The 72,089-nt window shown below is 33.5% G+C and overlaps 3 protein-coding genes and 2 pseudogenes across 3 annotated transcripts; 1 reads left to right on the top strand and 4 right to left on the bottom strand.

Moving 5' to 3' along the window:
- Positions 1 to 12,810: 12,810 nt before the first annotated feature.
- LOC132803560 (uncharacterized mitochondrial protein AtMg00810-like) lies at positions 12,811 to 13,794 on the bottom strand. Its single transcript, XM_060816784.1, has one exon. The coding sequence runs from the start codon at positions 13,792 to 13,794 to the stop codon at positions 12,811 to 12,813; it is 984 nt and encodes a 327-aa protein (XP_060672767.1).
- Positions 13,795 to 27,268: 13,474 nt separating this feature from the next.
- LOC132803404 (wax ester synthase/diacylglycerol acyltransferase 4-like) lies at positions 27,269 to 31,053 on the top strand (annotated as a pseudogene).
- A 445-nt stretch (positions 31,054 to 31,498) lies between these two features.
- LOC107417269 (putative pentatricopeptide repeat-containing protein At1g09680) lies at positions 31,499 to 34,011 on the bottom strand. The gene is made up of 2 exons (XM_048472712.2): positions 33,274 to 34,011; positions 31,499 to 33,108 (listed from the first exon to the last, which is right to left on the bottom strand). Exons 1-2 carry the CDS (start codon positions 33,909 to 33,911, stop codon positions 32,031 to 32,033), a joined length of 1,716 nt encoding a protein of 571 aa, XP_048328669.2. The 5' UTR covers positions 33,912 to 34,011; the 3' UTR covers positions 31,499 to 32,030.
- Positions 34,012 to 34,587: 576 nt separating this feature from the next.
- On the bottom strand, positions 34,588 to 36,513 carry LOC107417266 (probable O-methyltransferase 3; annotated as a pseudogene).
- Positions 36,514 to 70,943: 34,430 nt separating this feature from the next.
- LOC125421985 (23 kDa jasmonate-induced protein-like) lies at positions 70,944 to 72,051 on the bottom strand. Its single transcript, XM_048472363.2, has 2 exons — positions 71,704 to 72,051; positions 70,944 to 71,454 (listed from the first exon to the last, which is right to left on the bottom strand). Exons 1-2 carry the CDS (start codon positions 71,974 to 71,976, stop codon positions 71,275 to 71,277), a joined length of 453 nt encoding a protein of 150 aa, XP_048328320.2. The 5' UTR covers positions 71,977 to 72,051; the 3' UTR covers positions 70,944 to 71,274.
- Between the last annotated feature and the right edge of the window lie 38 nt (positions 72,052 to 72,089).

Genomic DNA, 72,089 nt, shown 5'->3' with positions numbered 1-72,089 from the left:
CTAAGTATATTTTAAGCTCCAATAAATTAGAAATGTCACATAATATCTCAAAAATAAATAAATATGATAATAACTTTTATTTGGCCACCAAAACCTATGTTGTTGAGCTTTAAATATCAATTAATGTTTGAGTTTTGAACGAGTAAAGAAATGAATTTGGGCTTGATCTTTTGGACTTCAATTCTTCACCATATTTTTTTACTTTTGTTGAGGCTTTAATACATGGCCTATAGCCTATTAGATCCATTTGTCGAGGCTTCAGTCAAATACAGCTTTAGAAGCACTAAATTTGGGTAGATATGCTAACTTCCAATGGATGTAGGCATTGAACCCTTCATCATCTGACCATGAAATTTTACATAGATGTTATCATATATTTTTTAAAAAGTCTAATCATTGAAAAATTCCACTTTTAGCTTCAAATATGATAAAAAAAAAAAAATAGTAACTACTCTACAGAAAATCAGCATCTCCAATACAATTGAGTTTAAATCTTCAAAATAAATCACAAGCTTCTAAAAAGTATGTTTGGATAGAAAATCAGCAACTTAGCTCTATTAATGCTCCATAAAATGTATCTCTCATAAAATGTATCTCTCGATATTTCTTCTAATAAGAATCTAAAATATCCTCAAAACAACATTTTTATTCTTTTCACCTTAAAATAGTAAAACAGTAAAATTAGGGCAAAATGCATTTTAATACTCTCTATTTTTAGTATTTTTTAGTAAGGGGTCTATAATTTTTTTTTTCTTTTACAGAAAATATCCTCTACTATCCAAACTGTTAAAACAAAACAGTTCCTGTTAAAAATTGATCACGTAATAGTCACATGACAAATAAAATAATTATTTTTTTTATAATTTCGTGTTTAACCATCAACCTTTCAATAAGATTAGCCTATAACCAATGATTTGAAGCCATGTGGATTATTTTTCCACATCACATAGTAGGCCATTATCTTCAATTACAACCTATTTATCTTCCAAACACGTTTTCCACATATTTCACTCTCTCTCTCTCCCCTTTTGCAACCAAACCCTCTCTCTTCTACAACCAAACGTATTTTCTTTTAAACTGAAAATCCATAGAAATCCTACAGTCAGTTTTTTCTATCTTGCCTATTTCTTTTATGCCCAAAATAAAAAAGTGCACAACCAGGATGATCTCAACGTGCTCTTTTCTCTTTTCCCAAAAAAAAAAAAAAAGAATAAATAAAAGAGTGTAAAATACCAAACCTCCTTTAATAATAGTAAGATAGAAGTCGCATAGCTCAAACAAATCTTTTTTGTTTCTTTTTCTCTTTTTCATTGAATGTCGAGTGTTGATGAATGGATCAGTAGCCCGTTTTGTTAATTATGAAAGGTGGTTGTTCCTGATCTGTTTGTGGAAGAGAGAGAGCAAGTCTTAGCCCCTTTTGCAAATTATGAGAGGCGGTGGTTTTAGATCTAGTTTTGGGCACACTTTTTATGGTTTTTCGGTGTAGAAGAAAAATGATTTGTGTGAGGATTCTGACTTTTTGTTGCAGAAAAGAGAGAGCGAGGGTTGTGATTGAGCAATGTTTGGGAAAGAAAGATGCTGATATCGAAGAAGATGACCTATTATCCGACATGGAAAAATAATCCACATGGCAACAAATGATTTGAAGGAGTATCCAAATGTACAGTATTCTAGGAATACTAGAAAATTTTCCTTGTTTAATCCTGCTCCACTAGATCTATTTTTTTAAAACACGAAATTATAAAAAAACTAATTATTTTATTTGTCAGTGACTATCACGTGTTCAATTTTTAACAGAAACCGTTTTGTTTTAACGACTTGTGTAATAGAGGGTATTATCTGTTAAAAAATTTACAGACTAATAGAGGGTATTATCTGTTAAAAAAATTTACAGACCCCTAATTGAAAAATGTTAAAAATAGAGGATACTAAAATGCATTTTGCCCTAAAATCAATAAATATTTATTTTAATTAAACACAAATTACTAAGAAAATAGTAAATAATAAGCATAAATATAAAATAGTAATATTGAACACTTATCATACCCCTCAATTTAAAATTTGCTAGTCTCTAGCAAATAAAAAGACTAAAGACTAAAACCAATTGATTACTTTTCAAGACTTTAAACATTAAAACCATAATTAAGCAACATAATATTTGCCTAAAAAATTGAATATATCAATCCAAAAGTTGCATCCAAATAATTATGTAACTCAACACCTTATAGTCCATCCAACATAATCATTACTTCTAAAATATGTGCATTAAATCAATTTTAGCAATTAGAAACTAAAAATTAAATATGAACTTCATATGCTTGAGATATAAGAAAAAAATAAAATTTACTAATGTGGAAATAATGCATAATCTTGAATTAATAAATTTTTATCTAGCTTGTAATGTAAAGACTAAGAGGTAAAAAGGATCAAAAAAATAATAATGATAACGGTAAAATAAATAATAAGAATGGAAACTTAAATCGAATATCAATGAATATATGCTTTAGAAAAAATATTTTTTTTTATTTTCAAACTAATTTTCCTCTTTTCTTTCTTCAAACATTTAAACTCCTTATTACTTTAATAATAAACTTTATCAACTTTTCATTTTAATGACAACCTTCCACTCCCTTCAATACAACATAATAAATAACCTTGAAAATAAGAATAGAAAAAAGTCATTATTTATTTTTAAGGAATATAATCATTTATTCAGTAATTGAAATCATCATCATTTACTTTTTTCTTTTCTTTATTTTTTTACTCACTTTTTTTTTTTTTTTTGGGAAATGCATTTTTCTATCTTTATTTCCTTTTGCTTTTACTGGTAAGCTAGGAAAATCTAATGGTAAGTGATTCATGGTTAAAGTCAATGAAATTTAAACAAATGCTTCTTCGGAAGCAACCTAAGGTAATATTTTTATTTGCATTTTGATTGTTTTAATTTGTTTGTTAGTTTTCCAAGGTTTTTATGAAGTTTGAATACCATAACAGGCTGGAAAAATGGTAAATGAAATTTGTTTTACTTGAAAATTTGTAGTGACTTAATTCAATATGTGTAGAAGATATGGTAAAAGTTTCAGATCAAAAAGCAACTTCTAAGATAGTATCAAATGATGACAACATTTGCAGCTACAACTGTAAAATTTTTACTTTTTTTCAAGTAATTTCAATAGTTTTAAATTTCAAGGGAGTATTCTAAGCTTAATTTCTTTTATTTCAGTTTATTGATATCTAAAATGGATTTAAATCTAGTGAATTTAGTTGGTATTAGTAATTTTTATTTGTTTTTAGTTGAGTTTGATGGTTAGTTCATGTTTTAAGGATGAAAGGTAGCTTGTTCGCATATAAGAATTGATGGGAAGTTTAACCTGAAGCATTAGCAAAATTATAACTTTTCAAGACATCAAGTAAAGAGCCACAGCATTACAAATGGAAGGCTGTGGCACTGCTATTGAAGAATTAAGCACGCGAGATAGAGAGCTGAGTGTCGCGAATTGCACCTCTGGAGCTGCAACGTTGACAACATTTTTTTTCCCCTTCTAATCTTCTTCTTGTTGTTCAAGCATGCGCAGATCTGTGAATAGAAGATGTTGTGCGATTATATACAGAATCTAAATTATCAACGGGCTTTTCTGGTTTTCCAACAAGCTAATTTTCAATTTGGGAAAGTATCTTTAACTCTTATTTTTCTTTGAATTTATGTGTTTCAAATATTGAAAACAATGTTCATTTTTAAGTTAGGGGTGCATTTCAATATTTAAAAATGATATCTTTAAGCATGAATGAATATGTTGTGTTTTAGTTTTAGTTTTTGTTAGGTTTAGTTTTTATTTGCTTTAAAAATAATAAAATCCAAAAATATATGTTTGTTTAATAAGCTTCTTTTTGGTGGATTTATGGTGAAAATTTTTCAAAACTTTTTATGTTTTTGTATTAAATAATATGATTAGCCAATGATAAAACTATGATTGATAAAGAATTGATTCTTAAGTAGTTGAATTGTTTTTATGTATGCTTTATGCCTAGGATATATTCAATATATTATTACTTTCAAAATTTTTGAGCACTTAATCAATTAAGCATACTTTAAATTTTATTTTGAAGAAGATTTGTATGAAGTTGGAGTTCTATAATTAAGCTCTACAACTCAAATAGATTTGGCATTACTTTGATAAGCTCATACAATAGCAAAGGTTAGTGAAAAACATGCAGTGAAATAGAACAAATATGGAATTTGGTGAAAATTTGGAATTCGGTGAAATATATATTATGATATTTAAAGATATATTTATATATATATATATATATATAGAAAGTCTTTCTATGATCAGGTCCTACCTGATCAAAATGGTACAATCTAAAAACATGCTAAAAACTGTAACCATTGGATTCAAAATCATAAACACGGACTGCTCAGATTTAAAGTTCTCTCACATGAGAAAAATTGCCAAAATTCTCTTCCCGCTCGATGCCACAGCTCCCGCACACACCATCAATTAAAGGATTCCCAATAAAAGAAAAGCATTACAACCAAAAAACAAAAAAAAGGCTTCACAATCTCCATACCAAATATGATTTGAAAAAACTTGCAGAAAAAGAAAAAGAAAGCTTCACAAACAATACATAAAAAGAAAGCTCTAAAAAAATTGCTAGCACTTTTTGTATACACATTGATTTGTTTTAATAGGAATCTGGCAGCAGGTTGCTACAAGGCACTCCATTGTTAAATGAGGGTTTCCTTTTCTTGCCCTCTTCCATAATTCCCATCAAAGGACTGGAAAATTGCAACAAAATCCATCAAGCATTGACTAAAAAAAAAAACCAAAGAACATAAACATATATAGATTGATAGGCACTAAATTAACAGGACACACAAGGGATTGGACAACAATAGCGATCCAAAATGGAGGTCAATCAGTTTCTTCTTCTTTTTCTTGCTCAAATCGCAATCAATCAACTTTCGATGGAAATATGATAATGAAAAAAAAAAAAAAGATGGTTTATGTTTAAAATTGGACTAAAAAAAAAAAAAACTTTTAATAGAAATATGATAATGAACCAAAAAAAAATAAATAAATAAAAAGAGGGTTTGTGTTTAAAATTGAAAAAACAAAAAAAAAAAAGAGGGAAAAACTTTTGATGAAAATATGATAATGAAAGGAAAAAAAAAAAAAAACGATTTGTGTTTAACATTGGACAAAAAAGGAAAAAGAAAATCATTGCAAAAGAGAAAAAAACTGACACTTTTTTAAAAAAACATCTGCTATTGTATAGGTTTTAGTAATGCTTTTTAAAATAACTTTGCTAGAAACCAAGTTTATAATGGTTTTTAAAAAAAGACAAAAAAAAAAAAGTTTGATGGGGAAAGCCGACGCTTTTAATCAATAAAAACGTCAACTTTAATGCTTTTAATATTAAAAAAAAAATTATTCTTTTTACAAAGAAAAAGGCAAAAAAAAAAATTGATGGGGAAAGCCGATGCTTTTGGGCATAAAAGCATCGGTTTTGATGCTTTGAATATTTATTTAAATAAATAAATAAATAAATAAAAACTCAAAATTCTAGAGTTGGACATGATCAGCCCTAGAAGAAGCTCATGGAGAAGCCATTTTTGATGAGGAACTTAAATTTGGGGCTGCGATTAGTATGTATCTTCGATTGGAGGATGGAGGGATGGTTTGAGATCAATTTGGCTATCTGAGTATTATCGAATTTGTGAACTTTTAAGAAACTAAGCACAGATTGGGAATTCTAGGCATTACTCTTATGGTTGAGTTGGATGGTTTAGGAAGCAGCGAGAGCCACTTCAAAAGAAACTGCATATGAGTTCATCAAGAAATCAACTGTGAATGATGATGATAAAGAAGAAGATGGGTTCCGACAAGTAGTAGTAGTAGGAAGTGTTGCCCATGTTTTCAAAAAGCATTTTTTTTTTTTTTTGCAGCAAAGAAAGCAGAATTTTAAGCTCCATCGTTGCCGGCACTTTGATTTGAACAAGAAGAAGAAGAAGCTGATTGACCGTGATTTTAGACCGCTATTGTTGTCCGATCCCTTATGAGTCCGGTTAATTTAGTGCCTATCAGTCTATATATGTTTATGTTGTTTGGTTTTTTTTTTTTTTGGTCAACGCTTGATGGATTTTGTTGCAATTTTCCAGTCCTTTGATGGGAATTATGGAAGAGGGCAAGAAAAGGAAACCCCCATTTAACAATGGAGTGCCCTATAGCAACCTGCCATCAGATTTAGACGTGGGTAAAATCCAATCCAACCCCGTTTAATCCGTCCAATTCAATCCATTTTTAATGGTTTGGATTGGATTTTTACATCAATTGGATTAGATTAGGTTCAAAATATTATGAATTTTATGGATTGTATTGGTTATGGATTGGAAATATAGATCCAATCCAATCCAATCTATTCCAAATAATATATTATATAATTAAAAAATTATATATTTTTTATTTTTTTCATTTTTATATATTAATTTTAATATATTTTTTTCATTTTTATATAACAATTTTTAACTTCTTTTTTTCCATTTCTATATATTAATTTTTAATAAATATATTTTTTACATCCTAAAGACCAAATCAAATTGTAAGTTGTAACCCTAAACTAAACATTTACCTCCATTGGCGCCCACCACCAGTCCATCACCATAACCATTAACCACGCCAAGCTTCGATTCGACCATCTGTTCTCCTACTTCAAGACTCACGACTTCAAGATTCATGGTAGCTTCAGCATCTGTTCTTCTACTTCAAGACTCACTACAACTTCAGCATTTGTTCTTAAATTATATTTCTATTTATTATTTATATTTTATATTTGAAAAAAATTTTATTTGTATTATATATTTATAAATTAGTAAGTTTCAAACCGATTAACCAATCCAAACCAATCTGATCATAACTAGTTTGGTTTGGTTTGGATTTCACGTTTTAATGGTTTGCTTTGAATTCTATATTAGTAAAACCAATAAATATGGATTGGGTTGTATTTTGGTCTAAAATCGAACCAACCCAATCCATGCCTACCCCTAATCAGATTCCTAGTAAAACAAATCAATATGTATACAAGAAGTGTTAGCAATTTTTTTGGAGCTTTCTTTTGTAATGCTTGTGGAGCTTTCTTTTTCTTTTTCTGCAATTATTTTTTAACCATATTTGGTATGGAGATTGTGCAGCCTTTTTTCTTTTTTTTGGTAATGCTTTTCTTTTGTTGGGAATCCTTTAATTGATGGTGTGAGCGGGAGCTGTGGCGTCGGGCGGGAAGGAAATTTTTGACAATTTTTCTTATGTAAAAAAATTTTAAATCTGAACTGTCCGTGCCTATAGTTTTGAATTCAATGGTTACAATTTTTAGCATATTTTTTGACCGCATCATTTTTATCAGATTGGACATGATCATAGAAAAAACATATATATATATATATATATTTTACATGATAGAACACAACCATAAAACCAGAAAACAAGACATAGTATTTTAATAGCAACGACAACATTTGCCTAGGGCTTTGACCCGTTTTAACATGAGTCGTTATTACTCAAATGTGATTTTGACTTGTAACTCGTTTTGAGAAGTGGCCTCTCCTAGCCACGTAGAGACCAATCTTTGATATTATATCTATATATATATATATATATATATGTAGTCTCTCTTCTTTTCTTTTTTTCGGAAGGTAGATATACTTATCTGGACTTTGGGAAGGGAAACTTGCAAGGAATTTGAAATAGGCTTTGTGATACGAGAAATCAAGCCCTCGGTGTAGTATAGAGTATCATCCAGCTGTGATCAGATTTTTACAATTTCTTGCAATATCTAAAGGAAACATAGGGTTCATTCTTGAAAATATGATTTTCCCCAAATTATTGAGCATAGGACGATTGCAAAGGAATGATAACCTCACCCAGCTTCATCTAATGTATTCTCATTTTCTTTTGTTTCCTGCCTTATGTTGTACTCCATGGTCATACAAGTTTGGGAAAAGAAAAGAAATTTTGTTGATTGTAATGTGTTACTAATATTATGAGATGAAGGTTTAGAAAAAGCTCAGTGGAAAATTTTGCCTAAATCTGTTATTGTGTTTGGCAGCCCTTATGACATAATTTTTTTGTTTTTTTTTAGGGTAATGGACAGCATTTTTGCTTTGTTTGCCATTTGGAAAACCACCTGCCAATCATGTAGAGGTCAAGTCAAATGTCAAATAAGAAGCTGAATGTTCAGGCACATATGCAGCATATGAGAAAGTCACGTCTCAAAGTGCAAGGTTAAGCCTGAAAAAAATAGGCTTTGCTTCCTATGAATTTAGCACCACAAATTATCCTTGGAGTTCTCAAATTATTGTCAAAAAGGAATTTAAATTAAGTATGGTTGCAAGTTTTGTAAGTGTTTTCGAATATAACTTGTAATACTTGCAGTAATATTATCAACTTGAAAGAGAATTTCAAAGGTCTGTCGCCAGAAAATATAATTTTGACCATCTTAATTATCTCCAATTTTTAATATAAAATTAATAAAAAAAAAATATTCTGCTGCATAGGCATGTAGGTTATTTCTTTCAAGAAGAGATTTGTGAACATCCATGTTTAGAGCATTTTCAACCAAAGTAAAAATGGTGCAAAGACATTAAATTTTGGTATAAAAAAAACTCTCCAATTATGCGTTAAATTTGAAGCCATTTTAATGTGAATGAACATTATTGGTGCAATACTATTCACTTCATCAGTTTACTGCTTTTTTTTATGTTTTTAAATTTTATAAAACAACATTTAATATTACAATATTTTTTAATTTTTATCCGAAATGTATATTTTTAACATAATACTGCTTTTTGGTAAAAAAAAAATAAAAAAATAAAAAATAAAATTTTTACATTTATTCCATATTTTTAATTTTATATGGAGTAAAATTAATATGTAAATAATATAAAATAAAAAGTAATATAAAAAAATAGATAAAAATGAATATAAAAAGAACAACCTTTTTTTTGAAGTTAAAAATGATATAATAAGTTGAAGAAAAATTATTGTTTGATGTGAATTTTATACCATTTTGATTTTGGTGCAATGGGTGGGAGATACTCTTGACTGCATGTTTTGGATTTACTAAACAAGTATGAGTGAAAATAACTGAAGAAAAGTTTAGAGAGTGTGTACTTCTCTCATGGAAAGCTGTAAAAATGTATGGAAGGCTAACACCCCAGAGGCATAGGATAGAAGTTTCTATAAAATATTGTCAATTAAAGTCGAGCAACACTGACGTTGAAGATTGTTTGGACTAAATTTGGAGACTAGCTGTAGCAGCTAGTTTGTGACCCATGCTTTCAGAAAACTCCAGCAATTAACAAAGGTGTGTTGAAAATGGGATATGTTTTTATTCTTTTTTTTTTTTTTTTTTCTTATAAATGAAAATAAGATTTGAATCGACAATTTTGCCTCAGCTTTTGTAAACACCAGGCTTACTAGAAAAACATGGTTATAGTGTCGGTTGTAACAGACTGCGCCAAATGTTATTAGCATTTCCTTGCATTACGTTTCCACTTTTCCTTATACTTTGGATTTTGGGATTAACGTGGCTTGATCTCCACTTTTCCCGGGTTCATCGGTGGTTGTGTGATTTTGCTTACTTGACATTCATTAAAGAAGTTGCCGTTCCTTGCACCACGCAAACCTCAATCTTTTGCTCAGATCCTCATTGTACTTGAGATGTTGTCTTTGCTCTATTATACCCCTCTTGTAATCAACCTACTACAATTTTGTTTCTGAGCTTGGCTTTTTTAATCATTAATAGTGGTTTGCCAATTCATATAATGAGACCCAGCTTATTTGGGCTTGTGTTTTCATATGTTTAAGCCCAAAGGTATAGCACATTCAAATCTGAATTGCCTTTTAACTTCATATTTTGGGTTGTGCTAATTACTTTCTATGTGCTAAATTAATATATTTTTACATGAGATACAGTCTTGCTTGTTGTCATAGTGGAGCATTAGAAATCTCACATTGTGGAGCATGGGCCTCACGAATCAGCAGTTGGACTACCTAGTTTGTGGAATTCCTCTCCTTGAGAATTTGACTATATCTTCCTCAAATCTTTATGCTTACAAATAATTCTAGGGGGGTTTTTTTAAAAAATAGCCACTCTATAAATTAAAAATTGATAAACAACAAAATTATTTTATTTTAGTGACAAATCGAGAGCCTTTATTGTTCAATCGAAAGCCACCCAGAGGCAATCTCGTACCACCGTCATCCTTACCACCGTCATCCTTACCACTCTGTTCCTCATTGTTTTGCAATCTAGATAGCTTTCACTCTTTCTGTTACTATGATATTTTTAAAGTTTAGTTTTTTGCTTCTTTTTTGGACTCAAAGATTTTTATTTTTTATTTTTCTTTTCCTAGGTATTCTAATCTTGCTGCGCGTGATTCAACCTTGCTGTATAATTATTCTTTTTGGGACTCATGATGCATCTTGGTCTTCTACTTGAGTTGTGCATTGTAGGTCACTGGTATCTCCTTAGATTTTGTTAGCTCTCATTATTTCAATACTATTTGTTTCCTGAGAGTCTATATTGTGTTTACACGTTTTTTCTAATGAGGAGGCAAATCCAAAATCATTTTTGTCAATTCATGTATCTTTATCTCCACTCCTACTTAGTGATGGATTTACCTCTGATGAATGTTTTATTTTCTATCAATTATCAAGGTTAATATACTTGTTATAGAGCTAGTTTATTAGCTTGCAATAGATGCAGTAGCTATCTTTTATACTGCAAGAAGTTTTAGGTTGTTGATTATGGCTGAGGTGTGCCATTGCCTCCTACATTATTGTGGTTATTTATTAAGGGATTTCTGCTATCCTCTTTTTAAAGGCAAAGTTTATTTGTTTTACCTGAATTTACTTCAAAAAATTGGAGATTGTAACATGATACTAAACAACTGAATACACAATGAAGCAATTCTTTTCATTGTGTCAAGTTAAACTGATGTTCTGAATGCTCCTATATAAAATCTATTTGTTTTATGAACTGCTACATGTTATGCATATGTCTCAAACCTGAAATCAATAATTGAGGCTTTTAAGAGCACGGTTTTTAGATTTAGTGTTCTGTAAAACATGCATATGATGTGAAGCAAAATAGAACTTCCATTTCATGCTGCTTGTGGCTGGTTGTTGGTGTAAATTATATGTGTTTTAACTCCCCCGGTTTCCCCTCGATATAATCATACACAGAAGAGCATATAGACCTGTTGTGCTTGTGATTGTTGCTTTTTATGCTTTACTATGTGTAACATCATAGTAATTCTCTTTGGTTTGGAGGACAAAGTTGTTTATTATGTAATTCCAAATTAATTGTATATATTTTTTAGTGTGGAGTCATTTGTTTTTCGTTAAAAGCGAATTTCTCTAAAATAAATTGTTCATTTATTTTCTTGCTGGAAAAATTGAGAATTCAAACTGTGGTTAAAAACTTCTATTGGAATTCAAGGAACACCTTATATACAATAGCTTTTTTTGGGTTTAGGAGTAAGATGTAGAATGGCCTTGTTTTGGGGCTTCAGGTTCCATCGTTCACCCAATTATATGTATATAGAAATAGAATGGCCTATTGTTTTTTCTAAATTTTGTGCCTTTTATGCTTAAAAACGTAAAGGAAATAATGTAAAAAGAAAAAAGAAGGGAAAAAAAAAAAAAAAGCTTTGGTATTTTCATTTAGTATTTCCATCTCAGGCGAAATAGGTAAAGGCCATTTTATTTTTTAGGAGTAAATTATAAATTAAAAAATAAATAAATAAATAAATAAAGAAACTTTAAGTTGGGATTTTGGTGTCGCTTTAGTAGTTATGTTGAGAAGAGCAAATTTTTTTCTTCTAATTCCTTATTATTATTATTATTATTATTATTATTATTATTATTATTATGTATTGCAACCAAAAGGTTTTTAGTTTTTATCTGAGCCTAACCAGAAGCAGAAAAAGTCATATGATTTTAGTTATGCAGCAAGGTATCTGGCTGCCTCCTCATTGTTGAATTGTTCGACTTGTCTTATCATTTGCTATGTAAGTGAAATGTTTCTATATTATATATATTTTTTATTAAATTTTTAGTTAACGTTGTTATGGTCAATCTAGTGTGTTTCTGTTTAATCAAAGCTCTAAAAAAATATAATCCACTTATGTTCTGTTCTAATGAGTTAAAAATAATCTTTGAAATTTGAAGTAGTTGCTGCATTTCTTCTATGTAACTATTCAAGTTGGATTCTAATAACTTCATGTTTTATTTGCTCGTTTAGTCTATTTTTATCAGTTTTACTTGCACATTACTTGTGATTTTCAGTTTGCATAGCCCTTTAGTTTTTTATACATATACACACTTTCGGATTGATTGAAATATACACATTGTAGACAAAATGATTCAAACGATGAATTCAAACTAATATATAAGCAAAAATCCTTAAGTTTCAAATTCCATATGTATCCTTATCTATATTTGCCTTTTTTTTTTTTTTTTTTTTTGGTTGTATACTGTAAACTTATGTTCTGAGAAGGAAAATAATATTTGATCTGTAGTTTTCATTAACACAAGAAATAAATTTATACACGATACAAGATAAAACCAACAAGCTACAACACCAGATATATACACTAGTAGTGATAAGAAAGCTATCAGATAAGTGTTTGACTATAACGAAACCTCTCTAATCAATTAGTGAGGATAAACACAAGTGTACACACTTTACCCGTGACCCGCTATTTCAGTTCTCTAACATCCCCCCTCAAACTGAACAAGGAAGGTTTCAAGTTCAGTTTATCTCGGAGAAACAAATACCTTCAATGGAGAGCACTTTGGTGAAAATGTTTGCTACCTGACCAGTACTATGAAAATAATTAACCTGTAATAGCTGCTGAAACACTTTATCTCGGACAAAATGCACATCGATTTCAATGTGTTTCGTGCGGACATGAAAAACGGGATTGGAAGCCAAAGAGCGAGCACTCATATTGTCACACAAAAGAATAGGAGGGTGAGACACAGGTACGCAGAGTTCATTGAGGAGAGATTGAATCCATGCAAGCTCGTCAATCCCATGAGCCAAGGCACGATACTCGGATTCCATACTGGAACGTGCCACAACATGTTGTTTGCGTGAGGACCAAGAAACCAGATTATCATTAAGATAAACACAACAACCTCCTGTCGATCGCCGATCATCGACATTAGATGCCCAATTGGCATCAGTATAACCATAAAGAGAAGACCGCAGAGAAGACCGAATATGAAGACCCAGCTGAATGGTCCCCTTTAAATAATGCAAAACACATTTACAAGCAGCCCAATGAACTTCAGTTGGAGCTTGCATGAATTGGCTCAGTTTGTTGATGATAAATGCCAAGTCAGGCCGGGTAAGTAGCAGATATTGTAAAGTGCCAATGGTACTTCGGTAGAGCAGCTTATCTGAAAAAGAAGCACCAATGTCCTTACCAAGTTGAACCGAAGTAGATGCAGGTGTAGGACTTGTCTTGCACTCAAGCATGCTGGTTTTGGCAAGAAGCTCACGTATATATTTAGCTTGGGACAAATATAAACCAGTAGAGTTTCCATAGACTTTGATACCTAGGGAAAATGATAAAGGTCCTAAATCTTTTAGAGAAAACAAGGAATTGAGCTGAGCAATAAATCGGGTAATAGCACTGGAGTCACTGCCACTAATAAGGATGTCGTCCACATAAATAAGAACCCAAATGATCAGGCTTAATTGACGGAAGATGAATAGAGATGAATCCATTCTAGACCGGACAAAACCCCATTGACTGAAAGTAAAACGCAATGGATCATACCATGCATGGGGGGCTTAATTCAATCTGTAAAGGGATTTGTGAAGCTTACACACGTGTCGGCAGAGAAGGGTCTAAGAAGCCATCGGGTTGCTGCATATAAATAGCTTCATGTAAGTGCCTGATGTGTAAAATCAACTCGCAAGTGCACGAATCGTTTTCAAGTAATAAAGTGGAAAAATAGGGTTGTCGTACCCAAGGGATTAAGAATTAAGTACCAAAGATAATTAGGTTTTGATAATATTTGAACTAAAATTTAAGATGGCAATTGAAAATAAATAAACTAAATTAAACAAAAGCAATCAATTAAAATTAGATCAATTTCAAGTAAAGAGAGTTAAATTAATAATTATGAATACTAGGGCATTTGATTTCACCACTAACTATTCCAAATTAATTACTTAAATATGTAAATTTAATTAAATAGTAATTTTGTTAACCACACTTAATCACAAAATTAATCAAAAGTAGTTTCCACTCACAATTGATAATATTCACATAACTTAATTTATTCTTTCCGGCCTATAAATTAAATCATGCAAATTCATCAAGCATAGATTAAACAAATAATATGGCATGAGACATAACTATTTTCCAATCAATTATGCATTCATGTAAATCATTGGAGATCCATAATATTATCCTTTTCCAAGCTCAAATATTATTAAAATCATTCAATCCTTCCGGCCTATGAAAGCATTAAGCATACCAATGATTTATTAACAAAACATATTACTAATTAAATAAAACTCAACATATATTAAAATAATTAAACATTCATAGTTAGGACTACATCATAACCCTACCTATGAAAATTAGTTCATGGAAAAAATAAATTCAACATCCATAATTATTAAAAATAATAAGATTCACAATTAAAGAGAATGGAAAAGAGAATAAAAACTATTGAAGAAATTCTCTTCTAAGAGCTCTCAAAGTCATAGCCTTCTTCTCCAAGCAAGCCCACGTCTCTATGCCTCCTCCAAGCTCTCCAATTGATCTTCTAAAACTCTAGAACTTTAAAACTCTAGAACCCTTAAGAGAATCTTAGAAACTCCCAAAATTTGATTTGTTTCTATTTAAGCCTCCTAAAAGCTCTTAAATAACTCTCTAAACTTATATATATTCCTTCAATGTGGTGGAGGCTATATATATAGGACTTTAGGAACCTTTTTCTCTCTTTTATTTTCAATGTGGAAGTCTCGTAAGATACATTTTTTAGGCCATGAAGAGGGTTGGACCAATTTCATGTGTAAAAAGGAAACTTGATATTACTTGTTTTCCAATACTTTCCTTTTCTCTAATTCTTTCTAAAAAAAATAGTTAATTGGTCTAATTTACCCTTAATGAAGCATGTGAATTGACATGTGCCTCATTAATGATAAATTAACCTATTATCGCTACTTGTTTTCATCTTGACCCTCAAATTGCCTTGATTCCCTCTTTTGATCAATTGTGGAGATTTAACTAGAGTATTTCTTTTCATAAATTCCAAACTTTAAATGACGATAACTCTTTGCTCGCACCTAGAAATTCATAAATAATGAGACATTTAAGATCGTCAGATTGTGAGGATTCATATGACATCTACTTCCATTATGAAATTCCCGATAAAATCTTTATGGAATCTTCAAGATATCTTTTTGGAATCTTTTTTATGCTTAGTTCATTCGAGCTCAAATCTTGCTTCCCACCATAATTTGACCCAAGGAATCCATTTTTATGGTTGTTTTCTTAAAATTTCTCCTCTTTCACCTAAATTAAAAAAAAATACATAATTAAGTATTTTTCCATACCAAATTAACACAAACTAACAAATATTAAGCTATAAATATGGCATAAAATCATCAATAGTTTAGACCTAACAATGCCCATTCAGAAAAGCATTGTCAATATCGAACTGTCAGATAGGCCATCCACGAGACACCACCAGAAATAAAATGATTCCAACTATGGAAGGCTTTATCATGGGGCTAAAGGTCTCCTCAAAATCGATTCCTGGGTTTTAATGGAACCCCTTAGCAAGGAGCCTAGCTTTGTAATGGTTGGTGGTGCCATCTAGATTTCTCTTAATTTTAAAAATCCATTTGCTGCCAATGATGTTCATGCTGGATGTCTGTGGAACAAGTGTCCAAGTTTGATTTCGGTGCAATGCGTTAATTTCTTCTTGCATGGCGTGAAGCCATCAAGGATTAGAAAAGGCCTATTTGACCAAAGTAGGTTCATACTGATCAAGATTGGCAAATGTATCTTAGAGAAAAGGTTTCTTTTTGGAAATACTAGCCTTTGACTGTGTGCCATAGGATGGGAAAGCTGGGGTTGTGAAAAAGAGTGTTGACCAGCAGAAAGAGCAGCACCAGATCGACGGGTGTGTGACACAACAGGGTTGGAACCAACTAGAGGTGGAGGCAGGAATGAGCGGACGAACCTACTGGAGGGGATGCTTGATCTTGGTGCCGGACTCAAGGACTCCAGTGCAGACATGACTGGTTGTCGGTCGTGGGTAGAAGATGGAGGCCTCACTGCAGCAGGTTGATCATTAGCAGGAGGAGCAAGAAACTGAGATGATGCTGTTATGTTGAGAGGAAACTCATGCTGGGAAAGGGAAAGACCAGATGAGGATGACCCACTATGGTGCCCAAGAGATGGACGGGACTGATTAGCTGTAAAAACTGGAAGGAGAGAATTAATAGGCACGAAAGAAGAAGAAGTTGAGTTAGAATTAGAGTCCTTGCTTTGAAAAGTAATGTAAGGAAAACAGGACTCATTGAAGACTACATTCGGTTGTAATATAAATTTTTCCGGTTGTTAAACTATGGCATTTATACCCTTTATGAATTGAATTGTACCCTAGAAAGACACATCTTTCAAAATGATAAGAAAATTTATTATTTTGATGTGGCCTAATATAAGGAAATCATTCACAATCAAAACACTTTAAAAGAGAATACTTCATTGAGTTGAGGTATTTCAGAAGAGACTGTAGGAATGATCGCCATGACGTTTGTCTTAGGCTCTGATACCATGTAAACTTTTGTTATGAGAAGGAAAATAATATTTGATCTGTAGTTTTCATTAACACAAGAAATAAATATATACACGATACATGATAAAACCAACTAGCTACAACACCAGATATATACACCAGTAGTGATAAGAAAGCTATTAGATAAGTGTTTAACTATAACTAAACCTCTCTAACCGATCCGTGAGGATAAACACAAGCGTACACACTTTACCCATGACCTGCTATTTCAGTTTCTCTAACACATACTGCTTAAATTAATCCATTTCAATCACTATTAGCATGCACCTTTTTAAAGTAGTTTGATTTTTCTCTGAAATATTTCCTCTTATCAAAAAATAATTTCCTCCAGTTGGAAAATCGTTTCCAATAGATGGATTAACATTTCTTATGGCGTAAATTTTTCCCTCCAATTGGAGTACCATTAACATTTCTTATGGCATAAATTTTTCCCTCCAATTGGAGTACCAATTCCTTTGGTGGAAATTTTTCCAGATTTTCTTTTTTCCTATTAATATGCTTTCTTTCCCTTAAATTTGTTTAATAATTAAATATATTTTATCATTAATTAATTATATTTGCTTTCCAGATAAATGGGTTCAAAAGATAACCAGTATTTATTTGTAAGTTTTGAGACTTGGAGATATCTAGAATAAAGGTGAATTGCAGGTCAAACTTCTAGAAAGTTGTCTCAGATATGAAGTTCAAGCTAACTTCGACTCAAAAAAAGAAATTTGAGGATAGCTGTTTTGGACACTTTTTGAAAGCCAATGAGATATAGTTTAGCGGCCATATTGTAAACAACATAATATATAAGCAGCATATTTGTGATGACAATGATACAATTTTGTTTAATTTTAGAGGTTATGGTGCTAGATTTACTGGTAAAGAGCTGGCATTAATTACTCAGTTTAGAGTTCGGTCATGAACCTGATAGGCGAGTTAACCACTTTACGCGTATTAGTGACACATATTTTGGAAGAAAGCAAAATGTTACAAACTTGCAAGTACTTAATGCTTTCATGACTGCAAACTATAAAGATGACAATGAAAATGACAATGATAGATTGAAGTTGGCTTTATTGTATTTCCTAATATGGTGCTGCTTAGTAATAAAGCATGACTACCGCATCCCATAAGCATTTGAAAATAGTGGATAATTTATGATACTTCAACAAATATAAATGGGGTATACTATCTTACATAATTATCATCAAATCACTAAATAGTGCTTTTGAGTATAACAACCATCAAATAATAGTACTTTTGAGTATAGAGGCAAGTTAAAGACATATAGTGTGTATGGGTTTTCCATTAGCTTTTATGGTAAGTTTGTAAGACTATAAATTAAAGTCTCTTTGATAATAGTTTTTATTTATTTATTTATTTATTATTTGACAGATTTGGGAATTTAAGACTATTCCCTTATTAGCTGATACCTTTGGACAGAAGATGATGGATATTTTAGTTCCTTGAATTCTCAACTGGCATATTTACAAGTACCTAGATATGAAAATGCAGCATCTATATTTCATCATCATGATGTAAGAAAATAATACTTATATATATATAAATTTTTAAAAAAATTTAACCTTATAAGTAATCGACACAAGTGGTTGTTGGTGTTGTTATCTTATTTATTTATTCATATATATATATAGTACTTGGTGGTTGGTGTACTGATGCAATTGAAGATGAGTTCTCATATGTTGCCCAAATTGCTTAGGGTATATATCAGGATGCTAGTTCCTACGGTTTTGCATATGTTATTAGAGATAAGCTGCCACAAGATGGCAGTGCTGAAAAATATGGGGCTATTCCATATAAGACCAATGGGGAAAAAAAAAGGAAAAAAAAAGAATATATATATCAGTGTGGAAAATGATAAGATGAAAAGAATGAGGCAAATAAATTATATGCCTATAGACCATGGTGATCACAAACACTGCAAGCCTATGTTGCCTCCCCCTTTACTGTCATTTAACATTCATGAAAGAGTTGATGTTAGAGGTGACTCTGCTGAACGGTTTCCTAACTAAAAGAAGTATGAACAGTTGCATAATATTAATAATTATGAGAGCTACAATACAGAAGGGATGATGTTAGTATTCAATTGGATGATGTTGATCATAATGATATAGAATTTGAATGTGAGTTGTGAGACAATAATAATGATATGCATCCCAAAATGAATAATGAAGGGGTTCATAATGTTAGAGTACGTGCTATAATCAATCATTCTTCAAAATGAATACAAAATGCATGTTTCCAAATTTAAATATTAAAAAAAAAAAAACCTTTCATATGGATCAAAGATGATGGTGTTAAAGAAATAACATAAAATTTTTAATTTGCAATAAAACAATGAAGAGAACGTCAAACAAAGACAAAGATGTCATAGATCTATTATAAACACTGCAAGCCTAGCTACCTTTGTAACACCCCGTACCAAAAATACACATGTTTTAACATGTTTGACCAAGCTGACTAAGTTTGATCAAGTTTGACCAAGTGAACAATATGTGGGTCTAAGTTGACTTTTTCAATGGCCAATATTTTTTGTTTGACTGAGGTACCATTCTGTAGATATCATCGATACGAGTTCATAGACTAGTGGCACGCTAAATTCCAAGTTACGGATAAAAAGTTATGGTTTTGAGAAACTTTAAACATAAGTTTTATATCAATGTCCAAACTAGTTCCCAGTTTTTATCTGTTTGTGACCCAAGACTCTATATAAGCCTTAGTAAGCGTGCCAAATAAGAAACCAAATTTCAAAATACCCATTTCATCCCCAAATCTAGAGAAATTCCTCCTCTAAATCCGTGGGTCCGAATTGGGTCGTTTCGACCCATATAACGGCGAATTGAGTCACCGCCGTTTTTGGCCATTCCGGCCACCAAGCTGTTACACGCACCAGCCAGGGAGGAAGACCATGTTAAGGCGAGCTTGGCAGTGAAATTTCACGGCTAAAGGTGGCCGGACGCGCCAGGATCTGGCCGACGTGGTGGATCATCGAATTTTTCCATTTTTCAGCCTTTTCAGGCCAACTCATAGACCTTTCTTACCATTTTTAGACCCTTTGAGCTTATTTCCAAGGTTATTTTGCCCAGATTCCTCACCGTTTGGGAGATCCGATAACGGAAAATTCAGCTGAAGCTTCGATCGAGTTTTTTAGCCACCGAAGGAACTTTTGGACTGAGGTGAGCATACTGATGGACAGAAGTATGCAATTAAACATCTTCAGATACAAACATCTCAAATATATTTAAAAAAATATGACTAAATATCTCAAATATGTTCAGAAGTATATAACCGAATATCGTTAGAGACGTTAATGATTTTCAAACTGAACACTTCAATGAAAACATCTTTTCATTATCCAAAAGTTTTCTTATCGGAATGAAAATTTTGTGGAATTTTCATGAGTATTAGTTTCGTCCAAAAGCATTGTGAAGAATTTTTGTAAAATGGTATTTTATTTGTAAATGATTTGTGGAAAAAAAAAGTGCTTTCTTTTTTTGCTTAGTTAAGACTTTATGAATTATGAGTATTTTAGATATTAAGAATATTATATAAAGCTTTATTATATTGAAAGTTTTTGTTAATATACATTTTAATTAATTTTATTTAAATTAAGTGATAAATTCTAAGTTTAAATAAATAAATAAACAACTATGTGGTGATTTTAATAAGTTTTTCCAACCAAGTGATAATTTGTCAAATATATTTTACTAAATGCATTAAAATGTCTTATAATCTTTCAAATATATTCAACTCGATATATTATAAACTTTCAAATATATTTATCAAATATATAACTTAACAAAAAAGGCTTATGCAATTAAAATTATTATATAGTTTTTTCCATAAAAATGAATAAATTATCACATAATTTAAATAAAATTTAATTAAAAATATATTAAAAAAAAACTTTGAAGTCTTTAAATATTGCAAAATAAAGAAATAAAAGGAATTTTATAATTAATTCAACTTAAGCAAGGGTATAAGGGTAAGTTAGATTTCTTTAGGGAGTGTGGATGATACTATTAAAAACCTGAAGGATGTTTTTATATTTGTCCTAATCTCAACGGATGTGAATGAAATATTCACTAAATTAAATATTAAAGTTCATCCAAAATTACTTTTTACTAAAAAAGTGATAAAGGATGGCTCAAAAGGCCATATGACTTTTCATTGTACAAAACCATGTTTGTGTGGCCCCATATGTGTGAGCATGAGAGAAAAGATTTTCTACAACACAACCCACTAAAAAAGGTGTGGAATGCAAACTACAAAATGGGAATGGAATCTCATAATTGAAGGTGAAGCTTATTTAATATGTTTTGTGCCCTTCGGAAGTGGAATAAGGAAGTTTTTAAATATCCTGAGAAATTTCGTTGAAAGAAGGAAATAAAAATACTAAGTTTTGTCATATAAGTCTTTGTTGTCCAAAAAGAGAATGAATAGTTGTATGACAAGAAAGCAAATGAGAATTATTTTATGACACAAGTTAAAGATCTATTTTCTTTTGACTACCTCTAAATTCCTATAGGCTTGGAAGGGTTGGGGCTTTCTTGTGTCACTGAAGAAGAAAACTATGGTCTCACTAGGATCCCCTCTACGAAAAAGATCAAAGACTTCGTTTGAAAGCTTTATCCTTTGAAACCACAAAAATAATACCACTAAGGTCAAGCCATCCAACATACCAAGGTGAAAAGAATCCTAAAGCTCTAGTTAAAGAGAAAAACAAAAACAAATGAAACTCATTTCTAACTTTTTACACCTATGAGGAAAATTTTGCTCTATAATAACAACATCCCTCACCACCAACTTAGCCCTTAGAGCGAGGCCATAATTGTTATGCTTTCAAATAAAGAACTTAAACCTTTCATGTAAGGCACTATACTATAGCCAACCACTCCATGGATTCCAAACTTTCCTTATTTTTAAGAATATATATTGATTTCACATTAAACTTGCCGTCCTTGCTTTCCAGCCAAACAAGCTTATCATCTAGGGAAGTAGAGGCCTAGAAAATTTTCAAAACATTATTAAACATATTTTCATCAAAAATAGATGAAAAGACTCATTCTAGAATCAATTTGCAAGCTTTAATGAATCCACCATTCCATGCAACTCAACCCATCTTCATACTTTGTTAAAGGCTTAAATCCTATGTTGTTAGGAACCCGTAGGTCTTTTCAAATGCTAATCGAGTCTCCCATTTCGATCAGGTAACACAAACCTTTGCAAATAGATCCGTGAGTTGCTAAAATACCATTCCAATACCACAAACAACTTTTCCTTTTTCATACATTTCAAGAAAGATAATGAAGGGAAATATTTGCACAATCTTTTCCATGCTGCTACATGCATGTGTTTCTTTTTGACTCCCCTTTTCCAAAGAAACGCCTTGGCAATTCTTCTGATTCTTTGGCATTATCCTTTTGGAAGCTTATTAGAGGACATGGTATATAATGGTATGGTCACAACCACAAATTTGCTCAAAGTTACCCTTTTTGTTTGGGAAAGAAGTTTCAAATGCCAACCCTAAAATCTGGTCTTAACTCTATTATGTAGATCCTCAAAGGCACCATTTTTGTTTTGGCCCATAAAGAGTGGATTTCCTAAGTACTTAGCACATTTGGAAATTCCTTTATGTTAAGCAAACTACTAATTTCATCTTTTAAAAATCCCTTCATCCACTTGAAATAATTGGAAAGACAATAGACCAAAAATCTCACATTTCCTAAGTTAACTCTACAAAAGAGCATCAATTCATCAACAACAAAAAAACAAATGCAAGAAAGTTGGACTTGTATGCCTTATCTTTATTCCTTTGATCTTTCTATCCAACTCTAGTAGTAAGCATCCTAAAAAGCAGTTTAAAAAATAAATAAATAAATAAAGAATAGGGGATAAAGGGCTTCCTTGGAAAAACCCCCTCTCCATACTAAATTTACCACAAATACTTTCGTTTAGAAGGATCGAAGAGGACTCCACAAAGATACGTTCCAAAGTCAGACTTACCACCTTAGTTGAGAAGACATAATGTAAAAAGATATTTGAAAGGACATTCTAATCAACGCAGTCATATGACCTTTTTTCCTCCTCATTTGATGGACAATTTCATTTAACACAATTGAATTCTCTTATATCAATCAGTAAAAGTCTCATTAATAGCCTTTCGAACTTTCTTTATCTTGAAAGTGTTTTGAACTTTCTTCACGCATTATATTCCAAAATGTTTGATAGATCAAAGACGACATACCGTGGGGCTTAGAACTTTTAAGGGATTCATACTTTTAATAACCTTAACAATATCATAAGGTAGGGCCATAATACAAATATTTTCATTTTTCCTCATCAAAACAGAAGGCTGGATCAACTCATACAAACTGTGACAATGAGTTAGAGCATTTGTTTTGAGCAACTTGGAAAAAACTCTTAAGAAGGAAATTGCTAATATCCTCTCTACTTTCCAACCATCTTATCTCATTAATTTGAATAGAAGCGATAAAATCTTTTTTCTGTTTGCAGCACTAATGGCATGGAAATGTTTTGAATTATGGTATCCATGAACAAGCCATAACTCCAAGATTTTTGCCTTTATAACATCTCCTACCTCAGTTACCACTCCATAAAATCTTTCTAGATGATCTGCTCCTTGATTAGAACTTTTTCCGAAAGAGACAGGCTACAAAGAAATGAAAATCAACTCATAGACTAAAGAACTCTTATTATTCCAAAGTCTAAGCATTTGTATTGTTCTTTTGAGTTCAACATTGAGCAATAACCTTGTGCCTTCAACCAAGTTATTTTTATTCCAAGTTTAACATTAGCCTTGCAAGTTGGGTCTCTTATCCAAGCCTCAAGGAACTTGAAAGGTTTAGGAAGCGGTGGTCCAAATTTAAGCTAAGTTGAATTGGTGAGTGATTAGAGCACAAGGCTGTGAGATGGCTAACTTTGGCTTACGGAAATAAAACTCTCTAGTTAAGATTCGCAGTAACACAATCTAACCTTTTCTTGATTACACCATATAAAAGTATTACCATAGAAACTTAAGTTCAGCGTTTTTGAATTGAACAAGAAGTCCCTCAAATGACGATTAAATCTATGAGTAATAACTCTTTATCCTTTTTTATCCAATTAATCAACCAACTCATTAAAATCTCCTATACAGTCTTAATAAGAGCAACCATTGCTAATAACTGAATATAACTCAAACCAGAAAAGGCAACATTTAGCTTTCTTGCAGGACTATAACAAAACCAACAATTCTAGAGAATACCATCTTTTGAATTAGCAAAGATACCCAAAATTTTGTGTGATCTGTGTACAACACTCCAACCCATATCAATGGACAAAAATAAATCTAACCACTACAACCATTGAAAGATTTAACAAAAACAATCAAAATCTAAGAGACTACCAATATGAGCCATCTACTTTCTAGTCTACTTTGTTTCACATAGAAACAAAACCGATGAGGAAGACTTTCTAACTAACCTTCAAAGGCTTCAAATTGTTGAGGGTCTCCCCAACCTTCAATAATTCCAAGAGATCATTTTCAGGGCGAGTTGGGGAGCATGATAAAGCCTGTCTCCTTAGCCATTGAAGCGTCCTTAAATAGTTCATATTTTTTATTAACAACAATTGCATGAATAATTAGATCCCCATCGGTCCTTCCCTTTGACAAATTCTTAATCCAAATTCAAACAATCTTGCATAGCATTAGAATTTTCTCTTTCCTTACCCTCCTTCAAAATCTTTGATTGAGCAAAAGAAAAATTCCTAGCTATTAGCAGAGAATGGGCCCATAACATTTTCAACCCTAAAAACTACTTTGGGTTCATATTATCCTATATCTTTTAAATCAATGGCCGCATTTCTATTCCAAATCGTAGTGGAGGATTCAAGCCCAATGACCTTAGCTTCACGCTTAAAGATCACAATTTTGAGATCATCTCATAACAATTCAAACAACCCAACATATTTTTTTTAAAGCTTGCTGCTAACACTTTAAATGGTCCCATCAATTTAAAAGAATCTCTCTTTGTACACTATGAGAGGTTTGATTTTGAAATAGTACCATAGTTATCCAAATCTGCCACACTATCTCCTACACCCCTAATGTGTCCACCATCCATTGAGCCTATATTCTTTACACAACCTAATGTTTTACTAATTTTAAGAGCCATTCTAGCAACTCAATCTTGAGTTGACTCGGTCTTTCAATCATTCTCTCCGATGTCAGATTTGTCTAACTTGCCTTCCTCTTCCTTGAAGCCTTCATCTACATTATATAGACTTTCTTGAGATCCTTCATCATTCTTAGTGTCCAAATTTATATCATTCTTAAAAGTATCAGAAAGATATCCTTTGGAAATTTCAACTCGCCTAAGAAAATGGCTTTCACCAGCCACCATGAAAAAATTAGCTTTGGCTTTAAATTAGGGTCCATAGAATTCCTCCTCCTTAGATTGGAAGGCTTTTATTAGAGCCAAACAAGCATTTCGCACATGATGTAATAACTCACAAGTTCACCAATCTTTCATAAATTGTATCTAGACTTTATTACCCTCCAGTCTATTAACAAACTCTGCTAGGAAATGTTTTCTTATATCTACCTTTACTTGAAGTCTCATATATTTTCTTCCAATAATATTGGTTCTAGACAATAATTCACACTGTAAAACCTCTTTAAATAAGCTCCCTATTTTGATGGCATTCTCAATTGTCATGAATTTGGACCCAATTTGAGAAAATTTGGAATTCAAGATCTCGAATGGCTACTTGGGGGTTCCATTCTACATCTAGGGTGAAAGTGTCGAAAATCTCTCCCCTTGGAATTTTGACTCGTCTAAGGAAACTTCCTTCTGTCACTACCATGTACGTATCTGCTTCAGAACGCAGCCATGGTCCATACTCGAAAACGTGCATTTCATTGTTTGCACACATTGTGGGACATGAGCTTTTACCATGACCAACTCTCCCACATCCATAACAAAACTCCGCAAGACGTTCATATGCGAAAGTTATCCAAATTCGGGTGGCCCCTAATCTATGGAAGAAACCTATCATCAACGGTTTGGAACATCTACCTTGACTTGAATCTGCATATACTTCAACCCTACCACATTGATTCTAGATGAGCATTCACAATGAAGAACTTTCTGGATAAACAAAGATCAAATTTGAACCTTTAGCAAGGTGATATGTGATGCTTTGGAGGCCCAATTTTGACTAAAGTCAAGTGATAACGGACTGATTTTTGGAAAGTAACATTTTAAAGGATTTGTTCTAGATAGAAATGTATTTCTCTATTTTTCTATTCTTTTTTCATTCTAACCAAACAAAAATTATCTCATATCTCTCAATTTTTCAATCATCTTTTTTTTCCTTCCACTCTTCCATCGTACCAAAGGCCTTAATATTCAATCTGCATTATTTACTATACATCATCAAATAAAGGGATATATTTTATATTTTTGAGGATCTATTCTTTTTTTTTTTTTTCCAAAAATTACATATCATATTCTTTATTTCAATCTTGTTCGGGTACATCTTTTTTTATTTTTTTATTTTTTTATTTTTAATATTGAAGGTGAATATTGAACTTGAAACCTTTGTCTAAAGAAATAGTGATTTTCTCACTTAAATAGTCCTCGAATGAACCAAGAAAAGTACGCAAATAAATCAATAAGTAGTGTAAACTTAGAAGGGCTATTATAGGGTGTATATATATTGAGACTTATTTCTAGGTGACCTAACTTTTTAACCACTATATGAAGGCATTTCACCCAGAGTCAATTATGAACTTATCCAATGTGTCGTTGGATGTAGGTGACCGTTGGATGTAGGTGACCAATTAATCACATACATAACTGCTTGGAAGACCCAAAAAAAAAAAAAAAAAAAAAAAAAAGACACTCATTTCCTTCTTCATTTATTGTTCGTTGAATTGATCACGCTGTCAAGATCGACAATAACTTTTTTGTCAGCTAGTACTAGTGCTAGGCTGTATGCATACGTACAAACATTAATTCATGCATGTTATATATATATATATATTAAAATTGATAGAAAAAATATTAATTTTGCTGTTGCAGATATAAAACAAAATTAATATATATATTTTTTAAAATATTGATTTTAATGTGAATCCACGTATAGATATATATATATAGATAAATAATATGTTAGTATCATTATATATATATATATACATATATTAAATAATTATCTATGTATATAATAGATAAAAAATAAAATGAATTAGGTAATAGCAGGTCCAAGGCTAGCAGCATGAAGGGCATGAAATTGACAAAACCCAAAAAAATATATGGGGCATGGAGAAACAGGGGAGCCAGTAAGCCCGAGTGCACATTAAGCACATACATAACTGTTTAAAAAAATATTTAAAAAAAAAAAAAGACCCTCATTTCCTTTTTCATTTATTGTTGTGTTGATCTTGATAGATATGAAGATTGGAAATAAGTTTTCTATGCATGTGCAGTATTGACTTCAGTTGTTGTCACAAATACACACACACACACACACACACACACACACACACACACACACACAGATCGAAAATGAAATGAATTAAGTTATAGCATATCCAAGGCTGGCAACATCAAGGGCATGAAATTAATCAACATCCAAAAAAATATGGAGTTTGGAGAAACAGGGGAACCAGTAAGCCCTAATGCACAATACTTCAACAGCTCTATCTTATCAATATCCATTCTTGCAGTTCTGGAATTTGAGATTCCAATCAACGTTACAGATGGTCAAATTATATCACTCATCAACCATGTTTTCCTGCCCATCAATGAACGCTTCTCTTCCATTATGGTTCTCTCTCTCTACTTTTCTTTTATTTTATTTTTCATTTTTTTATCATATCTTGCTTAATACACTTTCGAATGCACTCTATTTTAAATTCCAAGCCATTATCAAATCATGATATAAAACATAGCAAAATTCAGCTAAATTTTTTGGGGTTACGCCTAGGTATGTATTGTGATTATATTTATAATTGATAATTCCCTCACCATCTTATGGTTTTCATATATATGATGTGCTTATCGATGATTTGATTTTTTATTTTTTATCTTTTATTTTTTTCATTGTGACATAATTAATCATAAATTACATGTGTAGGTGACTGAATTTTACCTAGTTTTCATTGTATTTTCTAATATATTATATATATATATATATTCTTCAAAGTATCAATTCAAGTTCTATTTTTTAAGGCCACTTGTTAAGATAAATTGATATTTAAAACTATACCTAAATTCTTCTATTAATTTATCATACCATAATTAAGTCAACGAGCTTGCGCACAAATTTTACAATTAGTTACTCAATTTAAGTTAAATATAGTTGCTTATACATATAGTTACTGAAAGTGCACAAAGCATAAGGATATGTGTTGCTCTTTTCATATAAAACAGAAAGTTAGCAATTTATTTATTTATTTTATTACTATTATTTTTTTTTTTGGGGCATAAATTCGCAGGTTGAGGACCAAAATGGAAAGAAACGATGGAAGAGAGTTGAGGTATTGCTTGAAGACCATGTCAAAACCCCCATGTTTCCATCCAGCCTTTCGCCGGAATCATATGATGACCACTTTGATGACTACCTATCAAAAATTTCACAAGAAAGATTTTCACAAAATAAACCTCTATGGGAAATTCACATTGTCAAATATCCAACTACCAAGGCAGCTGGTAATGTCATATTCAAGCTTCACCATGCACTTGGCGATGGTTACTCCCTTATGGGTGCTCTTCTTTCTTGTTTAAAACGAGCCGAAAACCCTTCTCTTCCTTTAACATTTCCTTCACGCAGAAGCTCAAGATCAATGATCAACCCTGAGAAACGGAGTGTATTTTCTTATATTCCTCATTTTTTCTCATCGATTTTCGAAACTGTATCAGATTTTAGTTGGAGCATCTTGAAGAGCAGTTTAATTGAAGATCACCAAACAGCAATAAGGTCTGGAAATGAAGGACTTGAATTTCAACCAACTATAATAACTACCATAGCTTTCTCTCTTGATCAAATCAAGTTAATCAAGGACAAGCTTGGAGTGGTACGTATTTAACCAATTTTTTACTTTGGTAAAGTTACTTTTCTTTCACATATTGTAAATATCTTAATCACATTTGATTTTCTCATTTCATAACTATAAAAGAAATTACAGCAATATATATATATATATATATGACCGCCAACACAAACTTAAACACTAACTATGTCTTTAAAACTTAGAAATTGTAATTAAATGTATATACTATTTGATTAATAAAGTTTATAATGAGGGATAAAAATATGACTTTAAAATTGCTCGATATACTTTTAAGTTAGGAAGTTAGGATATAGAAGTTTTCTGTGATATGAGCCTATTAGCAAAGTAATTATTCTTTTGGCAAAGGTCAAGAATTTGAATACCCCATCCCAAAAATCAAAAAAGTTTGGATGTATAACAAAATAATATTATTATATGATGGGAGCAAAATCTATAAATATTGTCACAGTTTTGTTTTTTAACCATGTAATTAATTAGTATTCGAGTTTTAATTAAATATTTTTATTATTCACTCCCAATGCAGACGATAAACGACGTGATCGTGGGGATAATATTTTTGGGCAGTCAACTCTACATGCAAGAGATAAGCATAAGTCAAGAAGCAAACAACATTAGCAGTGGCAGTGAGTCACATAGTACAGCACTTGTGTTGCTGAATACAAGGATGCTTGGAGACTACAAATCTATTAAGGAGATGACCAAACATAAAGCAGACATGCCATGGGGAAACCGATTTACATTCTTGCATATTCCAATACCAAGCTTAACAAAACTCTCTAATCCTCTAGACTTTGTATACTATTCTCAAAAATTAGTAGCCAGGAAGAGAAACTCTTCGATGTTTATCTCACTAGCATGTTACTGGACATTATGAAGAAACTTGGAGGCGCTGATGTAAGTTTGTATTTTTTAAATTTTTTATACTAATTAATAATATTTGAGTTTCTTGCAGATATAGTAACGTTTCTTAGTAGATTATTAACATATATATATATATATATATATATATATATTTAATGTGCAATATTCCCAACATATCATTACTTTATATACACTATATATTAATCTTCCATTGATTGATATAGGCAGTATCCCGATACATTCGCAAGACATTGAAGAATACCAGCATGACAATCTCAAATATGATAGGTCCAGTGGAACAAATGGCATTAGCTAATCATCCAATTAAAGGCTTATATCATACGGTGATTGGTACACCTCAGGTGCGTTTTTGGTATTGATTTTGTCCAAATAAAATATTAAAACAAGTATATACCGAATAGAGGGAAAATCAATGTAAAAGCCACTGTTTTTTTTTTTTTTTTTTGGGATAATTATATCAAATTTACGTCCCCTCATCCCAATATAAATTAAAAAAAGAAAAATTGTAAACAAAGTAAAATTAATTGGTATAAAAATGCCTAATGGCTCAAAATCTAATTGAGCCGATCTACATAAACCCGGCCAAAAATTTTATCTGAGAGCCTGTTGAATTGAGCCCGAAATCGACCACAAATGTACGGCTTTCCTCATGGTCAGCCCTGAGACCTTTTTAATGGGCTTTATACAACGTCTTAGCCTAACATGACCCAAAGAGGCCTACAACTGTATTATTTTATATTTTTCATATTAAACCTTTTAATTTTTTTGTTTTTTAATACCGACTTATTTCAAATATAAATCATTTTGGGGGTTCAATAAAAATTTAACAATTAGTTATATATTTGTTTATTTGTATTAAGTTTTATAGCTTTTTATACACGCCTTTGGTCTTGCAGGACCTTCACATTTCAGTAGTAAGTTATATGGGAGAGCTAAGGGTTGCTTTCGGAACTGAGAAAGGGCACATAGATCCTCACAAATTCAAGTTATGCATGCAAAATGCCTACGAGATCATATTAGAAGCCACCCTCAATAAATCTACAAAGAATAAATTAAATTAAGAAGAGGAATTCTTCAATTGTATCGTTCAATTCTAATAAACTATGTAACTTCTGTTTGTTTTATTTTACTATTTAGTTTTTATGTTATTGGAACTCATCACCATAAACCTAAAAGGAAAAAAAAAAAAAAAAAAAAAAAAAAAAAATTTGATAATTGAACAATTTTTTCCGCCTCTTTTGTCATTTTGGTCATCTTCTTCTTGTTACTTTATGTTGATTTCCAGAAGCTTAACATGAATTTGTTATATTTAATTACCAGTGGATGTGAATTGTATGAAGTATGATTCTAATTACCAATCACTTTCTCTCCCTACCAAAATTTTCTTCAGATAAGGGTAAATACAAATTAAATTTGTCAAATTTACTCTTATTTAGAAGTTACTAAATAAACTGTTTAATTAAACCAAAGTAAATTTGTTAAAATTTTCATATAAAATCTTGCCTGTCACTATCAGAGTGCATCCATTAAAATGTCTAAGATCCTGTTTAGGAATCAACTATTTTACAAAGCCGAAATTTCTTCCAAGGAAATGGTACCTGCCAGTGTAATCAAGTGATTAGGAGCTAAGCAGAAAGTATGACAAAAAACTTCACAACCCTTCAATTATTGTGCTAAGATAAATTGGAAGCTCTCATTCCATGTAGTACGAATCCTGAGACATGATTAATTTGAATTGGACTTGGAAGAATATAGTGCATTGATTATAATTTCCTTGACCTAGGATTTTCTGTTGTTCAATAGCTATGTCTTAAACAAGTTGCTGAAAAGCTCCTCCGCAAACCATCGACATATGCCTTGGCAACTGTGTAAAGCCTTGTTCCTTGCTCTTGATCTTATATAGTCAAAAGTCACCATGAGAAAATGTTCTTGTCATGAAAATTAATACTCACTATCTTAGTACTCAAATCATGAGCAGACACTGGGAAGCTCTTTCGATCAGGAAACATGTGAATGTTGGCAATTAACTGAATTCACTGTCCCTTGGTTTTCATCTGAATCATTCTTAAGTCCCTTATTCATGTTACTAACTTCCACACAACTCCCCCATCCATCGGTTTGACCAACCACATTCAATAATTCATAATCACTGATTTCCAAAACTGGGTCAATCATCTCTTCTGGCGAGGCTTGGATGATTTACTGAATTCACTTACAAGTGAAGTATAAGCTGCATAATCTGAAACCAGGCCCTTCTCTCTTCGCAATGTATTAAAACCTTGTTGATTTCCATGCTTACAATGCCCTTCTAAGAGAATATTGTAGGTGATGTCATCTGGAACCACTCCCAAATTAAGCATGGCATCTAAGAGCATATTAGCATTTTTCATCTGTCCTTTCTTGCAGAGTCCATTCATAAGCACATTATAGGTTACAACACTTGGGACATGGCCATCTTTCTGCATCTCCCTAAGCAAATTAAATCCCATTTTCACATCACCCAATTTACAAAACCCATCAATGATCATAGTATATGTGGCATCATCAGGTTTCATTCCGGTGTTCAACATCTCCCTCAACGTTCTTTCTGCATCAGCAACTTTTCCCTCTCTACACAATCCTGAAATAAGGGCTGTGAAAGCAACATCATCTAGCTCAATTCCTTCTTTCATCATTCCCTTCCTAATCTCCAGGGCTGATTCTAGATCTCCCTCTTTGAAACATCCATCAAAAAGTGTAGTGTAAGTGATCTTGTCAGGCTTCAACCCTCTAATACTCATTGCATCAACAAGCTTTTTGGCTTCCTCTAAATTCCCAACCTTGCAAAGGCCATTTATAAGTGTATTATATGTAACCAAATCAGGTATAATATTTTTCCTCAACATTTCCTGATACGTTTCCTTGGCCAAATCAACTCTCCCGCACTTGCACTGCCCACCAATCAATGCGGTAAATGTAACATCATTCGGAGCCAAACCCCTCTCACACATTTCAACAAACAACTCATTTGCATTGTCCAACCTGCATTCCTTACACAATGCACTTATCAAAACACTGTAAGTAAACACATCGGCAGATGTTCTACTCTCCTCCATAACTCTCTTCAATCTAAAACCCTCTTCTAAACTCCCTGATTTACAGTACCCATTAATCAAAGTATTGAAACTAACAACGGTGGGACGCAAACCCCGCTTCCCCATTTCATCAAACACCAACTGGGCTTCTTTAACTTCACCATCTCTACACAATCTGTGCATCAAAACGTTGAAATTATACACCTTCGGCGGAAAACCCAATTCCAAAATCTCAGAATAGAACGACCACGCCGTCATTGGCGACTTTGTTTTCAACATTTTATCCAGCAAATACCCACAAGCATGAAATGGGATACGAAAATTATGCTTCCTTACCAACCTCAAGCACTGAACTGCGTCGGAAACGAAGCCGCAGTCGGTATAAGCATTCATCAGAGCATCGAACACGAAACTAGAATCATGGGCAGCCTTTGTTTCAAGAACAGCAGCGAAGAGAGAGGAGGCCGAGTCCTTTCCTTTCCGAGAGACGACGAATCGGAGGAGGGTCTTGGCTTCGGAGAGCATTTGATTGGCGCAGAGGAAGTGAGTCATGGTGAAGTAGGATTGGACGGTGTGGCAGAAATTGGGCTGCGAAGAGAGCCAGTTGAAGAAGGAGAAGAGAGAAAGAGGAGAGACAGAATGGGGGTTGAAGTTGATGAGGTCGATAACTTGACGAGCTGTGATGGAAGGGAGGAGCTTCTTGAGAGAGGAATCCAGAGGCTTTCCATGGCTTTTCTTGATAGCTTCGGAGATCGCAGAGAGCGTTGGATCTTCAATGCGAGGAGTGGGTGGAGGAGAGTACCAAGCGGTTGTAGAGTAGAAGAAGCAGAAGAAGCAGGATCCATGGAAGCTTCTGAGGTGGTGGAGAGGCAGAGAGTGATTTGAGTTTAAGACTCTGAGGATTCCCATTTTTTCTTTTTTTTTTCTGTGTTTTTTTTTTGGCCTGGGATTTCGCCAATTGCAATTGCAATTTTGCATATGCTCCAGCAATTTTTACCAGCGAATTTCTACATTGATCATGAGGACAATGAACAATTTGGATCCCCATTTATTTATTTTCTTTTAAGTTTGATATTGTTTATAGCCTCATCTTTTTAATAATAAAAAAAAGTAATTAATAATTTATTGTTTATAGACTAATCTTATTGAACGGTTGGTGGTTAATTTTGTCAAATTGTAATAATAAAAATTAATGGAAAGAGACTAAACATTAAATGGTGAAATTGTTTTCTGAAAAAATTAAAAATATATAAAAAATTAAAAATAAAAAATAAAAAAATAACTAATGGGCTAAATTGACACAATACCCATTATCAAAAAAATTGAAGAAAAATTAAAAATAAAAGTAAAAAACTAAAATGGATAGTACAAATTATATTATTATTATATATATATATATATATATATATATATGTATTTTTTCGACAAATTAACATACCAGTAATGTATCAAATTTTTTTTTTTTTTGGTGAATCAGTAATTTATCAAATTGATTTAACAAACCGCTTATCTTTAGATTTTATTAATTGGCATGTTTATATAACTTATGTATAAATAACTTAATTAAAAAAATAAACAATTAGATATTATCACATTAATTATAAATAAATTTAATAAATATTTTAATAACTCTCATACTAATATTGTATGTATCCAATTATACATATAGAATAATTATATCTTGATACATTACATATATAAAGAAATAAAACAGAAAAGAAAAGAGTCTAATTAAAATAAAACTAAAACCCATGACATATGATATACTAAGGAAGCTTCGTAATAGATTTAAGGATAAACTTCAATGAGAGACCTTAACCCCAAGATGGGAGTTATACTATGGTTATTGAATCCGGCATCAGAAAAGAGTTTAGCCCATTCTTTCTCAGTTCTTTCTTTACCTGTGACCAAAATCATCGTCATCATATCAAAGAAAAGCTGGGTTTCAATTGATTCTTCATCTCCTTTCTTGTTCTCCATCATCATGTCCATTATTATCACCTTTCCATTCTTTCCTTTGTTTGCAATTGCTTCTTTGCATTTCTTCAGTATTTTCACACTTCATCACTCCAGTCACGCAATATCCACTGCTCATGAAACCACAAACAAACAGCAATCATGCGTAAAACCCAAAAAGAAAAAAAACAGCAATCATGTAAATGCATGTAATTCTAATTTAGTATTGTTCCTAGCCTTTTAAGGACAGACAATTTTTAATCTCGTGAATTAATTAATTATATAAATTAATTAGATAACCGATCAAGTGACAATTTTTAATATTTAACATGTCAATTATAAATGGGTTAATTAAGAAATAATTAACCCATAAGTAATACATGGTTGTTGTTTCTCAATCATTTAATTTTTTTTAAGGTCTATTTTTAAATTGATATATAAATTCATAAAGAATTTTTTCTGAAATATAAATTAAAAACACTTCGCATAAAGCTTTTTACATTTCAAAATATTGCTAAGAACCATTATTTTATCATGCTTAATTATTAATAAGCATCTTATGGAGAGGCAAATTCGACAGAACATAGACGTTATAAGTAAATTGCTTGCATAGCATTAGCGTTTTGTGTATATGCTTTGACATAATTAAATTGCTTGCATAGCATTAGCGTTTTATGTATATGCTTTAACATATTTGGTCTTGTAATTATTAAATACACAAGAATACATACATATATATATACATATATATGCTTTAAGAAAATTAAACATTATGATTCATGGTTTATTAGAGTAAGTCTTTACCTTGAGCAAAATTGCATCTGAAGGAGGAATTGCTTCAAGCATGTTCCCTCCGACACATTTCAAGTTCTTGGTCCCTTTCAAATCAGCAACAACATGTGGTAGATCAAACACGGTGCATTCCTCATTAGGAAATGCATCTGCAATAGCCTTTGCGACAGTGCCTGTTCCACCTCCAACATCAACCAAAGAATCCAATCCTTCAAACACACCCTTACTCTTATCAATCACCACCTTCGTGACTAACCGAGCATTGCTAGCCATGGCATCATTGAGAAGTCGTTGAGCTTCGAGTCTTGTCCACCGTACTCCCAGAACGCCATTCCATGTGCGGTATCAAATGGCGTAAGATCATCATTCTTGAACCAATTGCTTAGATGGTTCCATGGCTTGGTCAAAACGGGGTCCAACACTGCCATAAAAAATGGTGTCACACTCAAAGGATTGTCCTTGAGAAGGCATCAGTGAGAACATAACCTTCTTCTTCTCCTTCTTCTTCTCCATCATTATTTACATTGGTTTTTTGGATAGTAAAAAACTCGGAATGGACCAAGATTCGCATTAGACGATAGACATGAGGGGTTTTGTTTTGGTGGAGAATTGGTAAGGAAGATATGAGGTGAGAAAGAGTCATGGGTTTGCCATAGGAATGGATGGTATCAGGGGTACCAAGTTGAATAGCACATTTGAGAGACCAAGAGTTTATGAAGCTAAAAATGTGGTTCCAAACATGGGCTTGAGAATGAAGAAGCTTGTTTGCATTTTCTTCATCAACTATATCTATATTAATGTGTGTAAAACTCTTTAGGCCCTGTTTGACCATCGGTTTTTAAAATAGTTTTCTGTTTTGTAAAATAAAAAACTATTTTCAAAACAAAAGATTATCTGTTTGGCCATTAGTTTTCAAAAACAGTTCTAGAAAACAAATGGAAAAAAAAAAATTTGGAAAACAATAAAATGATATTTTCACTTGTTTTGAAAATAATAAAATACATATTATTTTAATTTTTTTTCTTTATCATTTTTCTTTACTCTGCGTTTTTCTATCTTATAGAGAAAAAGTTGTAGAGAGAAAATATTATTTCAATTCTTTTCAATATCTTAAAAAGAGAAAATTGTAGAGAGAGAAAGATAGAATATCCAGTAGGTTTCTTTAATAGCATTTCTTTATCTTTCATTCCTAGGAATTACAATAGAGTAGCATATGAAATAGCAAAATCGAATCAGAAATAAATAGAGCTTACATGATGGTAAGAATATATATATATATATATATCTCAAATTCACACTGAAAGTTTGAATATATTTATTAGAGATATGGTATTCAGAAGTGTGAATGGGTGAATAAAATATTAACTAAAATGTTTAGGATTCATCATTGGAAACTTCTACTTAGTTATAAGATCCTTTACATAGTCATTGTGGTATGGTTGACAAGCCAATATCACATTGATTTGCATCAAAGTATGCCAATTTTGATTAAATGTATTCTTGATATGATTATGGTTGGTAAATTAAACGCACATAAGCCATGACTCAATTGACTTGACCAAGCCCACTTGTTAAACCGAATTAGACTAGATGGACTGAACTATTTTATGTGTGATATTTTGATTAGATCAAACTTAAAATAGTGCTGTTTGATCCTATCTAGTCCAATGCAACAAATGTGTAACAATGTATGACTATATATGTTTCCTATGCTATAGGCAAAAAGATCATCACAACAAAGCAGCACACAACATCAATGTACATCTTCCCCAGATATCCATCAAGTCTAAAAATTGTATGACTATATATCTATATGTGTTTATTGAATAAGACTATTTTTCTAGATGTTAAAGAGGTATGCTAGCTTGCATATAATCAATTAAGTTTTTCCCTTTTTTTTTTTTTTTTTTTTTTGGTTTTTTAATAAGTTGAGTTGAAGGAATTTGAACTTTAAACTACCATATGAGGAAATAATATCTAGTATTGCCATTGGGTTTAATTAAGAGCATTGAATTATTTGGAATGTATTTTGATTCGCAACCATCCTATAGTATTTATAGTATGTTGGATGATCTAGTTATCCATATTATATTTCTACACTACAGTGATTTTTATCTTTATTTTTGAAGTCAAAATTAATAGAAAATCTTGTATGTAATGGTGAAACTACAGCAATCAATTTTTTTCAAGTACATTTAACTATATAATATTTATGATCTTAAAGAATGCAACAAAATAAGGGGCAAGACCAATGAATAATCCTACATTTTTGGGAAAGGAGTTGGCCAAGGTATATATATGTGTCGACACTTCTGTTATTAGTGTGAGGCATTTAAAGTAAGGTAGTGAGATTTGGGCCAAAACAAAACCCTATGGGCTAGACTTAAATTGGCTAATATCATGCTAGTGGAGCTGGATCATGGACCTAGGGAGTGGCATAATGGTATTAAGGCTTGAACTCCACTAAAAATGTGCCAATGAAGACTTTGGACCTTAAGAGAGAAACCTGAAGAATGCAAGGCAATAAGAAGCCGAACAAAGGATGTAAAGAAAAAAGTCCAAAAGCCTAGAAGCCAATCAAACCATCTAGAAAATATCTTACCCAAATTCAACCAAAGTCAATATGGCCTAGGCCCGAGCCTATCCAGTTTTTATTTTCCCCAGCTTCGTGCTTTAAATTGAGCCTATCCAGTTTTTATTTCCCCCAGCTTCGTGCTTTAAATTATGTAGACCTAATTTGAAGCCCCAACTATTGACTACCCATCAGGCTGAATCGAAGTGAAGCTAGATTAGCTAACTCGATTTAATTTTATAATTTTTATATTTTTATTGAATACATTGTAAGCATTTATTATATGTTAAACAATATTTATTTAATGTTTGTTATAAGATATGATAATTCATTTAGAGTATTTCTTGATTCACCAAATTTTGTAACCAAATATTTGATGTCTAATGACTTTGCATTATTCATTGGGTTTGCCTACTATGATTTTAAGATAGTATTTAATAACCAACTATTGAAAAAATAGCCACATTTTTTACATAAAAACATTGGTTAATAAATATGGTACTGTAGCATTGTCCCTTTTGTTAAGCTATTATTTTTTATTTATTATCATAACGATACTTTAAGCAAAAAAATATTTTTAATCAAATTTTAATATTATAAATAAACACAAAATTAAACTTTGAACTTCAAATTTGGAAATACGCTTTAAACTTAAAGTTCAAGCCTGATACTTAAGCCCAAAACACAATTCAATACCCATAAGGTTGGGTAGTGGTCTTTAGATTTAAAATATTGGCCTATCCCAACCCTCTTCCCACTGAAGACTAAAAAAAGCCCTGAGCCTGCCTAAGCTCAAATTTTTTAGCTTGGGTTGGGTTGGACAGAACAAATTTACATCCCTATTTAATACTATCATACAATCCCTCATCGTTAGAGAAGGAGTTAGTTAGATGGTATATGTGATTCCCTAAATACTAAATTTAAAGTTAATTATGTAATTCAAATTTTTATTATTAAAAATATAAAAGTTTAATCCTATAAACCCTTTTTCAAAATTTTATTTTAACTTATTTTGCGATATGAATTTGACCATGTGTTTACCAAATACAAAATCCAAATTTTTGTTTCTTTGTACCAATAAATTTTTAATATTAGGTAGTTACATGTTCATGATTATATATTGTCAATCTTGCCCTAGGGTATGAGAAATGAAGCTAGAAGAGTGAAGGGGTATTAACATAAACTACGAACATGATGTGGGAAATGACAAAAATACCTTTAAGAAGACTAAGAGGACAATTAAGGTAAGGACAATTTGGTCATTTCAAACTTAACATTCAATGGAATTACAAAATTGCCCTTCTTTGCCCACTTAAAACCATGAGATTAGCTTGCCCCTTCTTTGTTTCTTATTCTTGTTTCTGCTTCATTTTTTGCTGTTGAGGGGAGGAAAGAGAGAGAGACAGGGGACTACACCTCTTTCTAAAAAGGTTATGCATTGAAAGAAGCTACAATTGTTGCTTAAGTTAGCAAACTAAACTAAGGGAACTAACTTTTTTGTCAAAGCTATGATTTTCAATGAGGGGTCGATGCAGAATGAGGGTACCTAGCTTTTCTTGAATTGATTGATCTTTTCTTGTTCTTGCATGCATGATTAGTTGAAAGGTGAGAGAGTTGTCATTTTTATGACTTTTGGAAGTTCTTAACCTTGGGCTTAAATGGGATATGTAGGTGGAGGCGATTGTAGGTAAGAACTTTCTTGAAAGTCTAGTTTGTTTTTGGGATGACTTGAAAAGAATTAGGTGTTTGCATGGAAAAATGGTGATGTTTTGAAGCTAAGAAATGAGTTAAAGGAGCTGCAGTTGATATCAACCACCATTTTTGACCATGTAAATTCATCGAAGGTTAAGAAATAGGAGAGAACATCGATGAGGGTCGCAGTGATTTACGAAAATCATTGGATCATGTCTTGACTGAAGGTCACATATGAAAAGCAGTTGTTTGGAAGCTGGTTTCTATTGGATTAGAGTCATCAGTGGAGAAGATGAATCTTGATACCAACATGGTAGCATGTTGGAGCTGATGTGCCATCGTGTCTATGTGGCACCTTGCTAACATGACATTGAGATGACATGCTAAAATAGTGATGTGGCATGAAGATATGAATTTTAGAACTTTATATTTTATTTTGAGCTATTTTTATTAGGAGTACCTATTTAATTGCTTGTTTCATAATGATTGGTAAATTCTCAAAAATAGTATTTGATACTATTTTATGCTTCCTCAAAGGAAGAAACACATTGCATATAAACTCGAATGAGCAGTGGGCATAATCAGTTTAGGAGTCACTTTACTAGTGAGTGGGATTTTATTAAATTATTGTTGATAATTGAAAATGCCTATAAGCAAACTTCTATATATGTGTATATACTATATTATTGGAATTTGACTATAGTATTGAAAAGATTTAAGTTGATGATTTTTGTGGAGAAACTATGTTTTTTTACTAAAGGTTTGCCATAGTGCTATTATCTATAAATGTTTTGTTAGTGAAATGGATTATCTGTAGCTTTCCAAGTTATTATGATGTGTTGTCCTTTGAGACTAAATTGTTATAATTGATATCATATGAATATCCTATCATTATGATATGATCATAACGACTTGTGAGTTAGGTTTGTACCTCTAGCTTGGTTTGGCCAACCAAGGACTAAAGGACAGGTATACAAATGTGATGTAAAAGTAGGGTAGAGCATGTACAGTTTACTCTATGCCCTTGCTAATAGAGGTTATAACTTATTTTATTTTCAAATTTTGATATGCAACTACTTGATTGATTCCACTTATTTTATACGGGATACATCATTCACTTTGCAGATTTGAAATTTTTTGATAATATTGGCAGAAGTTCATAATGAGAATCCACCCCTGTCCATTCAACAGACTATCTGCTGGGCGCTGATCCTGTACAAATGAAGATGGGACTAATCACTAGGGCACAAGCTAGGAAATTCAAGGACATTTGAAATTCAAGGACATCTGGTTAACTTCATCAAGGGGGTGATTCAATCTCAAGAGGGCATGACAATACCAGAAGATCCAAAGCTCGTCTTGTGTACCAAGTTACGAAGGCATAAATGGATCCCCAGTAGCAAGGAATGAATTTATTGGTTTTTGAATATGATTGAGCATCCCAAGAGACCACGGAATCATATATAGGCCTAACTAAAGCTGATCAAAAGCTTGTGTGTGCATAAGACTTCAATTCGGTCGAAAATGCTCATGTTGCTATTGGCTTTGACTTTTCTTGTTGATCAAGCAAATTTGACTTATTCCAATCAAGGAGCAACATATGGGAATAATTATTAATCCTATTTGGCATCCTACATGGCACATTGGAGCTGATTTGGAGCATTTACAAGCTGAAAATTGGTTAAAGATAGCTTAGTTGTCAAACTAGTCAACTAGTTTTCTAATTTGAATTCGACTTTTTATTTTAGGAAACTATCTTTTCTTTTGGTTTTATTTATTTATTTTCTAGAATAATTACTTTAGGAAAGTTAGAGTTTTATTATTTTGATTGTAAATTAATTAATTTCTTTTTTAAAATTAAGGAATTAATTAATACAAATTAGATTACGAAAGGGTGTGAAATTAGGCAATTTCCTAATTTGATACTATGTTGGCCGAAATTTCATAATCCTCATAGGATTTTATTTTGTTCATTCAAAACCTATTTAAAAGATTATTTTCAATGAGAAATCTGTTAGAGAATCAAGGAAATTATTAGCCATGAACCATCCAAACCCGAGACCAAGCCTCATGCCTTGGCCGAGAAGCAACTACCTTAGTTTGTTTTGTATTTCTGTTTTGTAGTTAAGTAAGTCCTTTTATGATGTTTTATAAGCTTGTTAAGTTGGTGCACAAAGACACCAAAATGTGTTAGTTAATATGTATTAGCTAAACTAGAGAATTAGAAAGCTTAGGGAAATGAAGCACTTTGATGACATGGAAAGCACTTTGGTGACCAAGATGGTGACATGGAAGCCACTTGGTGACATGGAACCAAACCATTCGGCCTCTCTCTCATCCAATGCATGGAAGGACACGTGTCATTATGCATGAGGACTACTTCAACATGAAGCACCTAATGAGGTAGCAACACTTGTCAACAAACCATAATGCATCTGGCAAAGTTACCTTACACATGTGTTTTGCTTCACCATGAAGGACTTGTTTTGTATTGGTGTTTAGAACTAGCAATGGTGTGCTTTCACACCTATTTTGTATACTATAAGTATGTATTACATCTAAATGTATAAGGGAGTTGAATTTTGAAGAAAATACCTTAGTTTCCATTTTGAAACCAAGAGAAACACAAACCGGCCAAAACTGGAAAATTTTCTAGTAGCTTAATCAAAGCGAAGCCGAGAACACCAAAACTCCAAATCAATTTCCAATCATAAAACCTTGTTCTCTTTAGATTAACCTTACCCTAATCCTTTCAAAAGCAGCTTACATATTATTCAAAAAATTAATTGCGAGAAAGAATTCTCTTGTTAAAAAAATTAATTGTGAGAAAGAATTCTCTTGTTCTATTTGAACACCTAAAACACCATTAGAGAGGTTTCTAATCATAGGTTGGTTAGGAGTAGATCGTCCTATGTTCGTATCATTCGGTATTAGAGCCAAGATTTTGTTTAAGTTTAATTTATCTTTATTTGTTTTATTTTGTTTTATGCTAATCTGCAATATTAGTATTAGGTTAAGGTTGCATCCATCTCATACACATTCTGCTTAAAAATAAAAAATAAAAATTCATGCATAGCCGAAATTAGGTTCTTTATTTTACCATATTTCGGTTTCCTAGTTTGTTGGTTGTCTTTCATCTTTGTTCTTAGTAATTTAGTTTATTGTTTATTTTTCTTTGCTATTTTGATCTTAAATATATGCAATCTTATATTCAAAAAAAGAAGAAAAAAAAAAAAAAGAAGGAATTGCTGCAACATATATAAAGTTACAAAAATTTGCAAATTTATATTTTTGTTGTTGGTGGTCATGGTTTTGGTGACATCCTGATGCTGGATTTGCAATTTTGTTGTTAATTCTTGCTAGTGCAATTGAGTTCATATCTGTGGGTAAAAAAAAAAAAAAAAAAAAAAAGCCAAATAAAAAGAAAAAAATCGGTTTGTTGAATTTTGGAGTTGAATTTGTTTGCTGGAAATTTGTTGGAGCTACCGAGTTGTTGCTTATTTATTCAATATTTAAAGTTGCTAGAAATTTAATTTTTCTACTGGATATTTGAATTTTGGGTGCTTAAATTATTTGGATTAAAATCAGTTAAATGAATTGATACAAAACATGAATTACAAAGAACAATAATCAACAACTATTCCTTATTTTTGTTCAATTTGATTCTTTTTTGTTTTTGAATTTCTTTCGTCAATTTTTACTCTTGAATTATTAATTTCTTCCCATTTAGTCCATTTCTTATTGATTTCAAAAAATTCCTTTGTTAAATTGCCTTACTGTTAGTTAGAAAAGTTGAGAATTAGATGTTTAAATTCACTCGGTAACTGATTATTTTTGCTTGCTGTTTTATTGATAAGTTTAAATTAATTTATACTTTTGATCTAGTTGTTGTTTTAATGTGTTTTAATTAGACCTTTGAGTTAATTCATTGAGTGGAAAAGGCAAGAGAGTGTGAGCTTAAAAGAGTGTTAAAAGTCGAAACTAATGTGCAAACACGAGTGCCGAGACCTTGTTTAAGTGAAACACATGAAGGAGTGAATTTGGTGAGGTTTTATTTTATTTTTGTAATATTTATACTAACATGGCAGATTCAAGGGTAAGAAGAGGAGATATATCATTAAGAATTAATGAAGAAGAATACGTAGGATTCAAGGGTGATTCCCGAGCTTCTGGAAGTGGGGGTGAGCATAAGGACATGATGGCGGTCCTGGAGCAATTGCAGTGAATGAGTACTCAATTTGATCATTTGGATCAAAGGATGGAAAAATTAGAGAATTCCTAAGGTGGTTTGATACCCGAAGAAGAGTAGGTAATGAATTGATTACCACTTCGTGACAAATGAAAGGGGCCATGAGGAAGCAATTTATACCGACTATTACCGTAGGTTGCTGCATCAAAGACTCCAGTATTATCACAAGGTAGTAGGTCCGTAGAGGATTATCACAAGGAGATGGAGATGCTCATGATGAGATTGAGCATGAATGAAGATTGAGAAGCAACCGTGGCACGGTTTCTTGATGGATTGAATGGAGAGATAGCTAATCAATAGGAATTACAACAATATGTGGAATTGCAAGAGATGTTGCATGTGGCTGTCAAGATTGGAAATCAAATCAAGAGGAGGGGTACAACCTCATGGTTTGGAGGTATTACAAGCAGTAGGAGGTCAAATCCAAGTGTTTGGAGAAGCAGTCCCACATATGACAACAAGCCAAAACCGAAGCAACGTGAGGAAAGCACCAATCGGCCAAAAAGGGAGGCCAGAGCTGAGTCTATCCAAGCTCCAAGGAATGAAGCTGATCTGATCCTAAACCTTTTAGAACTCATGATATTGTGTGTTTTAAGTGCCAGGAATGAGGACACATTGCTAGTCAATGCCCGAATAGAAGAATCATGGTGCTGAAAGGTAATGGTGAGATAGAATCTGAAAGTGAAGAATGTGATGCTGATACCAAAATTGTTAAGATGAGGGGCACGATGAATCCGAAACACTTAAGGCAATTAGAGCTGATTTGAGTTTGGTGGCAAGAAGGGTTCTAACCGTGTATAAAGATGAGGATTAAATTCAAAGAGAGAACATCTTCCACACTCATTATGAAATCTAATGTAAGATTTGTAGTATAATAATTGATGGTGGAAGTTGTGCAAATGTAATTAGTAATGTTGTGGTTGAAAAATTAGGCTAAGCAACAATTAAACATCCCGAACCATATAGATTACAATGGCTTAATAATAGTAGTGAGATGAAAGTAAACAAACAAGCCAAAGTAAAATTTAGCATTAATAAATATGCGGATGTTGTTTTGTGTGTTGTTATGCCTATGCATGCTGGACATAGTTTATTAGGTAGACCATAACAATTTGATAAAAATACTATACATTATGGTAGAGAGAACGCAATTGTTTTTAGATTTAAAGGTAAAAAGGTCAAGCTGGAACCATTGACTACCAAAAAAGTATTTAGAGACCAACTTCAAATACAGCAAATTAGAGAGGACGAAAAGCTAAAAGAAAAAACTAGAGTGGCATGCAGGGCTACAACACCTTTTCAAGGGGACAAGGCCATGCAAGACCAACAGGTAAGTGTCCTAAACTCAAATTTGAGGAGAAAGAAAGAAAGTTGAGAGATAGAAAATTCAAGCCAAGGCCGAGAGTGAGGTGAAAGTAGTGGAACCCATGAATAAGAAAGAAAAAGAGAGGAAAGAAAAGAGAAATAAAATTTTTTATCTTAGCTTTGGTGATGTTAATAAAGCAATTTTGAATAAGAAACCATTGCTGGTCGTGATTTATAAAGATGTATTTTTAAATGATCATGCTAATCCCAAAGAACTTGAATTGCCAAGCTCTATTTCTTCTCTTTTGTAAGAATTTGATGATGTCTTTCTGGAGGAAATTCCTAATAGTTTACCACCTATCCGAGGGATTGAACATCAAAATGATTTTGTGCTAGGAGGTGCAATGCCTAAGAGGCCTGCATATAGGAGTAATCCCGAGGAAACGAAAGAGCTACAAAGGTAGGTAAGTGAATTACTTGACAAATGTTACATTCATGAGAGTACGAGTCCATGTATTGTTCTTGTTTTATTAGTTTCTAAAAGAGATGGTTCATGGTGCATGTGTGTAGATTTTAGGGCCATAAATAATATTACCATTAATTATATGCATCTAATTCTTAGGTTAGATGGTATATTAGATGAATGACATGGAGCATGTATGTTTACTAAAATTAATCTTAGGAGAGGGTATCATCGAATTAGAATGAAAGAGGAGGATGAATGGAAAATCGCATATGAAACTGAATATGGTTTGTATGAGTGGTTGGTAATGCCTTTTGGTTTAACTAATACACCTAGCACTTTCATGAGATTAATGAACCATGTTATGCGCCCATTCACTGGAAAATTTATGGTTGCTTATTTTGATGATATTCTTTTATATGGTAGGCATTTAGATGAGCATGTAGCACATATTAAGTTAGTTTTAGGATAAATTTAGAAAGAAAGATTGTATGCGAACTTCCAAAAGTGTGATTTTGCCAAGATGAAATTGTATTTCAGGATTTGTTATGACAGTATTTGACACAGGAGATTAGGTTTGGTTACATCTAAGAAAGGAGAGGTTTTCAGAACAAGAAAAGTCAAAGCTTATGTCGCAACAGAATGGTCTTTTTCAAGTTTTGGATAGAGTTAATGAAAATGCCTACAAGCTTGGCTTACTAGGTGAGTATAATGTTAGTGCCACATTTAATATTGCTGTTTCATCTCCATTTACTGCAGGTGATGATTTTGATTTGATGGCAAATCTGTTTGAAGAGGAGGGGATTGATGAGAATCCGCCCGTACCCATTTAACAGACTATCCGCAGAGGCATTGATCCTATACAAATGAAGATGGGAAAAATCATTAGGCCACAAGCTACAAAATTCAAGGACAATTTGGTTAGCTTCATCAAGGGGGTGATTCAATCTCAAAAGGGCATTAAAATAACTGAAGATCCAAAGCTCATCTTATGTATCCAAGTTACGAAGGCATAAATGCACCCCGAGCAACAAGGAATGACTTTATTGGTTTGTGAACATGATTGAGCATCCCAAGAGACCATGAAATCATATCCAAGCCCAACCAAAGCTGATCAAAAGCTTTATGTGCGCACAAGACTTCAATTCGGCCGAAAATGCTTATTTTGCTGCTGGCTTTGACTTTTCTTGTTGATCAAGCAAGTTTGACTTATTCCAATCAAGGGGCAACTTATGGGAATTATTATCAATCATATTTGGCATCATAACGGCACATTGGACCTAAGTTGGAGCCTTTACAAGCTTGAAATTGGTCAAAAATAGCTTAGTTGTCAAACTAATAAACTAGTTTCCTAATTTAAGTTTGACTTTTCGTTTTGGGAAACTATATTTTATTTTGGTTTTATTTATTTATTTTTTGGACAAATTACTTTAGGAAAGTTAGAATTTTATTATTTTGATTGTAAATTAATTAATTCCTTTTTCAAAAACGAGGAATTAATTAATACAAATGAGATTAGGAAAACATGTAAAATTAAACAATTTCCTAAATTGATTCTATGTTGGCTGAAATTTTCTAATCTTTTTTGGGTTTATTTTGTCATTAAAAACCTATTTAAAGGCTTATTTTTAATGAGAAAGCAGCTTACATATTATTCAAAAAATTAATTGTGAGAAAGAATTCTCTTTGTTCTCTTTAAACACATAAAACACCATTAAAGAGTGAATGTTTTAGTTTTAACTTATCAACAAGCCATCCATCACCAATCTTGGCATCTTAAATTATACCAAAGTTTCTAATCTCATGTTGGTTAGGGGTTGAGATTTCTATAAGAACTTGAACTTAATTTTTCGATCCGGGCTAATATAATATGGGTACAGAAGTAGGTCGTTTTAGGTTCGTATAAGTTCATGTAGCATTAACATGGTAATAAGACAGTAGAGTATTATGAAGATAAAATTTCGACTTGATTCAATTTATCCTCACATTAGTTGAAGATTCGAAGGACCTTCTAAATCAAGGCCTGATACGAACCTAGGTCAACTCGTGCCTAAACCTGTATTATATTAGCTCGGATAGAAAAATTAAGTTTAAGTTCTTATGGTCCCCTCGACCCCTAATAAACTTGTAACTAGAAACCTTGGTATATGATGAAGATGCCGTAATAGGTGATGGATGCCCTATTGAGAAGTCAAACTAAAACATTCATTCTCTAATGGAGTTTTAGGTATTCAAAGAGAATAAAGAGAATTTTTTCTCACAAAATAAAATTTTGAATAATATTAAAGGTGTATTCTCATCGAAAAATAAGCCCTTAAATAGGCTAAAGCCACAAAAAAATAAACCTAATTTAGCTAGGTAAAACTGGCCATGAGATGAGGAAACAATGGGTTGGCCGAAACTCGCCGTGAGATAAGGAAACAATGGGTTGGTCGAAACTCACCTACTTTTCTAAACTAATTTGGATTAACTAATTCCTTTATTTTGAATTAGGAATTAATTAATTTACAAAAAAAATAATAAAATTCTAACTTTTCTAAGTTAATTTGTCTAGCAAAATAAATAAATAAAAACCAAATAAAAGACTAATTTCCTAAAAGAAAAAGTCAGGCTCAAATTAGAAAACTAGTTGACTAGTTTGACTACTAAGCTAATTTTGACCAATTGTAAGCTTGTAAAGGCTCCAAATCAGCTCCTATATGCCATTTAGAATGCAAAATAGGATTATTTATAATTTTCATACGTTAACCTTGATTGGAACAAAGAGAAAACATCAAACCAACATAATACAACAAAGCCAGCAACAAATACAGCAAAACGGCCAACAATTCATTCCATGCGCAAATCACCATTTTATTTGTTTTTGATTCTATGTTGTCTTGATTCCAAGCCTTATTAATGTTATTAATTGAATTCAAGAAGTGCTGAAACCATTCTTTGCTGTCCGGAGTCCATATTTGCACTAAAACAGCTACCCGGGTCCATATAGGCCTCCACCATTTAGATGCTTAAAACAGGCTTTGAATCCTTAGGTATTGACAAGCCCTTTCGAAAATTGATAACTCCTTGTATGAACACAGCTAGATTTTTCTTAAATCTCTTGGCTTGAGCCATAGTGATTGGCCTAATCTTCATTTGTATTGGATCAGGACCCCTGCGGGTTGTCGTACGGACTTGGATATATTCTCATCATTCCCCTCCTTTTGAAAAGAATTTGCTCCCAAATCAAAATCATCACCTGTAGCAAAAGGCAATAAATGAGCAACATTAAATGTAGCACTAACATTATACTCACCCGATAAGTCAAGTTTGTAATCATTCTCATTAATCTGCTTCAAAACTTTAAAAGGTCCATCGCTATGCGGCATAAGCTTGGACTTTCTTTGCTCGGGAAACCTTTGCTTTCTTAAGTGCAACCTAATCCAATCTCCAGGTCCAAAAACAACTTTAATTCGACTTTGGTTAGCAGTCCTTGCATATTGCTTGGTCCTCCTCTCAATATTTGTCATTGTCTTTTCATGAATCTGCTACACAAAATCAGCTTTTTGCTTTCCATCTAGATTAGCATGTTCACTTAAAGGTAAATGTGTTAAATCTAATGGAGTCAAAGGATTAAAACCATAAACAATCTTAAATGGAGTATATTTAGTAGTTGAAGGTATAGATTTATTATAAGCAAATTCAATATATGGCAAACATTCTTCTCATATTCTTAAATTTCTACTAAATAAAGCCCGTAACAATGCAGATAAAGTTCTATTTACTACTTTAGTCGGTCCATCAGTTTGTGGATGATAAATAGTTGAAACTAAAAGTTTAGTTCCTAACTTAGCCTCCATAGTTTTCCAAAAATAACTTAAGAACTTTGCATTCTTATCCAAAACAATAGTTCTAGGCATATCATGCAACCTCATAATTTCCTTAAAGAATAAATTAGCAACATTAGATGCATCATTAGTTTTATTACATGCAATAAAATGTGCCATTTTAGAAAATCTATCCACAATAACAAAAATTTAATCCTTACCTTTTCTAGACCTAGGTAAACCAATAACAAAATCCATAGACAAATCTGATGGAATTTGGTGTAGGTTTATGTTGTTGTACCCAAGAGCACAATCATTCAAGGTGTTAGTCAAGAATGATTGTTGTTGATTCTTGGTTCTTGATTTTGTTTTTTTTTTTTTGGGTTTGTTTTTGGTTTTAATGGAGGTTTGGGGTTCTTGAGAAGGTTGTTAGCTTTTGGGAAGAAGAAGAAAACAAATGTAGTAGTTGAGAGAGAGAGAGAGAGAGAGAGAGAGCCAAAATTGTTGTTTTTCAAAATATGTTTTTTTGAATATTACTTCAACGTTTTTCATTACAATTTTCATAGTTTTAAATACATCAAAAAGGAAATAAGACATGCTGCCATATTGAGCAATAAATACAAAAGCATTAAAAGTAACCAACCAAGCCAAACTACCTCAACTAATTCTAATCAATGTGCTGGGCATGCAAGAAACCTTCTTTAATGGGCAGTTCAGCTTGTCTAAGGCATTTGAATTTGAAAACCAGCTCCATTTGACTTGAAAATTTGAGGGAAGCCTTTTTGAATATTAAAATGTGTTCTAGCAAAAAAAAAAATAAAACAAAGTCCATTTACCCATTCAAAAATAATCAAACCCGAGGCAATTTTGCCCAATTTTCTGGGCAACAAAACTGCACAAGGGTCAGATTGTTTAGGGCTTAACTCAGCCTTCCCAGCTCCAAATTGGGCCATTCTTTTTGTTGCTGATTCCTCTGCATTGCTAGCTTATTATATCCAAAATTCAGATTCAAATCCCAAACCTTCTTCAAACGGCATCCAAGGAAGTGGACTTATGTTGCTGAGAATACAATTCCAGCAACTAGACAAAAAGGCCCTAAGCTTTAGTTAACGAGCTTAGGGCATTACAAAAAAGATATTGTTCTTAAACATTACAAGATGAAATAAAATGCATAAACATAAATAATGTTTGGTCTTTGATGTTGCAAAATAAAGAGTGCAAGTGTAACCGAACTACCTTGCACATTGTGGCAAGATCGCCACATTTCAACACTCCTCCTTGGTGTTCTTGCTTGTAATATTTAGAAGCTTCCTCAAGGTTTCAAATCTTGCTTTTGGAAATGGCTTGGTGAAGAAATCTGCAAGGTTATCTTCGATCTTGATATATTCCAAGCTTACTTCTCCATTTTCTTCAAACTCCCTCAAAGAGTGATACTTCACCAGTATGTGTTTTGTCCTTCCATGTTGAACGGGGTTCTTGGCTATTGATATGGCTGAAGTGTTGTCACATTTGATGATGGTTGAACCCTATTGAGGATAACCAAGGTCCTCCAATAATTTCCTAAGCCAAATGCATTGATTTGCACATGAAGAGTAAGCAATGTACTCGGCTTCGGCGGTGCTTTGAGCGGTTGTTGCTTGCTTCTTTACATTCCATGAGAATGGTCCACTACAAAGTGAGAAAAGATACCCCGAAGTGCTCTTCATATCATGCAAGCATCCAGCATAATCACTATCCGAGTAGGCCATTAATCTTATCACATCTTGCCTATCATACCAAACTCCAAAGTCTTGTGTTCCTTTTAAGTATCTAAGAATTCTTTTGGCACCTACAAAATGATTTTGGGATGGTGCTTGCATATATCTAGACAAACCACATGTGGCATGCATAATATCTGGTCTTGATGAACATACATAGAGCAAACTTCCTATCATGCTTCTATATAGGGTAGGGTTTACCTTTAGTGTGACATCCTCCTTCTTGTATTTGTCTCCTTGGCTCATTGGTGTTGACATTGGCTTGTATTCATCAAGGTTGAACTTTTTCAAAAGATCTTTGATGTATTTCTCTTGAGATATGAAGATACCCCTAGAGCATTGCATCACTTCCACTCCAAGGAAGTAATTCATTTCACCAAGGCTTGAGATGTCAAACTCCTTTTCAAGTTCATTTTTCAAAACTTCCACATTCTTTTCATTTTCACCCGTGACCAACAAATCATCCACATAGAGTGAGATAACAACCATGGCTTCTTCATTCCTTATGTATAGTGTTGGCTCATTTGAACTCCTCCTAAAGCCTTGGTAGATCAAGTAACCATCAATCTTGCCATACCAAGCCCTAGGTGCTTGCTTTATCCTATAAAGTGCCTTGTGTAGATGGTAGACTTTGTCCTCATGTCCTTGAACAATAAAGCCCTCGGGTTGCTTGACATAAACCTCCTCTTGAAGCACACCATTCAAGAAAGCTGACTTTACATCAAGGTGGTACACCTTCCATGACATTGAGGCCGAGATGGATAGGATGAGCCTTATGGTCTCCATTTTTGCAACCGGTGCAAACATCTCTCCATAATCTACACTCGCTTGTTGTGCATAGCCTTTTGCCACAAGCCTTGCCTTGTACTTGCATATTGTTCCATCCGGGTTGAACTTGGTCCTAAAGATCCACTTTACACCAATTGGTTTCTTGTTTTTAGGCTTAGAAACCAAAGACCAAGTTTCATTCTTTTCTATCATATCCATTTCGGTTTGCATGGCCTCCATCCATTCTTTCTTTTGCATAGCTTCTTGAACATTGGTAGGATCACTCAAGACAACATTGCACCTTTCATATATTTCAAACAATGGCCTTTCTCCTCTAACACCATCTCCAATCTCCAATTCGGCTCCAATGGTCTCAAGTGCATCCTCCTCATCATCTTCATTTTCTTCATTGTCATTGTCCTTGGTTTCTTCTTCTTCATCATCCAATCGAGCATTATCTTCATGGACAAGAAGCTCCTCCTTTGTCCAATCCCAAACAGCATCTTCATCAATCCTCACATCCCTTGTTACCACAAGTTTCTTGGTTTTCAAGTTGAAAACCCTAAAACCTTTGGTAACCTCACTAAAGCCAACCAAGATGCCCACATTTTCCCTTTTGTCAAGCTTGTCTCTCATGTGTGGATGAACATGGAGAAAACAAACACTTCCAAAGATTTTTATATTATCCAAAGATGGTTTTTCTCCCTACCATATCTCATAGGGTGTCTTGGACTCATTGGCTTTGGTGTATGCTCGGTTTTGGATGTAGTTAGCCGTGTATATGGCTTCGGCCCAAAACTTCTTTGGCATGTTCTTCTCATGTATCATGCACCTTTCCATCTCCATCAAGGTCCTATTTTTCCTCTCACAAACACCATTTTGTTGTGGTGTGTATGGTGTTGTGAATTGATGCACCATTCCATTTTCTTTGCAAAAATCCTCCATAGCCAAGCTTGTATATTCTCCACCATTGTCGGTTCTCAAGCACTTCATCTTTGCATTGCTTTGGGTTTCCACCATCTTCTTGAATTCCATGAACTTCTTAAGCGCTTGTGACTTGGTTGTTAGAAAATATACGCAACACATCCTTGAGTAGTCATCAATGAAGGTTAGGAAGTACTTACAACCTCCAATTGATGACAAACTCATCGGTCCACACACATCCGAATGGACTAGCTCAAGCTTCTCCTTAGCTCTCCATGAACCGGCTTTAGGGAATGGAAGCCATGTGGATTTTCCTAGTTGGCATACATCACATAGGCTTCTCATCTCCTTAATCTTTGGCATGTCCTTCACAATGGCATTGGTGTTTTTCATGGCACCATAACTAGAATGCCCAAGCCTTTTATGCTAAAGTTGAGAAATGGACTCCACTTTGGTTTTTAAGCTTGTTCATTTTTAACTAGGTCCAATCTATAGCTTTTGTCCTTCAATGGTACCTTAAACAGCTCATTACCACAAGCATCATATACAATACATCCATCTTTTGAAAAATTTAAAGCAAAGCCTCTTTCTACCAGTTGTGCTACACTAAGGAAGTTTTTACACAAACTAGGAACATATAGCACACCTTTTATAATTTTGGTACCTTCCTTGGTGTTCAAGCACACATCTCCTTTGCCTTCTACTTCCATGAACCGGCCATCACCAATCTTCACTTTGGTTTTGTAGTTTCGGTTAAGCTCCATAAAACCATCCTTTTGGAAACTCATGTGGTGTGAGCAACCACTATCCACAAGCCAACCGAGACCACTACTTGTGGCCTTAAGGCATGTGGCCACAAATAGGTTCTCGGCTTCTTCATTAACCATATTGGCTTGTTGTCTCCTTTGCTTGCATACTTTGGCAATGTGGCCTTTTCCTCCACATCTTTCACAAGATGCATCCGGCCTTCAAAAACACTTGGATGGTGGATGTCCAAGTTTCTTGCAATCAGGGCAAGGTGGATGCCCTCCTCGGTTTTGATGGCTTTGTTGTTGTTGTTGTTGTTGATTCCATCCACTTTTGTTGTTGTTTGTGTTGTTGTTGGTTATAAAACCAGTTTGGTTGGTGTTGTTGCTCTTCCTTCCTTTATTCTTCTTTTTGTTGGCGTGGCCACCATAGAATGCACTCTCTATGGTCTCCTCCTTTCTAATGGCTCTCCTTTGTTCGGTTGCTTGAAGAGCATTGACGAGCTCACTCAAGGTTATTTCACTAAGATTTCTAAATTCTTCAAGGGAGGAAATTTTAGCTTCAAACTTTTCGGGTAAGCTCACCAATACTTTCTCTACTACCCTTTGATCGATCAATTGCTGACCAAGGACCCGAATTTGATTTACCACTTTGAGCATCCTTTCCGTGAAATCCTTGACAAGCTCATTCTCCTTCATCTTCAAGGTCTCAAACCCTTTTTTTAGGTTTAAAACTTGCATTTGCTGAGTTCTAGTATTTCCATGGAACTCCTCTTGAAGCTTTATCCAAACCTCTCTAGCACTTATGCATGACATTATGCTTGTAAAAATGGAATTACTCATGGAGGAGTGCAGGGTAGTGAGGGCCTTGAACCCTTTGGCAACTTCAACCTCATGTGCATTTCTTTGTGCTTGGGTTGCATTAGCTCTCAACTCTTCCACTACATAACCTTCTTCTATGACTTCCCATAAACCAAAGGCTTGAAGGTAGGCTTTCATTTTTATACTCCAAATGGAATAGTTTTGGCCTTCAAACTTAGGTGGTGTTGGGGTTGCAAAGGATTGTGAGGCCATTTGAAAAAATGGTTTTTTGAAAAGTTTTGAAAAATGGACACAAGAACAAGCTCCCGGGTGGTGGTGTTTTGGTGAGTTTCAACTAGCCTTTTTGGGAGGTTTTGGTTTTGGTTGGAAGGCTTTAGGTGGGGGTTCCTCTCACAAATAAAATGGTCTAGGTTGAAAGCTCACAAGGTCCTAATAAATTATACTATGCTCTGATACCATGATGGAATTTGGTGTACGTTTATGTTGTTGTACCCTAGAGCACAATCATTCAAGGTGTTAGTCAATAATGATTGTTGTTGATTCTTGGTTCTTGATTTTGTTTTTTTTTTTTTTTTGGGTTTGTTAAGGTTTTGTTTCTAGTTTTAATGGAGGTTTGGGGTTTTTGAGAAGGTTGTTAGCTTTTGGGAAGAAGAAGAAAACAAATGTAGTAGTTGAGAGAGATAGAGAGAGAGAGCCAAAATTGTTATTTTTCAAAATATGTTTTTTTTGAATATTAATTCAATGTTTTTCGTTACAATTTTCATTTACAATTTTCATACTTTTAAATACATCAAAAAGGCAATAAGACATGCTGCCATATTGAGCAATAAATACAAAATCATTAAAAGTAACCAACCAAGCCAAACTACCTCATCTAACTCTAATCAATGTGCTGGGCATGCAAGAAACCTTCTTTAATGGGCAGTTCAGTTTGTCTAAGGCATTTGAATTTGAAAACTAGCTCCATTTGACTGGAAAATTGGAGGAAAGCCTTTTTGAATATTAAAATATGCTCTAGCCAAAAACCAGATAAAACAAAGTCCATTTACCCATTCAAAAATAATCAAACCCGAGGCAGTTTTGCCCAGTTTTCTGGGCAACAAAACTACACAAGAGTCAGATTGTTTAGGGCTTAACTCAACCTTCCCAGCTCTAAATTGGGCCATTATTTTTGCTGCTGCTTCCTCTGCGTTTCTAGCTTATTATATCCAAAATTTAGATCCAAAATTTAGATCCAAATCCCAAACCTTCTTCAAACGGCATCCAAGGAAGTGGACTTATGTTGCTGGGAATACAATTCCAGCAACTAGACAAAAAGGCCCTAAGCTTTAGTCAATGAGCTTAGGGCATTACAAAAAAGATATTGTTCTTAAACATTACAAGATAAAATAAAATGAATAAACATAAATAATGTTTGGTCTTTGATGTTGCAAAACAAAGAGTGCAAATGTAACCGAACTACCTTGCACATTGTGGCAAGATCACCACATTTCAACAAAATCTACCCAAGGAAAGGTTGAAATTGGCAAAGGATGATATGAACCATGTGGCTTCAATTTAGACCTGGCTTTTCGGCACTTCAAGCATCTTTCACATATTTTCTCCACATCTCTCCTCATGTTAGGCCAATAAAAATATTCTTGTACCAAGGATAAAGCTTTCAAAACACCAAAATGATCCATGTTTTTATAGTACCTAGATATTTCTCCAAAGTCACATTCATGCTGATAAAGTTCTTTCAATTGTTCAAATCCAAGCAATCTAGCATCTAAGGTAGAAAACAATACATACCTATGGGATAATGCATAGGCAACCACATTTTCTTTACCTTTCTTGTAGAGAATGGCATAAGGAAAAGTCTCAATGAACTCAATCCATTTAGCATGCCTTCAATTAAGCTTTCCTTGGTCTTTGATGTATTTCAATGATCCATGATCCGTATGAATCACAAACTCCTTCGGTATTAAGTAATGCTGCCACGTTTCGAAAGCCCTCATCAATGCATACATCTCTTTATCATACGTCGGGTATTTCAATTCCACTTCGTTTAGCTTCTCACTAAAGTATGCTACGGGTCTTCCTTCTTGCATTAAAATAGCTCCAATACATACACCTGAAGCATCACATTCAATTTCAAAACCTTTCTGGCAAAACTAGAAAAAGTGCATTAGTTAATTTCTCTTTTAACAAATTAAAAGATTTTTCTTGTGCTTCCCCCCATTTGGAACCAACATTCTTCTTTATAACTTCGGTCTAAGGCGCTGCAATGGTGCTAAAATCCTTGACAAGTCTTTAGTAGAAACTAGCCAAACCGTGAAAGCTGCTCACATGGGTAATAGAGGTAGGTTTCGACCACTCTTGGATTCTTTCACCTTGGATTGATCAACTTTAATTCCTGCAGCACTTACAACAAATCCTAGAAAAACCAGTTCATCTTTGCAAAAATCACACTTTTTCATGGTAGCAAATAATCTTTCCTTCCTAAGAATGTTTAAAACTTGCCTAAGATGTTCTACATGCTCTTCTAAATGCGTACTATATACAAGAATATTATCAAAATAAACAACCATAAATTTTCCAATGAATGGACGTATAACATGGTTCATTAATTTCATGAAAGTGCCAGGTGAACTAGTTAAACCAAATGGCATTGCTAACCACTCATGCAATCCATACTTAGTTTTAAATGCGATTTTCTGTTCATTCCCCTCTTTTATTCTGATTTGATACTACCCACTTCTAAGATCTATTTTAGTAAACATGCATGCACCACGTAATTCATCTAACATATTATCTAACCTAGGAATTTGATCTCTATGTTTAATGGTAATATTATTTACTGCCATACAATCCACACATATGCCATGAACCATATTTCTTAGGTACTAACAAAACAGGAACAGCATATGGACTCATGCCCTCATGAATTTAACCTTTATCTGATAACTCACTTACCTGCCTTTGTAGCTCCTTCATCTCCTCAGGATTACTCTTACATGCAGGTCTATTAGGAATTGCAGCTACAGGCACAATCCCTTAGATAGGTGGTAAACCATTAGAAACTTCCTCTGGAAAGACATGTTCAAAATCCTGCAAAAGAGAATAAATATAATTTGGCAATTCAAGTTCTTCAGGATTAGCTTGATCATTTAAATAAATATGTTTATAAATCATACCAGCAATGATTTCTTATTCAAACTTGCTTTATGAACATCACCAAAGCTAAGATAAATTTTTTTATTTTTCTTCTCTTTCCTCTATTTTTCTTTCTCTCTCATGGCCAGTGCTTTCTTTCCTACACCTTTGGGTTTCTCACTTTCCTTTTCCCTCTTGGCTCCCTATTCAAAATCATCTCCAAAATTGCCTTCCCTGAATTCTTCTCTAGATCGACCACAACTCCTCAACCTCCACTTCAGCCACCATGTGCATCAAACCTTGTATTCGGCCCACCCTAAGAATTTTTCCACTTTTTCCAATTTTTGATCTAGGTGATCAAAATGAGCATTCATCCGTTAAAATTGTGCCATGATTACCATTAGGTCAGTATGTTCGCCTCCACTTCCAGTTGCTCGTGAATCACATTTGAACCCCACGAATTCTTCCTCATTAATTCTTAATGACCAATCTCCTGTCCCCATCTTGAATATACCATGTTAGTAAAAATAATACAAAAATCTTTACCAAATTCACTTCCTCACGTGTTTCACTCAAAAAAAGTTTTGACACTTGTGTTTGCACACTAATTTTGTCTTTTACCCTATTTAAGCTCACACTCTCTCTTGCATTTTTCCACTTAAAGAATTATCTCAAAGTTCAAATTAAGCACACACAAAGCAGTAACTAGATCACAAGTATGTTTTAATTAAACTTATTAACAAATTAGTAGCAAAGAGCAAACAATACCGAGTGAATTAACAAAACCTAGTTCTCGGCTTTTCTAAGCAAAAAAAGGTAAATCAGCAAGCAAATTTTTGGATTGAATAAAGAGCAGATCACGGTATTAATAAACCAATAATTCAAGGATAACATATAGAAAGGAGATTCAAACAACGAACAAAAATCAATTTGAACAAAATAGGAACTCATTGTTGATTATTGTTTTTGTAATTTAAGTTTTCCTGTCAAATCCTTTACTACTTTTAATCCTAATAATTTTAGCACTCAATTCAAATATCCAGCAGCAAAATTGAATTTCCAACAACTCCAAATTTTGCAATTCAAAATTTCCAGCTCAAACAAATTCAAACTCCCAATTTCAACAAATTGGCCTTTTTTTTTTTTTTTTTAATGTTCACTCACAGAACTTTAAACACAATTCTAGTAGTAACATTCAACAATAAAATTACAATTCCAACACTAATATTTTGCCAAACCCAAGACCACACTCAAGTAATGACAAATTGCTCAATTTTTATTTTTTTATGCAATATGCGATCAAAACTTTTTTTTTTTTCTTTTGAAGATATGAATGCAACTAAATAAGATTAAAACAGCAAATAAAAAAATCAACAATAAACCAAATTAACAAGAACAAAGATGACAAACAACCAACAAACTAGGAAGCAAAAATACGGTAAAACAAGAAAAACCTAATTTGACTAGGAATGAGATATTATTTATTTATTTATTTTTAATGTAGAACGTGTATGAGATGGATGCAACCTTAACCTAATGTCAAAGTGTAGAACAACGCAAACAAAATAAAGCCAACAAAGATAGATTAAACTTGAACAAAATTTGGCTCCGATACTAATTGATACGAACCTAGGTCAACTTGCGCCTAAACCTATAATATATTAGCCCGGATCGAAAAATTAAGTTCAAGTTCTTAGGTCACCTCAACCCCTGATCAACCTGTGACTAGAACCTTGGTATATGATGAAGATGCTACAATAGGTGATGGATGTCCTATTGATAAGTCAAACTAAAACACTCACTATCTAATGGTGTTTTGGATGTTCAAAGAGAACAAAGATAATTCTTTCTCACAAAATAAATTTTTGAATAATATTAAAGGTGTATTTCACTGAAAAATAAGCCTTTAATAGGCTAAAGCCACAAAACAATAAACCCTAATTTAGCTAGGTAAACCGGCCATGAGATAAGGAAACAATAGGTTCGCCGAAATTCACCTAATTTCCTAAACTAATTTGGATGAATTAATTCCTCTATTTTGAATTAGGAATTAATTAATTTGCAGCCAAAATAATAATATTATGACTTTCCTAAGTTAATTTTTCAAGAAATTAAATAAATAAAAACCAAATAAAATATAATTTCCTAAAACAAAAAGTTAAATTCAAATTAGGAAACTAGTTTACTAGTTTGACTACTAAGCTAATTTTGACCCATTTCTAGCTTGTAAAGGCTCCAAATCAGCTCCCATATGCCATTTAGGATGCCAAATAAGATTATTTATGATTCCCATACGTTACCCTGGATTGGAACAAAGAGAAAATGTCAAACCAACAAAATGCAGCAAAGACAGCAACAAATACAGCAAAACCGGCCAACAATTCCTTCCATGTGCAAATCATCATTTTGGTTTCTTTTGATTCTGAATTGTCTTGACTCCATGACCTTTTAATGGTATTAATTGAATTCAAAAGGTGTTGAACCCATTCCTTACTGCCCGGAGTCCATATTTGCACTAAAATAGCCACTCGGGTCTATATCGGCCTCCACCATTTGGATGCTTAAAACAGACTTTGAATCTTTGGGTACTGATAAGCTCCTTCGGGAATTGATAACTCCTTGTATGAATAAAGCCAGGTTTTCTTTAAATCTCTTGGCTTGAGCTCTAGTGATTGGCCCAATCTTCATCTTTCTTGGATTAGCACCCCGGCGGGTTGTCGATTGTATAGGGTTCAGGTGGATTCTCATCAAGAGCCAATCAGTCTAGCTCTAGCTTAGGAGAGTTTCAAAAGAAAGAGTGAAATTTAGGTCAAGCATTATTTAGATTTTGGCTGCAAGTGATCAAGAAAGTTATGGTTAATTTTTTAGCAAAGACATTGAAAGAGAAGTGGGAATCAACATTACGGTAAATGTGGCAGACATTAACCCAGAACATGTCATCCTCTAGATATGTTCTACTTTCAATGTTGGCATTCAGCCATACTAAAAAGAATTACCTCGAATCAATTCCAGCAAGTAGTACATAATATTGCAGACAAAGATGGGGATTTAATACCTATCAGGGTAAAAACCAGGGAATTTATCCACCTGAGGGGAATAAAGGATTTCTAGGAGGAACTACTTGAGTAGGAGGAAGAAAATGAGGAGAACAAACATGCAAACGTTGTAAGCAAGGAAGGATCTATACAAGGAATGAATAAAAGGTATAGTCTTCATTGAAGGTGGTAGTAGGTATGCTATCTATCTATAACCACAATGCTTAAGTGGTTTTAGACCCAGGTGTCATGTACTCATTTTACTTAAAGTGCAAATCCTTGAACCATTGGAGCGTGAGTATATAGGATCAATTCCCATAGAAGAATCTTTACATCAAAGTTATGTGCATTGTAACTACCCTATTATGATGGGAGGTTAGGATTTTGAAGCAAACTTGATACTTTTAGATACTTAGGAATTTTATGCTATCTTTTAGGATGGTTTGGTTAACATGCCTTGTTTCCAATGTTTGTCTATAAGACTTGAAAAGTATCCCTTGGAAAGAGAAATAAAGTTCATTATTGATTTGGAGTTAATACAACGCTAGTTTCAAAGGCCCTTTATAGAATAATTTCAACTAAGTCGAGATATTTGAAGAATGAATTACGAGAACTAGTGGATTAAGGATTCATCTAATCTAGTACTTTTCCATAGGGTGCACCAATACTATTTGTTAAGAAGAAGGATAGAACCTTAAGAATCAATGATTGAACAAGGTTACTGTCCATAACAAGTGTCCTTTCCCACTTGTTAATGATCTTTTTGACCAATTGCAATGTGGAAAATTTTTTTCATAAATTTATCTACAATTGGGATATCATCAGCTTTAGATTAAACAAGCTGATGTCTTAAAGGTTGTCTTTCAAACCTGTTATGGTATTATGATTTTTTAATAATGCCTATGGTGCCTCGGCATGCAGCACCATGCTGTATCCATATAGGGCTATGGATTGGACCATCGATTGCATTCTTCATGCTTAACGGTGCTAGCTTTGCTCCAATTTGGTGGAAAAGCATGTTTGGTTGGCCTTCTTGCTGATTGGGATGCATGCAATCGGTTGGAGATGGGTCTTATGGTATAGGATGTGTGTGATGGTGGTAGAGCTGTGTGCATTGGCAAGCTCCTTGCTTGGGCATCGAACTGTTGACTCGTAGCTCCATTAAAGTTTGCTGCAAGGGCACTGTGCTCTGGAGCTGCTCGATTCTTGTGTTGCTTACATAGCAAAATGGAACTAATCATCTATGGATCTCTCTTTCCTTCTTGTACCTTTCAATGGGCACTCGGAGGACATAACGGTGGCCTCGTGCCCCTAGTAAGCCTCACTTGGTTGTGTTGCTGCCAAGGTCCATGAGCCCTCACCAAGTCCCTCGGATGCAGAATATTGTCTTTTGTCTGTCTGGTCCAAATATTATTCGTACGATCATCGACTCCATGGTAGCTGTCAGGACCCGTCCAAAATTCCTCACCGGAACCCTAGACAAGCCCTGATCCCAGGGAAACCCTACCGGACCCTCCAATGGAAAATCCAGCAGAACCTCCCCTAAGGGATGGACTTACCACAAATTTCCTGCACTCAAAACACACTTCTATATTCATCCCCTTATTCCTCCCACATTACTACAAATTGATTCCACAAATTTACAGCACTTCAAAGAATAACAGCAACTCAGTGCATAAATAATAACTACACGTCTAATACAGTATACAGAACATTACACAAATAAATGTGGAATTTATAAAATGACAGATAGAGAAGTAATACAAGATGGAGAGGAAAAAGGGAAGAAATACTTCTTGGACTTTCGGCAATGAATTGAGACGTCGGGCTCACCCCGGATGATCGACGTCACCCAACCTGGACCTAAGGGAACGAAATTTAAAAAAATATGAGATGCTAATCATCTCAGTGAGTGGCCCTATCTACTGTATAATTATAATACCACAATAATTAAGTAGATAAATAATAATTAATTGGAAATAATATTTTCTCTTAAAACCCTTACAATTCTCTCAGTTGGAAAAGTTTCATTTTTAAAACATTTTCACAAAACCTTTTATTCGTATTCCCCGAAAACCAAGATATCAATTTATTCAACTAAATATCAAATAACATATAATAAATCAAGCATTCCAAATTTATAATTAAAAGGAAATTAATTTATTGAATAATTAAGTAAAGGGAAAAAATTAAATCAATTTAAAATCCCCGCTCAAATAAATAATAAACACAGTATTAATTATATTCTTAATTCCAATACAATTTCAAAATATTTATTTTAAAATCCCAGTTCTGAAAATCACTTGATGCACCCACTATATACCAGTGGCGCCAACAGTACCCAGCGTCCTAAGGTACTGCCAGACAAGAGGTTACAGAGAGAAACCGGCATACGGTTGCGTGGCATCCCACCGCGCCGCTGCAAACAAGTGTCCCGGCTTACCCTCATCCGATGGAAAACACAGGACAACCCCATAAAATCACCTGCGCGCTACTCACACCCACTTGCGCGCTAATCACATCCGTGTGCACACTAACCATATCACATATAAACAAAACACCAGTACGTGTATGGTATATCTAAAAATCATAAATCAATACATCTCAAATTTTCCATAAACATATCGGGTTTATCCCATCCAATTAAACCTGTAATTTTTCCACAATTCCTTTATAATCATCGTCATAAATTCATCGCATAAATTCCATAATTTTCAAATCCACCAATTTAAATATTCAAATTTTTCCAATGGCATAAATATTTTTGAAATATAATAATTTAAATCACATAACATTCCATGGGCATACTTATAAAAATTGAAGTCACCAACATAAACAAATATTTTCCTTGAAATATTTGAAAATCAAATCATGCCCAAAATAATGTTAAAACCACAAGAATTTCATATATAATTGAATTCCACAATTCTCAATACCATAAAATAATTTTCACATGGCATAAATTTATATAATGCATATTTTCTTTAATCAAAATAATTTCCACAATAAATCAATTAAATATTTGACACATAGAATATAAATTTCACATATTCAATTCACATAAAATATTCACAAATTTAATTCCCGAAATTAATTTGAAGGTGGGTCACTCACCTCGAGCACGCAATTAAACCACGATCCACCATAGGATCGATTCCACAATTCACACGTGCTCCTAAATTAACAATTTTACACAGTCAAATAAAATAATATTTTATTCGGGTAATTAATACCCGATACCCGGGGGCCTACCACAAACGTTATCCAAAATACGCAAATTATATGTCTGTGGAAAGCTTACAAGATGACGAACATGAAACCAACCTTCGTTGGACCCATTTTGACCGGGGGTGGCCGGAATTTACCTGTCAATCACCGGCCGAAATTCAACTCCTCGTATCTCGCAAACTGCTTCGAATTTTGGAAATTGGAGGCCATATTTGGGATCAGAAGACCCAAACTAGGGGGAGAGGGGTGGCAATTTGGACTGGGCTGGCCGGAAAACATAAGAAAAGAGGAGAGAAAAAATTTCTGGCCGGCTGCTTCTTCGGCCCGATTTAGGCTCGTTCGGCGACTGGTGGCCGTGAAATTTTGCTGCCGAGTTCGCCTCCGTCCCCCGCTCATCACTGGCCAGTGCGTGTAGCAAGGTGGTGGCCGGAAACGAAGAAACAGCGACGGCCCGAGAGGAAGAAGGAAAGGAAAGGAAGAAGAAGGAGGAAGAAGAAGAAGAAAGAAAGGAGGCTTCGGGCTGGTTGGGCATTTGTCCCACGTGGAGGAAAAGAAAAAAAAGAAAAAAGAAAATAAAAAGAAAATAAAATTAAATAATTAAATAATATTAAAAATAATATTATTATATAAAATAACAATAATAAAATAATATGGTATTAAGCATGGTTGACATGTGGCATCACAACATGGTGACACATGGTCACATTTATTAAGTCACACGTGACACATCGTTACACGTTTAAAAATAATATTAAAATAATACAGTATTTGAAAACTCTACAGGTCCATAACTTTCAAACCACATGTCCAAATCGGACGTGCCACTAGTCTATGAACTCGTATCGACCAGCACTTCACAACCATGCATGAGTCAAAGCTCAACCTTGCATGAATAAAAAGTCAACTCCGGTACCCCTTGGACAGTTTGGACCACAACTTGTTTTGCTCATAACTTTCAAATCGTAGCTCCGTTTTCAACGTGCTACTAGTCTATGAACTTGTGCCAACGTGTACTTCGTAACGGTACCTCAGTCAACCGAGAATTCCAGCCGGAACAAAAAGTCAACTTTTGACCCCTTCGGTCAACGGTCAAATCCAACGGTCAACGGTCACCATTGGTCAAATTTGAGAAATTTCCGGTGTACTTCGGGACGGGGTGTTACAGTAGCTCTCTGGGCAAACTCGGAATCGGCAACACTTAAAAATGTTACCTGGTTGATCCCACCAATAGTTTTATGCTTGTCTTAAAGACTAAGCCATGCATGTGTTAGTATGAACTAATTCAGACTATGAAACTACGAATGGCTCATTAAATCAGTTATAGCTTGTTTGATGGTACCTGCTACTCAGATAATCGTAGTAATTATAGAGCTAATACATGGAACAAACCCCGACTTTTGGAAAGGATGCATTTATTAGATAAAAGGGTGACGCGGGTTATGCCCGTTGCTCAGATGATTCATGATAACTCGATGAATCACACAACCTTAGTGCTGACGACGCATCAATCAAATTTCTACTCTATCAACTTTTGATGGTAGGATAGTGGCCTACTAAGGTGATGACAGGTGACAAAAAATTAGGGTTCAATTTCAGAGAGGGAGCCTGAGAAACAGCTACCATATCCAAGGAAGATAACAGGCGTACAAATTACCCAACTCTAACATGGGGAGGTAGTGACAATAAATAATAATACCGGGCTCAACGAGTCTGGTAATTGGAATGAGTGCAATCTAAATCCCTTAACGAGAATCCATTAGATGGTAAGTTTAGTGCCAGCAGCCGCGGTGATTCCAGCTCTAATAGCATAAGCTGTTGCAGTTAAAAAGCTTGTAGTTGGACCTAGGAATGGGTCAATTGGTCTGCCTTTCGGTGAGCATCGATCAACTCATCCCTTTTACAGCGATATGCTCTTGCCTTTAATTGGCTAGGTCGTGCCTCCAATGTTGTTACTTTGAACAAATTAGAGTGCTCAAAGCAAGCATATGCTCTAAATGCATTAGCATGGGATAACATCATAGGATTTTGATCCAATTATGTTGGCCTTCGGGATTGTAGTAATGATTAATAGGGACAGTCGAGGTCATTCGTATTTCATAGTCAGAGGTGAAATTCTTGGATTTATGAAAGACGAGTAATTGTGGAAGCATTTTCCAATGATGTTTTCATTAATCAAGAATAAAAGCTGGGGGCTCGAACATGATCAAATACCCTCCTAATCTTAACCATAAACAATGCTGACTAGGGATCGACAGATGTTACTTATAGGACTCCATTAGCACCTTATGAGAAATCAAAGTTTTTAGGTTCCAGAGGGAGTATGGTCGCATGGTTGAAACTTAAAGAAATTAACGGAAGGGCACCACCAATAGTGGAGCCTGTGGCTTAATTTGACTCAACATGGGGAAACTTACTAGGCCCAGACATAGTAAGGATTGATAGGCTGAGAGCTCTTTCTTGATTCTATGGGGGTGGTACACGGTCGTTCCTAGTTGGTGGAGCAATTTGTTTGGTTAATTTCATTAACGAACGAGACCTCAACCTGTTAACTAGCTATGCGGAGGTGACCCTTCATGGCCAGCTTTTGAGAAGGACTATGGCCACTTAGGCCAAGGAAGTTTGGAGCAATAACAGGCCTGTGATACCCTTGGATGTTCTAGGTCGCACGAGTAATCTTTGAAATTTCATCCTGATGAGGATAGATCATTGTAATTTTTGGTCTTCAACGAGGAATTCCTTGTAAGTGCAAATCATCAGCTCACATTGACTACATCCCTACCCAACAGAACAACTAGCGAACCCACGAAAAACCCATAGGGGGCTTTAGGGCCTCGTGCCCTGGAACCCTCTTTGATCGAGGGGCTGCATCTCGTGCCTCGCCTATCAAGGCGCAGTTGCAGGTTTCCCGACCGTACAAATGAACTCCGACACAAACCGTACCAAGGAACACCTAACAAATTGGCAAATTGGCATTCACCCCCCACCCAAGAGATGGTGTGCGGTCGGGGTGTGCATCGTATTCTATATTAGATGTTAAAAAGACTATCGGCAATGGATATCTTGGGTCTCACATAAAAAATTAGAATTTTATAACATTATAAAATTTTATAGTTTTTAAGTGCACCAAAGAAGACTCGTGTTATGTACTGTATTGTTGATAAGCATGCAAGTTTGCATGGTCGTCCTGTGCAATGTTGTGGACCTGAGGGGAGGCAAGTATCGAACAGTGAGCATAAATCACCCCCCTCCACCCCCCTCCATGGCCAGGATTATTGTTATAAGCAACGACATTGTTGAGATGCCAAGGCAATCGTTTGCAATTTTCTCTCTTTAGCCTTCCCATCAAGCCATACTTGGGACGCTAGGTATGGTCGGGTACCACTGGTATATAGTGGGGTGTGTTAGGTTATGGTTTTATATGTACCACATAGTACTAGTTTTCTATATTGTATCTATTGTAAGCATATAGGGTTTTCTTGTGGGAACATGGACCTGAGGGTCAGCAAGTATTATCAGTGAGCATAAGCCACCCTGATGAGAATCTGCCTGTGTCCACACAACTAACAACCCGCTAAGGTACTGACCCAATACGGATGAAGATCGGATCGATCACTAGGACTCAAGCCAAGAGATTTAAGGACAAACTGGCTGCATTTATACAAGGAGTAATCAATTCCCACAAGGGGTTGTCTATACCCAAAGATACAAAGCCTGTTTTAAGCATCCAAGTGGTGGAGGCCGTTACAGACCAGGGTAGCTATTTTATTGCAAATATGGACTCCAGACAGCCATGAATGGATTCAACACTTCTTGGATTCAATGTATATCACCAAGTGGATATGGAATGATGTTAAGGCATAATTAAAAGCATCTAAAACCATCTTGTACGGACAACATCTCAATTTGGCCAAAAATGCCATGTTTAGCCGCTGACTTTGACTTTTCTTCCTGTTCAAGCAAGTTTGACTTATTCTAATCAAGGGAAAACGTGTGGGAATCATTATTAATCATATTTGGCATCCTACATGGCATATGAAAGCTGATTTGGAGCTCAAACAAGCTGAAAATTGATCAAAGATATCATAGTAGTCAAACTAATCAACTAGTTTCCTAACTTGTTTTTGACTTTTTATTTTAGGAAATTAGTCTTATATTTGTTTTCTATTTATTTATTTGTAGGACAAATCAATTTAGGAAAGTTATTATTTTATTATTTTCATTGTAAATTAATTAATTCCTAATTCAAAATAAAAAAAATTAATTAAACCAAATTAGTTTAGGAAAGTAGGTGAATTTCGGCCAACATGTTTCCTTTTCTCTTTGGTGGTCAGTTTTAACCTAAATTTTTAGGGTTTATTGTTTTGTGACTCTAACATATTTAAGGGCTTGATTTTGCAGAAGAACACACCTTTAATAATATTCATAAATTATTTTGTGAGATTGAATTCTCTTTGTTCTCTTTGAACACCTAAAACACCATTAGAGAGTGAGTGTTTTAGTTTTAACTTATCAATAGGACATCTATAACCTATTGTGATGCGTTCATTATACCAAGGTTTCTAATCACAGGTTACTTAAGGGTTAAGCTTTTTCTATAAAAACTTGAACTTAATTTAGATCCGGGCTAACATAATGGATTTAGATACGAGTCGACCTAGGTTCTTATCACACCCCCTTCCATGGCCAGGAGGATTGTTATGAGCATCAGCGCCGTTGGGTGCCAAGGTGACCATTTGTAAGTTTCTCTCTTTACCCTCTCTGTTAAGTAGTATTCGAGTCGCCGGGCACTATCTAGCCCCACTAATATATAGTATGGTTCATAATGTATCTTTTTATATATATATGGTTGTATGTACCATATTGTATGGGAGTAATGATCCGACGTGGTCCATGAATAGCTAGCCTTTTAACTGTGTTGCCTATAAGTCCAAGAGATTGGACAGTCAATATGGGCAACAACTCCCGAGGTTATATTGGTAGCAGTGTGCCAACAACAGTTGATATAATGGATCGCGTAGCATGTTAGATGATATCGTATGTCCTTACGTTGCAAGTGTGTACATTTTGTAATATGTTATGAATTTTAAAATATTATTTCATCTTATGTTACATTATCTATTCATGATTGATTTCTTCATATTATCTTGATTTGCCTTTATTGTTAATACTATTATTAATACTGTTGTTGCTATTAATATAGTTGTTGTTATTATTGTTATTAACATGGTTGTTATTATTATTATTCTTATTATAATTACTTTTATTATTATTATTATTTATTCGTTAGCATTATTATTATTACTATTATTATTATTACCATTTATTATTATTGTTATTGTTATTTTTATTATTTATAATAATAATATTATTACTATTGTATTATTATGCAATAGCCTTCGGCAAGTATCATAGCCTACCGGGAAGAAAGATAGTCATTGGGTAAGTGTGGAAGCTATTGGGCAAGTATGTTAGCTTTCGAGCAAGTGATGCCATTATTGTTATTAATATTACTACTATGCTTATTGTTTTATTACCTCCTATCTATATTATGCATTGGTACGTTGTAAAACGATATTGAAATGTTGTATAGCACTAAGTGGGTGGTGCGGGTAGACGTGAATAATTAAAGGTATTTCGTGTTTATGAAATTTTTTGTAATATGTGCATCAGCATTTATATTTTATTATTAAAGTGGTGCCAATCATGGGATTTTTTTAGTAAGGTAGGAGGAATAAGATGGTATGATACAGGAGTACATTTTTGTGCAGGCAATTTTTGGAGCACGATCTACCTTAAGGCAGATGGTGTTAGATTTTCTATATGGCGATTTGGTAGGATTTCCCCTGGGATTAGGGTTTATTTAGGATTTTGGGAAGGATCCTGAATGGGTTTTGACAAGTATATCTTATAGAGTTCATTCATGATATGGTAAACTTCATCAAAATAGATTTTAGTAATTGTTGTTCTTGATATTTAGTAATCGTTACGTACTCTTGTTGTTTATGGTACACAAGTCTCTATATATAAATATATCATGTATACAAATCATTAGGTTGTAATGAAGGGTAAAAGAATTGTTAATAGACTTTGTTATTCTTTGTTAATCTATCAAAATATTCTTGTTATCCATCTTCTAATGTAATCAGCTACATTTCGTTTTGAATTATGTTTATGTCATGTTGTGTCATGTTCATGTGAAATTTTTTAACTTCGAACATGACTCGTTATACTTTTATGTGGAAATAGACAAATCCGAACTCATTCATTAAATTATCATATAACCTATCTTTTGACCCTGTTAATCCCTGAGTAACATATACAAATTTAGGAATTCAAATTTCATGAAGGTTTCAAATAATAATAAAAAACCTTGCAAATTGACTTTTTTGTGGTTTTTTTTTTTTTTCAAAGTTCAATTTTAAATATCAAATAAATGATGTTAAAATGATAAAAAGAGTATTTTTTATATTATGAAACTTGCAAAATTAAAATAATTTCCATTCTTAGATGGATCTAATGGATTTATCCTGTATCATCTTGTTTCACTCATCAAGACCCATTAACTCTTTGAATGATTTAGTCCCGACATGAAGTTTTCAACTTGAATCGCTAAATTATCTTGTAAGTTCGTATCGGTATCATATGGTATGGGATTTGTCATGCCCAAAAATGGATTGTCTACATTCTCTATAGTAACCCTGCATGTGTATGATATATATATATATATATATATATAAATTAGGAATGGGTTCTTGACATATTTCAAGACGAAACTATAACATAATTTCATAATATTTCGTTTGAAACACGATAACATATCATCAAATTAAGTTGCCATATCTAATGGCATTATTCCACATCACACCTTACATAGACATATTAATTATGATTGTCATCAGCCAGACAGCTTTAACATACGATAAAATTAACATAAAAGTTGCCGTATATATATCATGGCATTATTCCACACACCACACACCATTTGTTTTCTATATGGAAACCATCACACAACATACATATGCATGCATGCATGCATGCATATTAATTGTGTACATATATATATGACTATATGAGTAGAGGCAGCTGGCAGCCTAGTTGTTGGCATTTTTGGTGACTACCGCCTTGGCTATAGGGAAATTCCCATCAATATCAATTGACGCATGGGTGAAATATCCAGTAAAATCGCCATTAGTGCTATCAGTTCCAGCAATTTCTTGTCTGATCCTATCCCAATCAACATTGCTTGATGATGGAAGGACTACAGCAAATACCTGCATATCAACATCATAAATATAATTAGTACAATTATATAGATACCTAATGAATTTGACAAAACTAACATATATATATATATATATATATATGTACACGAATTGAAACAATAATATAAAAAGAAACATAAGCAAACATATAATTAATGCAATTATATACGGCTAATGAATTTGACAAAATTAACATATATATATACATATATGTATAAAGCGGTAAAAGAGTAGATAAGCTAGATCCAAATTGGTTACTTTGTTCTGGGAATTAAAAGGATTGATCCAGTACACAATCCAAATAAACTCGGTTCGATTTGCATCGACGCCGCGATAGCAGACGGCCCCCTCTGAACCAGGTTGTGAAGCAGATCTGACATGAAGAAACCAACCCTGTTCTCCGTTGGCAATACTTTGTGGGTATGGAGCAGGTCCAATGCCACCATGCCAGTCGATTTGACCAGTGTAAATGAGGGTGCATCCGGTGGCATTGCACAGTTGGACAAACGTGTACTGATTGTCACTGGCCATGGCTTAGATCAGCTAATTCGCTTAACTGCTAAACTTTTTAAGTACCAAGAAAATTGCACACATTCATCAGTTTCTTCACTCTCTCTATATATAAACAAAATTTGTGCTAGCTA

This window comes from Ziziphus jujuba, chromosome 4 (genome assembly GCF_031755915.1).
Source record: "Ziziphus jujuba cultivar Dongzao chromosome 4, ASM3175591v1".
NCBI lineage: Eukaryota > Viridiplantae > Streptophyta > Magnoliopsida > Rosales > Rhamnaceae > Ziziphus > Ziziphus jujuba.
The sequence above is the reverse complement of the archived record's forward strand: the minus strand, read 5'-3'. Positions and strand labels throughout refer to the sequence as shown.

What these genes read in the sequence shown, in the direction of transcription:
- LOC125421985 (XM_048472363.2), bottom strand. Translation starts at nt 71,976, where the DNA reads ATGGCCAGTGACAATCAGTACACGTTTGTCCAACTGTGCAATGCCACC. An exon ending in CTTTTAATTCCCAGAACAAA is followed by an intron (nt 71,455 to 71,703) that starts GTAACCAATTTG and finishes GTTGATATGCAG; the next exon opens with GTATTTGCTGTAGTCCTTCC.
- LOC107417269 (XM_048472712.2), bottom strand. Translation starts at nt 33,911, where the DNA reads ATGCAAAATTGCAATTGCAATTGGCGAAATCCCAGGCCAAAAAAAAAA. An exon ending in GACGCAGTTCAGTGCTTGAG is followed by an intron (nt 33,109 to 33,273) that starts GTTGGTAAGGAA and finishes TTTGATGCACAG; the next exon opens with ATTGTGTAGAGATGGTGAAG.
- LOC132803560 (XM_060816784.1), bottom strand. Translation starts at nt 13,794, where the DNA reads ATGGATTCATCTCTATTCATCTTCCGTCAATTAAGCCTGATCATTTGG.